Here is a 72,089-nt window from a genome sequence, read left to right on the forward strand (position 1 = left end):
CTTAGTTAAGCTTGATCAACCCCAACTTTAGACGATTTCTTTAAATGTGTTCATTGCTCAGCGCCTTGGTGAAGATGTCTGCTACCTGGTTCTCCGTCTTCTAGAACTTCATACAAATTAGAACATTTTCAACACTATCCCTTAAAAAGTGATGCCGCACATCAATGTGCTTTGTCCTCTTTTGTTGTACCGGGTTCAAGCTATAAATACACTGAAGTCTTCAAGATGTTGTTTGATCTGTAGTAGTTGATCACAACAAGAAGTAGCAACCATGTATTTAGCTTCAATAGTAGAAAGAGCCGCACAGTTTGTTTCTTTGTACCCCATGAGATCAAGCATAACCCCAGAAAATGTGCCGTTCCAGATGTGCTCTTTCTATCCACCAGATATTCAACATAATCAACATCAGCATATCCAACTAAGTCAAAAGTATCTCCTAAAAAGTAGATGAGGACCAGGTCCCGTGTTTCCTTAGGATACCTCAAAATTCCCTTGGCAGCCTTCAAGTGAGAGTCTTTTAGACCAGGTTCCAATCACTATTCTATCTGAAGGCTTAGGGACCAGGTGGCACACTTGGTTCCTCTCAACTGATGGAGTTCTTCTTGCATAGCAGCTATTCAAGAACACTGAGAGGGTAAACATGTTCCTTGCCTCAGAACTAGGTTGAATACCAGAGTCCAAGGGTGTGATTATATTTTGAAGGGATGTGAACTCTTTTGGAGATTAAATAGCCGAGATTAAGTCTCGCGGAAATTCAACAATTATGGGAGCTAATATCGTTGAGGAGACTGCTCTAAAAAGTAAGAAGAACATGAGTTCTTCTGGACAGACTAAAGAGCACAACAAAAAGAAATTCAAGGGCAATTGCTACAATTGTGGAAAAACTGGTCATAAAGCCCCTGATTGTCGTCTACCGAAAAAGGATAAGAAAAAGGGGCAAGCCAATATAGTAGAGAAGAATGATGACATTGATGATCTATTTGCAAAGCTTTTGGAATGCAACCTACTTGGAAATCCGAAGGAGTGGTGGATTGGCGCTGGAGCCAATCGACATGTTTGTGCTGTCATAGAAGCATTTTGCAACTTACTCTACCGCTGATTTCGAAAAAGTGCTTTCCATGGGAAATACTGCAACGACCAATATTGAAGGTTATGACAAGATATTCCTGAAGATGACTTGCGGCAAGGTGTTAACGCTCAACAACGTTCTTCATGTTCTTACTATTAGGAAGAATTTAGTTTCTATTTCTTTACTTGTTAAGAATGAATTCAAATGTGTATTTGTATCTGGCAAAATTGTTGTAAGCAAGAATGAAATGTATTTTGGAAAAAGCTACCTCACAGAGGGCCTTTTCAAACTCAATGTAATGGTTGTTGACAGTATGAATAAAATTTCAGCTTCTTCTTATTTATTGGTCCTTGATAGGAAGCTGTGGAGGTCGAGTATTAGGATTGTAGGTTAGGAGGTAGTTGAGTCTTTCTTTATTTCGTACCTTTGTGAGGCTAGTCTGGTAGAGTTTTTGCCGAAGTCAGTTAGTGGCAATGTTGCGTCTTACTACTCTTTCATTTTCCATAGTGCCGGGTCTATGTATTATCTATTGCTTTTTCTTTGCATCTACTTTCTCATTTTCATGATGTTATTTTCTTATGATATCTATTAGTGGTACTGATATTATCTCTTTTCGTCTTTTTGAGCCGAGGTTCTTTTGGAAACAACCTCTCTACTTCCTCAGGGTAGGGGTAAGGTTTGCGTACACACTACCCTCCCCAGACCCCACTAGTGAGATTTTACTGGGTCATTGTTGTTGTTGTTCTTATTATTTATTGGAGTCAAATTATTTATAGCATATTCGTTTAGGACATGTCAATTACAAAACCTTGCGGAAGTTAATTAATTTAGAAGTATTGCCTAAATTCGAGTATAATAAATTAAAATATCAAATATGTGTTGAATCTAAGTTTGTAAAACATCTTTATAAGTCTGTTGAAAGGAATTCAAATCCTTTAGACTTAATTCATATTGACATTTGTGATATGAAGTCGACACCATCTCGAGGTGGGAAAATTATTTTATAATTTTTATTGATGATTGCACTTGATATTGTTATGTTTATTTGCTTAATAATAAGGATGAAGCAATTGAAACATTTAAACAATACAAGAACGAAGTGGAGAATCAATTGAATAAAAAGATCAAAATGATTAGACGTGATAGGAGTGGAGAATATGAATCTCCGTTTGCAAAAATACATTCGAAATATGGAGTTATCCATTAAACTACTGCACCTTACACACCTCAATCCAATGGAATTGTAGAAAGGAAAAACTGGACGTTAAAGGGAATGATGAATTCCTTATTAACAAGTTCCGGATTACCGCAAAGTTTGTAGGGGGAAGCTATCCTTATAGCTAACCGAATACTCAACAGAGTACCCCATAGCAAAAGGCAATTTATTCCATATGAAAAACAGAAAGTAAGAAAATCTAACTTGAAATATTTCAAAGTGTGGGGTTTTTTAGCAAAGGTACAAGTACCTTTACTCAAAAGGGTAAAAAGCGGACCAAAAACTATGGATTGCGTTTTCATTGGATATGCTACAAACAGTAAAGCATGTCGATTTTTGGTTCATTAATCTGATAATCCCGTAATTCATGTTAATACGGTAATTGAATCAAATATTGAATTCTTTGAAAGCATCTATCCGTGTAAAACTGAATCTGAGTCGTTAAGTGAAAACCTAAACGACCACGGGAAGAACCAAAGGAAAATACTCCATGTGAAGAAGATCCAAGGCATATGAAACATAAAAAACCTCTACTTCCTTTGGACCAGATTTTGTGACATTCTTGCTTGTAAATGAGCCTAAAACTTTTAAAGTAGCTATGCCATCTTCAAATTCAGCATTTTGGAAAGATGCAGTCAATAGTGAGATTCAATCAATTTTGGATAACCATACATGGGAATTGGTTGATCTTTCTCCGGGAAATAAGCCTTTAGGTTTGAAATGGATCTTTAAATGGAAAATAAAAGTTGATGGCACTATTGACAAATATATGGCAAGACTTATCGTCAAAGGTTATAGACAAAAGAAAGGCCTTAATTACTTTGACACTTACTCGCCAGCAATGAGGATAATATCTATTAGGATGTTAGTGGCACTGGCGGCCGTGTATGGTCTTGAAATCCATCAAATGGATGTTAAAATAGTTTTCTTAAATGGAGAATTGGAGGAAGCGATTTACATGGAACAACCTGAGGGTTTTGTGGTTCTGAGTAAAGAAAAGAAAGTGTGCAAACTAGTTAAGTCGTTTTATGGACTTAAGCAAGCACCCAAACAATGACATGCCAAATTTGATCAAACAATATTTGCAAGTGGGTTTAAAATCAACGAGCGTGACAAATGTGTTTACATTAAAAAACACTCTAGATCATGAAGTCATTGTTTGTTTATATATTGATGACTTGTTCATAATAAGCAAAAATATGGCAGATATAAATGCTACTAAGCGTATGTTGGCTAACAAATTCAACATGAAATACTTAGAAGCTGTTGATGTGATCTTAGGAATCAGAATTCACAAGACTCCATAAGGTATAGCATTATCACAGTCTCACTACTTGAAAAGTACTTGATAAGTTCAAGTATTTGGATTTCAAGATTGCCAAGACTCTAATTGACGTGAGTTATGCACTTCAAAAGAATGAAGGTGAAAGTGACTCACAACTGGACTATGCAAGAGTATTGGGAAGTTTGATGTATATCATGAATTATATGCGACCAGATATAGCATATGCTATTAGCAAACTGAGTTGGTTTACAATTAATCCCCATCAAATACATTGGATGGCAATGAAATGAGTTTTGGGATATCTGACACATACCCAAAATTGTGCTTTGAATTATAACAAATATCTCTTCGTGATCGAGGGATATAGTGATACAAATTGGATCACTGGATCATCTGAAGTTAAATCCACGAGTGGATATGTTTCCACAATTGGGGGTGGAGTAGTGTCTTGGATATCATCCAAACAAACATGCATTGCTTGTTCTACAATGAAATCTGAATTTATAGCTTTAGATAAGGCCGGTGAAGAAGCTAAATGGCTCCGGAATTTCTTGGAAGATATTCCATTTTGGCCCTAACCTTTGGCACCTATTTGTATACATTGTTATAGTGAAGCGGAAATAGGCAGGGCATGGAGCATTATGTATAGCGGAAAATATCATCATATACGACGAAAACACAATATTGCTAGACAATTACTCTCTAGTGATGTTATCACGATTGACTATGTAAAGTAAGAGATAACGTGTCAGATCCACTTACAAAAGGCCTATCTAGACAGGCAATTGAAAGATCATCAAAGGGAATGGGGTTAAGGCCTAGGATAAGTCATCATGGTGGTAACTCTACCTAGCAGACTGATGATCCCAAGAGCTAGGTTCAAAGATCAAACAAAGTTATGAATGACGGTTCAACATTGTCAAATAACTCAACCCATTCTTGTGATGAAGACAATGTTCAGAAATTAAGGTAAAGCATTAAGGCGTTTTCATGAGTCAATAAAGCTTAAAGCTTTTTAATGATTTGCTAAGTCTGGCAGGATATGACCAGATACTATGTCTATAGTATTACACGTTTAGAAATCACCTATGTGAGTATGAAGAGTAAGCCGCTTCAAGGGGAATGAAAGTAAAGGTCTATTCTCTAAGCACTCATGAAACCAGGCGATGTTCATGGTTGAAACGAACACAAATGTGAGAACCATATATGGTTAAGTGTTGATTGTGTGACTTATGTTATCTAGGTATACAACTAAACTCGACGGTTTAAAAATATCAAATCTACCGATTGACCGATTATATTCGATATAAGTTCACTACAAAAAGTTCAGAGGGAAACCTACTTATACAGATGCGATTAATTCTTGCATATAAATCATACACGTGTCCATGCATTCCTTTGTTTTATAGTCTTTCCCCCTTTATGTGGGGGATTGTTGAGTTTTTTTTTAGCTTGGTTTAGCTTAAAAGAGGGTGATGAAAAATGGAAGGAAAATAAAATATTTGAGTTTCCCTCCTTGACAAAGGGACATTGTCCCATTTTGGAGGAAGAAAAGGATTTTGATGTGTGTGTGTGTGTGTATATATATTCTCTTCTTCTAGCTCTTAAAGATTTAAGAAGAAAGCAAGCCTTGCGCCGTCGTCGTCGCTTGCTCGCTCGGCTCGACTTCGGCTTCGGATTTGGATTTGGATTTGAATTTGGTCAAAGATCGATTGATTGATTAATCTTTTGGGACAAAATTTCTTTAATTATTTAATGATTTATTAATTAAATTAGCCATATATCCAACCCGAACCGGATCTGTGCGCGACCCGATTCATTTTCTTCCCGAAATTTTATTTAAATTTTTCTCCCATTTTTAAGTGACTGTTCCAAAGAATTGTAAGCTTTTAGAAACAGTACTTCCATTGGCTATAAAATTGTTTGATTCCTCAGAAATTTCCTTACGAATTTTCTGAACTTCAATATTTCTTCTTCTTCTGCACAAATCTATTCCAATGTGATTTACTGTCATTGAGTGGTTCGCTGACACTGTAGTTTTTGATATCAATACATCGATGAGTTAAATCATTCTATCTTGGGAGGATAACATTCTAGCACCTCAGGTACTTGAGGGTAATAATTTTCTTAAGGACATACTGTGCATTCAGTGGGTTTGATTTATTCCGAAATTATTTTCAGATATTATTTCGACATTCTGGTGCTACTAACTTTCTATTTCTGTTTCTATTTTAGAAATTTTACTATTTTATTATTAATTACAAGTAATAAATATTGACTAACAAACTTATCGTCTGATCTTACCGTTAGCCGTAGAAACTAGAAAGTATGATTCTGAAGGTGACTTCGGTTTGCCAGTTTAGGCTCAACTCTTCGCTTTAAGTTAGCAAACTAACAGATCGGGCCGAGACTCTACACTCTTATTTATTACTTTATTTTCCAAATTTACCTTTATTATTAGATTGGTGTAATATCAATTAGGTGAGACACTTAAAAAGATATAAAGAATAGTTTAGGCAAAGATTCTTACAATTAGGGCTACGAGAGTTCATTTATTTATCCTTAATGAATGTTAGAATATGAATTATTTAGATCATAGTCATTAAAATCTCAATTAATAAGTTTTTTTTTTCTTTTACATACATTTAATGGATCTAAATCATTAAAACCTATAACAAATTTTTTATGTTACTGAGATGATACTCATTCAAAACTTTATGCAAATAAGAGATTTCACAATCACTCTATCCAAAGAAGATAATTGCCTTAAGCATATAGTTCAAATTCCAAAAAAATATATTTGATCATATTACAAAGATTTATATGGTTTAAAATAATAAACGCGCATGTGGTATAATCATCCCACTAAATATTTAGTGAAGGAAAGTCATATAAACGATATCATTTGTCCATGTATTTTCTTATATAAAAAAATAGCTTTCAAAGTCTGTTATACTTCTTATTTATGTTAATGATATAAATCTCATAGGAACTCCATAAGATCTCCAAAATGCGATTGATTATCTAAAGAGAGAATTTAAAATGAATGATATTGGAAAGATAAAATTTGGTCTTGATTTGCAGATTGAACATTTAGTAGATGAAATCTTTATCCATCAATCCGCCTATACAAAAATGGTCTTGCAACGCTTTTACATGTATAAATATGCACACATTGAATACTCCAATGGTTTTTTGATCACTTAAAATGAATAGGGATATGTTTTGACCTTCAGAAGAGAATGAGGAACTCGTTGGTCCTAAAGTACCATATCTTAGGGCAATTGGTGTATTTATATATTTTGCTAATGCTACAAGACCTGACATAACAATTTGTATTAATTTGCTAGAAAGATATAACTCTTCTCCCCCAAAGAGACATCTGAATAGAATTAAGCATATACTGCAATATTTAAAGAAAACTATTGATATGAGTTTATCTTATGCTAACAAAGACAATGCATATCTTGTTGGTCACAGATGTAGGTTATTTATCTGACATGCATATAGCTCGATCTCAAACAGGCTATCTATTTACATGTGAAGGTGCTGCTATATCATGGCGATCTAAAAAACAATCTACTATTGTTACTTCTTCAAATCATGCCTAGATAATAGCTATTTATAAATTAAGTGGAGAATGTATATGAATGACATCAATGATCCATTTCATCAAACAAAGATGTGGACCAAAATGTGATACCATAATACCTACAGTCTCATATGAAGACAATGTTGCGTCACGCATGGCACAACTAAATGGAGGATTCATAAAAGGAGATAGAACAAAACACATTTCATAAAAGTTATTCTTCACACATGATCTCCAGAAGAATAGTGATGTTGATGTGCAGCGAATTCGTTCAAGTGACACCTGTAGATTGGTTCACTAAGTCTTTACCAACTTTATCTTTTGAGAAGATGATATACAAGATTGGAATACAAAAACTAAGATATCTGAAATAAGATTTTCATCAAGAGGAGTAAAATACACATTATACTCTATTTTCTTTACCAAGAGGTTTTGCACTGAATTTTCTTGAGAAGGTTTTTAATAAGGCATCTAGAAATGCATAATAATAATAGTGTGTACTCTTTTTCATTCCTTAGGATTTTGTTTTCCCACTGAGATTTTTTCTAGTTAGATTTTAACAAGGCATATTATTCATTAATAAACATCTAAGGGAGATTATTATGAATATTCTATGTTGTAAATATTTATTTTTAGCCCTACTTATTTCTGAAGAAGCTTACAAGTATTTTACAAATGGTTTTATCACGACCCAATTCCCACTATAGGTCGTGATGGCGCCCAATCCCAGTTAGGCAAGCCAAACAGTGAAATACCAATTTAATTATTCATTTTATTATTTTTAAATCATGAATCTTTGTTAGATAAAGAAACTAATGCATTAAAATCATGGAAAACTTACAATTTAAGTAGGATAAATAATAAAAGTGTGTCAATGCTAAGCAAACCACAATCAAATTCTAGAACATCCCTAAAACTCGGTGTCACAAGTGCATGAGCATATAGTAGGAAGTAAAATAGCTATACAACATCAGTCTAAAATGAAAAATAGATAGGATAACATAAAAAAACATGAAGAAGACTCCATGTGCACAAATCATAACATGGGATGCATCTCACCGTAAAGTCCTCGCAATAGCTGCACCTTTGCGCCCAAAAGACCACCAGAAATATATACCTGCACAATAAGTGCAGAAGTGTACCATGATTACGTAAATCAACGCGTACCCAGTAAGTATCTAGCTTAACTCCGAAGAAGTAGTAACGAGGGATCGACATCGACATCGACACTTACTAGTGGTCCAATAAATTAAGTACAGTAGAAAGTAAACAAGTATGAAGCACAGTAATTAAATGGTGAAAATAAATATAGTACATGATATGATCCTCATCTAAACAGTAAACACACAGTCCTCAAATATCGGTTACTTCCTCAAATGGAGTATTGTAACGATCCGACCGGTCGTTTTGAATGTTACAGACTTGTTCTCCCATTTACTACTTATTCTATGCTCAATTGTTATTATGTGACTTTCCGGGGTGGTTTTCTTGGTCCAGAGAATGTTTCGGAATGAATTGGGACACTTAGTCCCAAGGTTAAAACCTAATTTGAAAGAGTTGACCGGATATTGTCTTATGTGTAAACGGTCCCATAATAGAGTTTTGATGGTTCCGATAGCTCCATAAGTTAATTTCGGAATTAGGAATATGTCCGGATATTGATTTAGAGGTCCGTAGTCGATTTTGGCTTGAATTGGTGAAAGTTGAAAAAATAGAAGTTTGGAGAGTTGAGATATTTGATCGAGAGTTGACTTTTTGGTTACTGGACTCGAATTTTAGTTTTGGAAGTTGGAATAGGTCCGTTGTATAAATTATGACTTGTGTGCAAAATTTGAGATAAATAGGAGTTGATTTGATAGGTTTCGGCATCGATTGTAAAAGTTGGAATTCATTAATTTTTATTAAGCTTGAATTGGGGTTGCGATTCATATTTTTGATGTTGTTTGATGTTATTTGAGGCCTCGATTAAGTTTGTATCGTATTTTAGGACTTGTTGGTATATTTGGTTGAGATCGCGGGGGCCTCGGGCGGATTTTGGATAGTTATCAGATTGAAATATAAACTTAGACAATGAAGCTGGGGATTTTCTGGTGTGACAGCACCTGATAGGGATTTGTTGCAGGTGTGAGCTCGCAGAAGTGAGCCAGGGATCGCAGGTGCGGGCCTGAATGGGCTAGACAGTGGTAGTAGGTGCGAGGGATCTTCCGCATCTGCGAGCCCGCAAATACGACAAGGCTCCGCAGATGCGAAGATGGGTAGGTGAGGTTGGCTTCGCAGAAGCGGACGTTTGGGTGTAGTAGAACTTCCACAGATGCGAATCTTGGAGCGTAGCTGTGGATTTATGAGGACTTAAGTGAATTCTGCCGATTCAGAGTTTTCACCGCAAAAGTGGTTCCACATATGTGGTTTTTTTGGCCGCAAAAGCAAAATGCCTAGGCAATGTATATAATTGAAGGGTTCTGAGATTTTATTTGTTTTGGACTTTAGGAACTCAGATTAAGGCAATATTTGAAGGAGATTTCACTAGAATTCCAGAGGTAAGTCACTTTTGATCGATTTTATTCATTACTATTGAAAACATATTGAATTTTCCATTTAGTTTATGTGTTTTTAAGGTGGAATTTTGGGAGTTCTGGACTAGGGACTAGAGAGTAAGATTTGGGGATTTGAGTGATGATTTGGTGTCGGAATTTGATAATTTTTGTATGGTTGGACTCTTGGTTAAATGGTTGTTCGGATTTTGTAACTTTTGTTGGATTCCGAGACATGGGTTGGCGAACGGTCGATGCATCTTTTACCCGAGAAGGTCGGGATCGAATCCACAGGGAGCTACAACAATGTTTGGAGTTGGATTTCTATCTAATCTAGCAGTGCGTAGTGCTCTTGATTACACTTCCAATCATATTTGTTTGTTTGTTACTTCTAATTTTATGCTAATGATGTGTGAAAATTAAGCTAAGTATAAATGCTTATAAGGTTTTCTAAATGGTTAAAGAGGCACTAGGGAAGTGACTTTCCTCTAGGTGAATACTTGAAGGGTTCTAAAGCCTGAGGAAAAGTTGTTATGTTTGGGATCGTGATATAGCCAATGCACATAACTACTCATTCTATACCTCTCGGTATCTTGGGCGACTTTGCCCTATTTGACTTTCTCAAGACCAATTGGGTGTCAAAATTGTGCAAGAAATATAGGCTCAAGTCGGGTATTACTATCTCTAGGTTTAACCCTTTAATTGGGGCTATCAATCTCTTGAATACGCCCCAATTCCTTGTTGACATGATTTTCCTAGACTCAAGCTCTCTTTCTCAAGAAGATCCCAAGTCAAAAAGGCACAAATTAGTGTTTTCAACGAATAATTCAACATGGAAAACACAAATCATGCCAAATATTAACCACCCACAAACATCTAAGCCTTAAAATGAGAGACCCATCAAATACCCAAACTAGGGTTGAGCCACAACCCTAGATAATGGGTCTAGCTACTCATAATAATGGAAGAAATCAGATATTGAGATGAAGAATAACCCATAAAATATAATTACAAGCTAAAATTCGAAGATTCAATGTTAAACTAGCAACACAATTGCTCAAAATAGCTAAAAACGCCAATCACGTGCTCAGCTACAGATAAGATACCCTAAAAATATGAAAAGGAAGTATTTTTACAAGGCCCAATTTTCTAGACAAAAATACCCCTGCAGGAGGTACCGCGGACCGCGGAAAATGCACCGCGGACACAATGAGGATTTTTGACTTCACGTCTAAGTCTCTAAATTTGGCCACTGCGGACCGCACTAAATGGACCGCGACTGCGGTGGCTTCACCCGAACCGCAACAAAAGGACCTCAGAATGCGGTGTCTTGAATCTTCCAAACTTCACATTCTCTGAATCCCTTCTCCGCGAGCCGCAACAAATGGAATGCGGCCGCTAAGAATCAACCGTGGACCGCATTGCTTAAACTTCCAAAATAGCATCCTCTCTGATCTTTGCCACCGTGAACTACAACAAATGCACTGCAGTCGGGGTGGGTCTATTGCAGCCACGGTGGATTTACTGCTGTAGTGGTGCTTTGACTTGTTCTTGGCACTTGTGCAGGTTTCACTTCTTTTTAAGCTGGTTTTGACTTCCTTGTCACTTTTTGACCAAACACTGCAAACAAGCACATATGTAAACTTTCGAAATTACTTGTATATATTTTTAATCCAAAACTCAAGCAAAAAGGAGTATAAAATAGACTAGAATCCTTAGTTATCAACTCCCCCAAACTTAAGCTTTTGCTTGTCCTTAAGAAAATAAAGTAAATCTCACCTCTTTAAGAATAAAACCAAGAAAATTCAACTGACCTAAAATGACCTCATCTAGCATCAATTGGGACTAACAATTGCCCTCAATGCAATTGAATCGTTAACAACATTCAACCTTTTAAACACCATGGTTTTAGTGCAGCACAAAAGCATCAAGAATTGACTCAACTCATCAAGTAAACTTTTTCTACTACTTTGGTCATTGTGGAACCCAAACTCATACTCCTTACTTTTCTTTAAGCAAAACCTCACTTTTAGATTGTAGCACTCAGAATGAGGATTGCGGAAAATACACTCATCGCTCTCAAAGAAAGATCACAAGTCCGGCTCTAAGTACCATAAGGGTTTCCCTTATGTGAGTCACCACTAATGTAAGCTTCACTCAACTCAAGATCATATAGGGCTTTTGTGGGGATACAATGAAGGTTTTTGGCTCAGGGTAGGAAATATTATGTCTAAGCAGGTTTTATCTTCCCTTAAGCACTTCATTTGCTTTATTTTGGCACACATTCTCTTGACTCTTTGAGTCATTTACTTCTTTCTTAAGGGTTAGAGAGACACACCGTCACTCTTTCTTGTTCATTTTAAACCTTTTCTCCTTTATAATATTTCCACGCTTTTCATCTTTTGACTTTTATTGACTCCCTTCATTTCTTCTACATTGTTCATTCTTTTTAACTTTTTGATTTTCTTTATTTTTCTTTTTGCCTTTCCTTTTCTTCGTTTTGTACCATTTACCACTTTTTTGCATTCCTCGTCTCTCCCTCCAAACTTATGTTTTTGCCTTGTGCTAAGGAAATATCGGGTGTCAAGAGAGGGTCTTTTTAGAACGGGTAAAGGCTTGTATCATGGTTATTGAAAGAAAAAGGCTATGGCTCAAAGGGGTTGACTATGGATATTATCATTGGTAGGCTATGGATGTTTCAAGATACCATTCGAATCAAGGAGAGCCTATAATCACTTCTCAAGTTAGACTACACTTATGATTTTGCCTAGACAAACATTCAGGGCAAGTTCTAGACTTAATGGCATGGGACTTGGACTTGTAATTCAAATTCTCACCACACAAGCTATAGGATTGCTAAAGAGACAGAGTCAGGGGCCCACAACAACCTTAGCTAAGATTTGAGCAATGCAAAAGGTCCCGAAAAATCACTTGATGATTATCAGCTAACACAAGAGTCTCAAAGTCACAAATGTCACCATCCTATATATACCAATTTGTTTTTGACCATAAGATTAAAGGCAAATGTGTTAGGCCCAAGTGAAGCTTTGCTTGAAGCACTATTACTCACTAGCTACTATTTACACAAAAACGAAAAGAAAATAGACTCAAACCCTTAAGAAGGTTATCATGCCATCCATTATCGGGAAGAGCCACTCGGTTTACACAAATTTCACCTTTGGAAAGAACCGTGGCATTAAGAAAATCAAAGGCTTATTGAACGCAAAACCCAATAAGAAGCTACGAACTAAAAAAGAAGCTACTAAAATGAAGTAAGAAAAGCTACTAAAATGAAATAAGAAGCTATGAAAGAAAATGCGGAAGGTAAACTAAATATGTACAATAGGGGGTTTAAACAAATATACATAAGAGGGAATGAATATATACATCAAAAGTAACTTTATATACAAATCAAGATTGAAAAAATATGAAAAGTGAAATAAACTGGTGAAATTATGTACATACCAAAAGTGAAAAAGCATAACAAAAAAGAAAAGAAAATAGTATCATAATAATTACAGTCCAATATCATCAAAATAGGGCTACCCCCTCAAATGAAAGCTAGATTGTCCTCAATGTTAATTAGCCAAAAATAGCTCAAGAAAAAGATAGAGAGTAAAGAAAACTCCCTATTGGTCCTCCATCTGCATGGGGTCATGAGCCTGGGTCCCTGGGTCCTGTGACTGCTCGGGAACCTATGACTGGATTCCTGTAACCTATGCTTGCTCTGGGACCTGAGGCTGCTCTAAGACCTGAGGCTGGCTAGGGGAACCTCCCTGCGGGTCCTTCAACTCAATCAATGCATCATCCGTCTGTAGGATTACTCTCCTTCTTTTTGGTGCCCTCTTCAACTCCTGCTCCTGCTCCGGCTCAGTCTGAGCTGCTGGAGGCGGTTCATGCAACAGTAGCTCCAATGGTAGATGGTTAGCAGCCTTCATCTTCTCCACCTCTACCCTCAACTCCTTCACAAACTCCTTTGAGGCTCGAGTCTTTCTCAGCTTCTTTGTCTCCTTGGTCAGCTCCTTTAGTAACTTTCCATGGGCACCTATAGCATCCAGAATCAACTGCTGGTTCTCCAGGAGCTTCTTCTGGTTGTTCATAAGCTCCTTGAGAGTATCCTCCACTGAAGTTGGAACCTGTGGCTATGGGGGTACGAACTGGGCTGCCACTGAGCTAGAAAGAACAAACAACTTAGAAGTAGTTGTCTGCATCCAGTTGTTGATATTGGCAAGTGTTTGGCTCAAACAGTGGGCAGTCAATAGGTAGGATGAGGATGAGAGAATAACTAAAGTTATGGAAGTAGATGGTCTGGGGGCAATATCTGTTGTGGTTGTACCATGAAAAGGGCATCTTTGGTTTCACCTTCACATCAAACTTCCTTTTCTCCACATCCTGTTCCTCAAAATACATTGTAAGGAAATTTGGGAAGGGGTATGATCTATCACCTTCATTGACCACCTGTGTGATCACCCTAGACATAACATTCCCTTTGTTGATCGGGAACCCCGCCATAATAGAAGCCACCAATACCGCCCGGGAGACTGACAAAGAGTTCTCATGGGTAGTGGGGTCCATCTTGCTACATACAAAAGTCTCCCACCCTTTCGCCTTGAAATTTAAAGTCTTCCTTAAAATTTGAAATCCTGATGTCAGCCATGCTGGGGTGGTACCCGGGAGTGCCAGGTATTCTGCTAACCACGGACGGCTGCCTCATCCAATGCTACCTTTTCCAAGTATAATGATTCATCTTCCTCCGAAAAGCCCAAATAGTCATTAATTGTGTTCCCATCGAACTTCACTGTCAAATTCCGCACCTTAGTCACTTTAGTGCCCTTTTTGATGAGGGAAGCATTAGCGTAGAACTCCTTGACTAAGTGCTCGTTTGCATCCCAGACTTTGCTTGTAAAATATTCCCAGCCTGGTCTCTCTCTAAATTGTCTCTTCACATTAGGGTTATGAGGTAGAAGGTCCCTCTCAATGAATTTCCGCTCCAAAATCAATTTTCTCTTGGGCCACCACTCTCGGAACTTGTGGTAAGCAATCTCACTAACAAATCTCCTTTTCCAAGCCTCCGGTTTCTAGTTCTTTCCACACCCCCTGTTTGGGATTCTCCCCTTCTTCTTCATCAATGGGATCCTCCTTGGGTATTGAAGCTATGGGTAAAGTAGATGTTGTACTATCACTGCTCTCTGCTGAGCCCTGATATGACTTAAAAGAAACCTAAACTGAAGCTTGAGAAGTAGGAGAGACAGGAGGTGTGGGAACATCTCTTAACCTAAACCTTCCCGGGAAGTCAGGTACATACTCTGGCACTAAATCAAACTCAGATGCCTCCCGGGAGGGCAAATACTCATTTCCCTCTGAATGGGAAGTAGCTCTAGCTGCAGCCTTAATTTATTTTCTTGTTTCCCCAATTGCTTTCTGAACTTGTGGGGTCAATCTTATCATTCCTTGTCCCCTACCCCGGGAGGACTCTCCTTTTCCTTTCTGTTTTTCACCACCTCCTCTTGATTTAACCATTGTTTGCAAGGAGAATTCAGTTAATGTATGTTAGTATCACAGTACCGGAAGAAATAGTGAAGAACATGAATGGAAACAGTTGATCGCGACCACATAAAATGCATTGCGGCCACAAAGGCACCACTGCAAACCGTGAAAAATAGCACCACAGACCGCACTGGGGTGGGATTCAAACTACCCACCCTCTGAATAGGGGTCACCGCGGACCTCAAAAAATGGTGCGCGGCCGCGGTACAACACTGCAGACCGTAAAAAATCAACCACGATCGCGGTCCCTCAAATTGACCTCTCTGAAGTTTAGCATCGCGGACCGCGAAAAAACACATCGCGGTTGCGGTGAGGCACCGCGGACCGCAAAAAATCAACCGAGGTCGTGGTAGGCAAAACGAAGCAACAAGACCTAGGGTTTCAAATTTTTGTGCATTTTAGCCTTAAACAATACATTATCAACCCACTAGGTAGTTAATGACAATGTTTGACTAATTAAAACCTAATCTAAACAACATTATATAACCTTAAGTTAAAGATTGAAAGAAAAAGGAAGAAGAAGAAGTACGAACTAACAAATTAAAAGAGAATAAAAAACAAAATTAAAGACTAGGGATAGATTTGTAGTACCAGCGATAAGATGCAATATAGATGATTGAGAATCAGTGTTTGAATTTGTGCAACGTAGGGTTGTGATGAACAGTGCTTTATACTTTTTAGAGTGCAAATGAGCGAAATGTGTAAAAGAGGGCATGAGGTCCTATTTATAGAAAAAAGGCCTAGGACCCACACTACTTACCCACCGCAGACCGCGGTAATTAAACAAAGAAGGGCACTGGCAAGGTCTTCACCGCGGACTGATCGCGGCCAACCCTGTACTACTATTAAGTAGCAAAAGAGGTCGAGCAACGTTTACCCGAGAAGGTCGGGATCAATTTCCATAGGGAGCTAGATATTGGAGTTAAGTTTCTATCTAATGGGAGTTGTGTAATTGTCCCTAATTGCATTTCTAAACATTGTTTGTTTTGGTTTTACTTCTAATTTTATATTACTACGATGCAAAATTAAGCTAAGTAAAGCTAAGATTAAACTATTTAGAGTTGATCAAATAGATAAAAGGCACTAGGGTAGTGACTTTCTCCTAGGTGGTTAATTGGCGGATTCTTGAGTCTAAGGCTAGATTGTCACATTTGGGGAGTATGATATAACCATTGCACGATTTTACTCAATCTATACCTCTCGGTAGTTCGAGTGATTTTACCCGAATTGACTTTCTCAAGACCAATTGTGTATGTAAATTTGTGCAAGCAATTGAGGTTCAAGTCGGGTATTACTATCTCTAGGTTTAACCCTTTAATTGGGGCTATCAATTTCTTGAATACGCCCTAATTGCTTGTTGGACCAATTTCATGGACTTAGGCTCTCTTTCTCAAGAAGAACCAAAGTCTACTAGGCATAAACTAGTGTTTGTTACCACTAAGTCAACATTAAAACCCTAAATTAGTCCAAATATCAAACACCCATAGACAATCAAGCATCAAAATACAAGACCCATCAATTACCCACACTAAAATTGAGCCACAACCCTAGCTAATGGGTCTAGCTACTCATAATTATTGAAGAAAACAAAAAAATTGATGAAGAAAAGCCCATAATAATTAATTACTAAATAAAACTTGAAGATTCAATGTTGAATCTAAGCTAAAATTACTCAAAATGGTAAAAGAAATGAGTTCACAAGTGCAGCTCTACGTCCAAAACTATCTGATGACCTAAAAATGGGAGAAGAAACTATTTATAGTAGGCTGAAAAATTTGGACAAAAATACCCCTATGGGGCTAGTGCAGACCGCACAAAATCGCGTGCGGCCGCACTAAGGCTCTTGGCTTGACTAATCTACTCTCTGAAGTTGGTCACTGCGGACCACACAAAATGCACCGCGGCCGCGGTGGCTTCTATTGTGGTCCGCACAAAATGGACCATAGACCGCATTGACCAGGTTCCCCAAAATGCCACCTCTCTGAACTTTAGCTTTGTGGACCGTAATAAATCGAGTGCGACCGCAGTGGAATCAATGCGGACCGCACAAAGTCCTTTGCGGCCGCATTACCTGGCTGACTAAGAAGCATACTCTCTGATCTTCATCTTTGCGAACCGCACAAAATGGTGTGTGGCCGCATTGGTTCTGTTTGACTGAGCTTGGTCTTGGTCTTGGTAATTGTGCAAGTTTCACTCCTTTTTGAGCTGGTTTGTTTTGACACCTTGTCACCTTGTTGATCAAACCTGCAATCAAGTACAACTTGTGAGCCTTTGGGACTAATATGTATACATGTCTAATCAAAACTTAAGCAAGAAGGAGTGTAAAATGCATCATAATCCCTAGTTATCAACTCCCCCAAACTTTAGCTTTTGTTTGTCCTCAAGCAAACAAAATAAGACCCACCTTTTAAGAGTCAATCCAAGAAAATTCAGCCAACCTAAAGTGACCTCATCTAGCATCAGTTGGGACTAACAATTACCCTCAATTCAAATGAATCATTAACAATATTCACTCTTTTACACACCTTGGATTTAGTGCGACACAAGAGCATCAAGAGTTGACTCAACACATCAAAGAAACTCTTTCTATTACTTTGGTCGTTGTGGAACCCAAACTCACACATCCTCAACTCTCCCTAAGCAAATCTCACCTTTAGTATAGTGGCACTCAGAACAAGGTTAATGGAAATACACTCATTTCTCTCAAGTAAAAGTCACAAGTTCGGCGCTAAGTACCATATGCTTGCCCGTTATGTAAGTCACCACTAATGAAAGTTTCATCCAACTCAAGATCATATAGGGGTTTTGTGGAGACCTAGTGAAGGCTTTTTGTTCAGGGTAGGAAATATTTGGTCCATCTTCCCTTTAGCACTTCTTTTGCTTCATTAGGCACGCATTCACTTGACTTTTTAAGTCATTTCACTTCTTTGCAAGGGGTTAGAGAGACACACTGTCACTCTTTTTTGTTCATTTCAAATAGTTTCTCCTTTCTCAACTTTCAACACCTTTCATTCTTTGCTTTTATTGAATTCCTTTAGTCATTTCTATAATGATCATTCTTTTTATCTTTTTGCTTTTCTTTCTTTTTCATTGCCTTTCCTTTTCTTCCTTTTGTACCTTTTTACCACTTTGTTGCAATCCTCGTCTCTCCCCCCAAACTTATACTTTTGCCATGTGCTAAGGAAAGATCGGGTGCCAAGAGAGGGTATCTTTAGAACAGGTAAAAGCTTGTATCATGGTTCTTGAAGGAAAAAGGTCTAAGGCTCAAAAGGGTTGACTAGGGATTTTATCATTGGTAGGCTATGGAAGTGTTCAAGATATCATTTGGATAAAGGAGCTCCTATAATCATGTCTCAAGTCAAATTACACTTCGGATTTCGCCTAGACAAACATTCAGGGCAAGTTCTAGACCAATGGCTCGGGACTTGGGTTTGCAGGGCAATTTCTCACCACACAAGCTATGGTATTGCTAAATACACAAAGTCGGGGGCCCACAACAACCTTAGATAAGATTTGAGCACACAATGGTCCCGAAAAACCACTTGATGATTATCGGCCAACACAAGAGTCTCAAGGTCACAACTTTCACCATACTATACACAACGATTTGTTTTTGACCATGGGATTAAAGGCAAATGTGTTAGGCCCAAGTGAAGCTTTGTTTGAGGCACCCTTACCACTAACCACTAAAAAGCAAAAATAAAAGAAAAACAGACTCAAACCCTTAAGAAGGTTGTCATGCCATCCATCATCGGGAAGAGCCACCCGGTTCACACAAATTTCACCTTTGGAAAGAACCGTGGTATTAAGAAAACCAAAGGCTTATTGCAAAAACTCAAAACAAGAAGCTACGAGTATAGAATAAGAAGCTAAGAAAAGGAAAAATGTGAACGTAGAACGAATATGTACAAGAAGGGATTTAATCGAATATACAATAGGGGGATATATATATACAATGAAACGTAACTTTTATATACAAACCCAAGGTAAAAAATACGAAAAATGTAATGAAATGATGAAATTATATACATACCAAAGATAAAAAGGAAAGAAAGAAATCATAAAATCTGTCATACATATACAGTCATCCAAATCTAAATAGTGCCTACCCCTTCAAATAAAAGCTGGCATTGTCCTCAATGCCAACTAAGCAAAATAAGCACAAAAATAGAGGAAAGAGGAAAAAGGAACTCCTTATGGGTCGTCCGTCTGCATGGGGTCCTCTATATGCTAGCGAATATGAGACTGGCTCCTTGTGATCTGTGGCTCTACTGCTGGGACCTGGGCTACATCCTGAGAATGACTGGAGAAAGTCTCCGGTGGGTCTGCCAACTGTATGACTGCATCATCGGACTGAGGGATCTCCCTCTTCCTCTTAGGAGGCCTCTCGGACTGCTCTGGCTAGGGATGGGCTGCTGGTGCTAGGTTATGGAGTAGCAAATCCAACGGTAGGTGATACATCTTCAATCTCTCAACATCGACCCGTAACTCCTTCACTGACTCTTTGGAAGCCAGAGTCTTCCTCAACTTTTTTGCCTTCTTAAAAAGCTCCTTGAGAGCCTTTCTGTGTGAATCAACAGCGTCTTTGAGCAATTTCTGGTTCTCAAGGATCTTTTTTTGGTTGTCCAGAAGATCCTTGAGAGTGTCCTCGATGGACTGTGGGACCTGTGGATGAGGAGGTGCTGACTGAGCTGCCACAATAGTAGATAATATAGATAGCTTAGAAGTAGATGTCTACATCGAGTTGTTGGTGCTGGTGAGGGCCTGGCTCAATCGGTGGGCAGTCAATGGATAGGTAGTGGTGGAGGGTATCTCTGGATCTGCTGAAGTGGATAGGACTGGGGCCATGTCTGCTGAAGTGGAGGGGGGTTGTAGAGTAGTCACTACCACTACTGGCTCTTCAGACTGGCCAGTTGAAGTAGTGGATTTTCCCTTGAAGTGCTTGCCCTTAGGGTTGTCATCACCCTCCAGGCTATACCACGAGAAAGGTGCCTTTCCTTCACTTTCACGTCAAATCTGTGCTTCTCCACATTTTGGTCCTTCAGGTACATGGTTAGGAAGTTGGGGAATGGGTAGGACCTGTCACTCTCATTCACTACCCGTGTAATGACCCGGGACATCACATTCCCGACATTGATCGGGTACCCTGCCATGATGGATGCCACTAAGATTGCCCGATGAATTGGAAGTGAGTTGTCATGGGTGGTAGGATCTAGCCTGTTGCACACAATTGTCTCCCACCGCTTCGCCTCAAAATTCAATGTCCTCCTCAGTGGTACCTGGGATTGCCAAGTACTCTGCCAACCACGGGCGAGATTCTTCACCTAACTTCATTTTGTCTAAGTATAGGGACTCATCCTCCTCCGTGAAGCCCAAATAGTCACTGATGGTCTTGCCATCAAACTTCAGTTTCAGATTCCACACTTGGGTGACCGTGGTACCTTTTTGATGTGGGCCACGTTGGTGTAGAATTCTTTCACCAAGTACTCATTGGCGTTATCCGCCTGCCCTATGAAGTAGTCCCATCCAGCTCTTTTTCTAAATTGCCTCAGCACATTGGGATTGTGAAGCAAAAGATCCCGGGTGATAATTTTTCTCTCAAGTATTAACCTCTTTTCTGGCCACCACTCTCTGAATTTGTTGTAGGCAATCTCAGTGACGAACCGTTCCTCCCATGCCTCCGAGTTCCTAGTCCTCTCTACCCCACCAACTTGAGGCTCACCCCTTCTTCTTCCCCTTCTTCTGCTACTGCACCTCTTTGGATAACGAAGCCATAGGAGAGGTGGAGTACTCATCCCTACTGCCTTCAGCTGAGCCCCTAGACGACTCGGAAGATATATGAACTGAGTCTTGGGCAGTGGGGGTTGCTGGAGGTGTATCTCTCAATTGGTTCCTCTCCGGCCATTCAGGAACATACTCTGGCGCAGAGTCTGAAGATGCCTCCCGGTAGGGCTCATACTCACTCCCCAACTGATCAGTTGCTCTGTCTGCAGCTTTAATGATTTTTCTTGTGTTTTTAATGTTTTGTCGGGCTTGTTGGGTTAATTTTATCATTGTTTTATTCCCACCCCGGGAGGACTCTCCTCTTCCTGCTTGTTTACCACATTTTCCTCTTGATCTCACCATTTTCTGTAAACAACATTCATTCAGATTTTGTTAGTATCCAGCAAAATAATGAAGTTCACAGTTGTAGAAAAAATGTTGTAGACAGTATGAAAATTGCAGAGTGCGGCCACAAAGAGGCCATTGTGGACCGCACAAAATCCATTGCAGTCTGCCCATATGTGTGGGGTTTAGACTACCCACTCTCTGAATCTATGCACCGCGGACCGCACAAAATGCCATTGCGGTCCGCATTGAGGCATCGCGAACCGCACAAAATCCAATGCGGTCGCGGTCCGCACTGAACGCCCAGCTACAATACCAACCTAGGGTTCATGTTTTGATCAATTTTAGTCCAAATTTACACCTATTGATGAGTCCCTAAGTGTTGGTTTAGTGTTTTAACTACCTAATCCTAATTTAAAACAAAACATTAACTAACATAAGCTACAAACTTGAAAGAAATACGGACAGGAAAAGAAGAAGAACTAAGGAAAATAAAAATTCAAAGAAAATAAATAAATTAAACGACTAAGAAGAAGTTAATGTTACCAGAGATGAGATAAAATGCTGAGTAATGAACTTGAGCAGTTAATTTCGTTCAGATTAACAAGAGGAACATTAACTTTTATGTTTTAAGAGTAAAGGGGTCGAAAAGCTCGAATGTAGGGCCTCAAGTCCTATTTATAGAAAAAGGTCTTGGGGACCAGCTTACCTATCCACCAAGGACCGCACAAAATGGCACCGCGGTCCGCGGTGCTCGAAACCAAAGGGAACTGACAAATTAGCCACTGCGGACCGCGTAAAATGTAATTCGGTCGCAATGGACTACCGCGGTCCACACAAAATGCTATGCATCTGCACTGGTAAACTTCAGAGAACTCTTACTTTTGTCAAATCATCAGTGCGGTCTGCATTGATTTCTTGCCCTCGCACAAAGGTCTTTGTGGCCGCACAAAATGAGTGCGGTCCGCATTGACAACTTCAGAGAGTGGTCAGTTTCTAACGTTTTCCTGCACTGCATCAACACAATCCTACAAAATCTCACAACCAGTCAATCCAATAATAAATCCTACACTACAATGAAAATCAAAGAAAAACAAAAAGAAAAACACATGGGTTGCCTCCCAAGAAGTGCCTGATTTAACGTCGCGGCACATCGCAGGTTACCATCAAATTATTTGAGGTGAAGAAGTGCCACTATGTGGCTGTTATCAATCTTTCCCAAGTAATGCTTGACCCTATGCCCATTCACTCTGAAACCTTCCCCTTTTTTATTCTTCAAGTCAAGTGCACCAAACGGGGTCACAAATTCCACTTCAAAAGGTCCACTCCATTTTGAGTTAAGATTTCCCGAAAACAAACGTAACCGAGAGTTGAACAAGAGAACCAAATCACCCACTTTGAACTCCTTGCTATGAGCATATTTATCATGAAGGTACTTCATCTTGTCCTTGTACAAGGACGAACTGAAGTAGGCTTGGAATCAGAATTTATCATGTTCATTATGCTGCTCTACATGAAGATTTGCTGCTACATCCCATTCAAGATTCAAATTGCTCAAAGCCCACATGACCTTATGTTTTAACTCAACTACTAGATGGAAAGCTTTCCTAAATACCAACCTATATGGAGACATACTAATCGGAGTCTTATAAGTAGTCATATAAGCCCATAGAGCATCATCCAACTTCTTTGACCAATCGGTCCTATTTGCATTGACCGTCTTTGACAATATACTCTTGATTTCCCTGTTTGAGACTTCAACTTGGCCACTCACTTGAGGATGATAAGGAGTAGAAACGTTGTGGTTGACACCATACTTTGCAAGCAAAGTGTCAAAAGCTCTATTACAAAGATGAGACCCCCCATCACTTATGATTGCATGCGGAGTGCCAAACCTAGTAAAACTGCTCTTCTTGAGAAATGCAACAACACTCCGGGCCTCATTATTGGGTAAAGCCACGGCCTCAACCCACTTTGAAACATAGTCAACCTCCACAAGAATGTATGAGCTCCAACACATGAGCTAACAAACGGGCCCATAAAATAAATGCCCCACACATCAAAAATATCAACCTCAAGAATGGTATTGAGAGGCATCTCATTTTTCTTCGAAATTCCACCCGCTTTTTGACATTCGTCACACCTCTTCACAAGTTCACTTGCATCTTTGTACAAAGTTGGCCAATAAATCCCACAACAAAGAACTTTGGAAGCCATCCTCGCCCCGCCATGATGGCCACCATAGGGAGAGGAATGACAAGACTCCAAGATGCTCAATTGCTCTTCTTACGGGACACTCCTTCGGATCACACCATCCGTGCAAATCTTGAACAAGTATGGATCATTAGGGCTATTCATTCGGATTGGATATCCGAAATCCGAACCGATCCATTCAATTTTGAATTTTGGATTTCGGATTGGATCGGATTTCGGATTATGTTTATTAAAATTTCGGATTTCGGATCGGATTTCGGATTGGTATATTTTAATCCAATCCAATCCGAAATCCAAAATTATTAGGACATGTATAAATACTACACTTTAATTTACATCAACCTCCAAGTTATTACCTTTACAATTGCTAGATTTAGCTATATTGGCACCATAGTACTCTCATAATTGCATAAACATGAATTTTTCTTAATGTATTGCCTCTTTTACAAAGAAAATATACATATTAGTTTAAATTTGAGGCATAATAATACGATCCGATATCCGATCTGATCCAAACTTTAAAATCTAATCCGATCCGATATAATTCGGATCAAATTCGGATTGCATTTTCTAGAATCCGAAATTCGAAATTCGAATCTGAAATATGCTAAATCCGATCCAATCCGTGCACAGCCCTATGGCTCATCCCAATAGAAATCCAAACTATCCTGTTTGAGCTTCTTCCTTTGGTTAGAAAAGAGCTCACATGGGATTATACCAGTCACAAGGAAATTAGTAATGTTCGCAAACCATGGCACACCATTCACCGACACCGAAAGGAGTTGTTCGCCGAGAAATGAATCATTGATCTCTAGGCCATCACGAGGCCTCTCTTCCTCCTCCAAGCCGGACAAATGGTCTGCCACTTGGTTTTCACTACCCTTCCGGTCCGCAATCTCCAAATCAAACTCTTGAAGTAACAATACCCATCGCATCAGTCTAGATTTGGAATCCTTCTTCGTCATCAAGTACCAGAGTGTGGCATGATCGGTATGGACTATGACCTTGGCACCTACAAGATACGACCGAAATTTATCCATTGCGAACACAATAGCCAAAAGTTCTTTTTCGGTCACCGTGTAGTTCACTTGAGCATCATTCAATGTCTTGCTCACATAGTACACCAGATGAAACATTTTGTTCACTCTTTGACCCAAAATCGCCCCAACCGCAACATCGCTCGCATCACACATGAGCTCAAAGGGCAAGCTCCAATAATGATAGGAGTGGTGGTCAACTTATGCTTGAGAATTTCAAAGACTTGCATACATCTCTCATCGAACACAAACTTGGCATCCTTTTCCAATAACTTGCATAAGGGGTTCATTACCTTCAAAAAGTCTTTAATAAATCTCCGGTAGAACCCCGCATGCCCTAGAAAAATTCTAACTCCCTTGACATAGGTAGGGGAGGGAGACTTGAAATCACATCAAGTTTTGCTTTTTCTACCTCAATACCGTTCTTTGAAATTTTATTCCCAAGAACTATGCCCTCTTCCACCATAAAGTGGCATTTCTCCCAATTAAGAACAAGATTGGTTTCTTTACAATGGGCCAAAACCCTATCAAGATTTTTCAAACACTCATCAAATGAATCACCCACAACACTGAAGTCTTCCATGAACACCTCCAAAATATCTTCCACCATATCGGTAAAAATGGCCATCATACACTGGGTGACCCCATGGTCACTCATTTGCACAAGGTTTTACATGATCATGGGCAGGCTATAGCTAAGTTGACAACTACAATGAACCAACTAGGAAAGGCACAGTTGCAACAAGTTCAAAATCCTGGCCAAGTGAATGCCATGAAGGGTGTCAAAATGCTAGTCAACAAAAGAAGACAAAGAGGTCAACAAAACCAAGGGAATTCTGAGCAATTTGACATTGATTGTGGTGGATTCCAAGATGATAGTTATGATGGGTAGAATGAAGAGGTGCAATACATGAACAATTATCAAGGCCAAAGGGGCAATTCTTCCAACCAACAACAATGGAGACCCCAAGGCAATTGGGGAAATCAACAACAACAAGGCAATGGCAAGTGGAGGAACAACAACCAAAACTCCCACTGGGGCAATCAGAACAATAATCAGAACAATCAAGCTAATTGGAATGGGAACAACAACAACTAGGGTGGTAACAACAATCAAGGTGGGTGGAACAATGGCAATCAAGGAAACCAGGGGCAAGGATTTCAAAGGCCTCCAATGTATCAACAACTAAACAATCCGCCCCCATTTCTATCCCAAGGTCCTAGTTCTTATAACCCTGATATGGGGAGAATTGAAATGATGTTTGAACAGATGATGAAGAAGAGTGCGGATTTCGATGCTTAGTTGTCTTCCCACAATAATTCAACTAGAAATTTGGAGGTTCAGTTAGGCCGAATCTCACAGTCCTTGAATACTCGCCCTAAGGGTGCTCTACCAAGTGATACAGTGGTAAACCCGAAGGGTGGGAACAATCATGTTATGGCGGTAACTACAAGGAGTGGACGAGGCGGTGATGTGAATACCTCCAAACAAAAGCAAATTTTGAGTGATGAAGTTGAGTTGAAAGAAGATGAAGTTCCTTTGGTGGTTGAAAATGTGATTGATGATAATGTGATCGAAATGACATGAACCTGTCTAGGGAACACGTAATAGACATGTCAGAGCCAGTTGTGCCTAGAGCCAAGGCTCCTTTGCCAAGGCCACCTCCACCTTATCCTCAAAGGCTTGCGATGCAAAAAAATGAGAATTAGTTTAAAAAGTTCATTGATATGATAAAGAGCTTATCCATTAATTTGCCCTTGGTGGAGGCTCTTGAACAAATGTCGGGCTATGCTAAATTCATGAAGAACTTGGTGACAAAGAAATGATCCATGGATTGTGAAACTATAAAGATGACCTACCAAGTTAGTGCAATAGTGCATTCAATGACCCCGAAGCTTGAAGATCCTGGTGCTTTCACCATTCCTTGAACCATTGGGAGTGCGAACTTTGCTAAGGCTCTATGTGATTTGGGGGCAAGTATCAACTTGATGCCCTACACAGTTTTCAAGACTTAGGGTATTGGACAACCGAGGCCGACTTCCATGAGATTGCAACTGGCGGATAGAATGATGAAGAGACCATTGGGTATTATTGATGATATAATTGTCCGGGTGGACAAATTTATCTTGCAAGTTGACTTTGTGATCTTGGATTGTGGGGTGGATTATGAAGTTCCAATAATATTGGGGAGACCTTTCCTTGCTAATGGGAAGGCCTTAGTTGATGTTGAAGTAGGGAAACTCACCTTTCGGGTGGGTGATGAAAAAGTGGTCTTTCATGTGTACAAGTCAATGAAGCAGCCCCAACAGTTCTGAGGTGTGCTCTTTTATGGACCTTGTCACGATAGTCATAGTTGATGATACCAGTGTAATGATCAATGTGGAGGACCTTCTGGATGCCGTATTGTTGAATCTTGATCTCAATGATGATGAGGGCCGAGTGGAGTGTGTGAATGCTTTACATATGATGGTCTCCTACTCTTATGAACCTAGAAAACTATCTTTGGAACTTGAGAATTGGAAGACTCCACCAACAAAACCTTCAATTGAGGAGTCTCCGGTGTTGGAGTTGAAGTCGTTGCCTCCACACCTCAGGTATAAGTTCTTAGGGCCTAGTTCTACTTTGCCAGTTATTCTTTCCTCTTGTCTTTCTAACATGCAGGTTGATGCCACATTGGCGGTGCTTTAAAAGCGAAAAAAGGCAATTGGATGGACTCTAGCTGATATTCAGGGTATAAGCCCCACATTCTGTATGCACAAGATTATTCTGGAAGATGATGCAAAGCCCTCCTTGGAACATCAAAGGAGGTTGAACGAAGCAATGCAAGAAGTTGTGAAAAAGGAGGTGATCAAGTGGTTAGATGTCGGGGTTGTGTACCCCATCTCTGATAGCTCTTTGACTTCGCCGGTGCAATGTATACCAAAGAATGGTGTCATTACCGTGGTTGCAAATTGACAAAATGAGTTGATTCCTACCAGAACCGTCACCAGTTGGAGGGTATACATGGACTACCGCAAGTTGAATAAAGTGACCCATAAGGATCACTTTCCATTGCCTTTTCTTGACCAAATATTAGACCGACTTGCTGAGCGTGCCTTCTACTATTTCTTGGATGGGTATTCTGGGTACAACCAAATCTTGATTGCTCTGGTAGATCAGGAGAAGACTACATTCACTTGTCCATATGGAACCTTTGCTTTTTCTCGGATGCCCTGGGGCACATTGGCTCTACTTTGCCAAGCAGAAGAAGTGTCAGCCATCTAATAAACAATGTCACAAGCCTAATCATAAGACAACTTCATGAAGTTGCTGCCAACAAGTTGGTTCACTATGCATTAGTTTGTTGTGTTAATGCCCCAGTAGAAAGTCTATTGGATCATCGTCTCAGTCATATCATTGTTGGGGCATTCCTTTACCATTGTTCTATAACGCTCCCAAATCTCATGCAAAGGTTCAGTGGGCTCTTGCTTGAAATCCAAGATCTCATCTCTCAATGCTGCCATATGCCCAGGTGAGAAAAGTTTTACAATGAACTTGTCCGCCAACTCATCCCAAGTAGTGACGGAATGGTTAGGAAGTCGCTCAATGCAATCCAATGTATTCCCTCTAAGTGAAAATGGGAAGAGTCTCAACCGAAGTGCATCCTCGGACACATTTGTTTGCTTGCTCCCCCAACAGGCATCCACGAACCCCTTGAGATGTTTGTAAGCATTTTGATTGGCATCGCCCATGAAATACCCACGTTGCTCCAGCAATGTCAGCATCACATTGGTAATTTGAAAATTGCTCGCCCGAATCTGGGGTGGGACAATTGCACTTGAATAACCTTGGTTTGGAAGCACTCGAGGAGCCCTCTTGGAGGTGGTGGGGGAGGGTCTGGAATATTATCATTTGCCTGGCAGCTTCTCCTTTGTCCTTGAGGCACAATAGGGACCTCATATTCAATATTGTCATCTACTTCCTCCCCCGGCGGAAGATCTACAAGAGGTGCGTTGTTTAAGTTTGATGTCATTCTGTACCTGAAGTTGTGACACAGACAAATTAGTAACACAGAAGGAAAGAAGAGCAATACAGAAAACTATTTAGATAGATAGCCAAAACCGTTATCTCCCGGCAGAGGCGCCAAAAAGTGATCGAGGCCAACCCTTACTACTATTAAGTAGCAAGAGAGGTCGAAGCAGCTTTTACCCGAGAAGGTCGGGATCGATTTCCACAGGGATCTAGATAATGGAGTTGAGTTTCTATCTAAATGAGAGTTGTGTAATTGTTCCTAATTGCATTTCTAAACATTGTTCGTTTTGGTTTTACTTCTAATTTTATATTACTATGATGCTAAATTAAGCTAAGTAAAGCTAAGATTAAACTATTGAGAGTTGATCAAATAGATAAAAGGCACTAGGGTAGTGACTTTCACCTATGTGGTTAATTGACGGATTCTTGAGTCTAAAGCTAGATTGTCACATTTGGGGAGTATGATATAACCATTGCACTATTTTACTCACTCTATACCTCTTGGTAGTTCGAGTGATTTTGCCCGAATTGACTTTCTCAAGACCAATTGGGTATGCAAATTTGTGCAAGCAATTGAGGTTCAAGTCGGGTACTACTATCTCTAGGTTTAACCCTTTAATTGGGGATATCAATTTCTTGAATACGCCTCAATTCCTTTTTGGACCAATTTCATGGACTTAGGCTCTCTCTCTAAAGAAGAACCAAAGTCTGCTAGGCATAAACTAGTTTTTGCAACCACTAAGTCAACATTAAAACCCTGAATTAACCCATAAACAATCAAGCATCAAAACACAAGACCCATCAATTACCCACACTAAAATTGAGCTACAACCCTAGCTAATGGGTCTAGCTACTCATAATTATGGAAGAAAACAAAGAAATAGATGAAGAAAAGCTCATAATAATTAATTACTAAATAAAACTTGAAGATTCAATGTTAAAACTAAGCTAAAATTACTCAAAATGGTAAAAGAAATGAGTTCACGAGAGCAGCTCTACGTCCAAAACTATCTAATGACCTAAAAGTGGGAAAAGAAACTATTTATACTAGACTGAAAATTCTGGACAAAAATACTCCTGCGGGGGTAGTGCGAACCGCACAAAATTGAGTGCGGCCGCACTAAAGCTCTTGGCTTGACTAATCTGCTCTCTGAAGTTGGCCACCGCGGACCGCACAAAATGCATCGCGTCCGCGGTGGCTTCTATTGCGGTCCACACAAAATGGACCGCGGACTGCATTGACCAGGTTCCCCAAAATACCACCTCTCTGAACTTTAGCTTTGCGGACCGCACGAAATCGAGTGCGGGCGCATTGGTTCTGCTTGACTGAGCTTGGTATTGGTCTGGGTACTTGTGCAAGTTTCACTCCTTTTTGAGCTAGTTTTTTTTATACCTTGTCACCTTGTTGATCAAACCTTCAATGAAGTACACCTTGTGAGCCTTTGGGACTAATTTGTACACATTTCTAATCCAAACTTAATCAAGAAGAAGTGTAAATGCATCATAATCCCTAGTTATCACGGACCGCAGAAAATGCACCGCGACCATGATATGGCACCGCAAACCGCAAAAAATGCATTACGAAGGCGGTGAAAACTTCAGAGAACCTTCACTTTTGACCATTTAGCATTGCGGACCGCAATCAAATTTTACCCCCGCGAAAAATGGAATGCGACAGCGGTCCAAACTTCAGAAAGTTCAACATTTTACCAATTTGGTCCTGCACTGCATCAAAACAGCCGTACACACATGTCACAACCAGTTACTCCAAAAGCAAATCCTACACTAAGAAAAAAATCAAAGAAAAATAAAAAGAAGGATACATGGGTTGCCTCCACCTTAAGTAATTTCCACCAAAATGATGCACAACGGATTTCCAACTACCTTCTTAGACATAGACATATGAAAACACTGAATACATGGAGAGCAATGACGGTGAAACATCATACTCATAGAACGGCCTAATGTGAACTACACTTATTCCACTTTCATTATCAATTCACATAACATCTTTAGAGGGAAAATATTGAGAATAACCCATTCACATTCCTAAAATCTAAATCTCCACGCGAGCACCCACGCTAGACCGTTGATGACCTTCAACAATTAGTTTAAGATGTGCTATCATAAATTGACCATAAAATTACCTATCGGATATATGTGATCACACTATGAAGCTTCCTCTTTGACTTTTTTTTGAACCTTCAATACCCAATGGATTTAATACAATGAGGAACAACAGAGTTTGAGATCAAGCTGGAATTATTCAGGAATCCATTTATGCGCTGAGCAGAGTATTTCATAAGGTTATATGCTAAGAGACACAAAGATTACTACTAACTATACTGACATGGTTAATCATTGTGATGACATCAATTATTAGACAAATAAGGCATATGAGTAACTCGTACATTGGCAATAGGAACCATTAAGGAGGAATATTCAAGTACGTGAACCAGTCGTCTTCTGGAGTGTAGGGAAAATCCATTTATCAAGAATAAGAATACCATGGCACCTTGAATGCAATATGGGTTTCAAAATACATGATGTTGAATTATACTCTTAACACTAACTGACATACAGAATCTATGCCACAAGCCCATGAAGATGAAAAGAAGTTGAACACTTATGAGATTATCATATTTCAAACAGCTTAACCCTTCCTAATAGTTGATCCTATACGAGAGAACTGAAGATATGACAACTTATCTTCCAAATCAATATGCTCATGATATGTGCAAAAAAAATCTGAAGGCATCTAATCTCAATCTTTCATGAGTGAAACCATATAGCTAGGACATCTTAATATTGGGACAAAATCATGTATTGGTTAGATGGGTTCTAATGGTTAACATGATGCTCCGGGGAGAAAGACAAATAACACTCCTACCCACCCGGGGAGATGGAATACCAAGGGTAGCAAAACTTCCCGCACATGACATTGACATAGTGAATGATTCTAAAAGTCGAGGGTGTAAAGACAACCAAACTCAATGAGACAGTACAAAATAATCATGGAAGGTTTGAAGATGTTCATGATAATTCTCCATGGATTTTGACTTGAGAGAGGAAGTGTCATAGTGACACACAGAAGGGCATGTTCTCTCGTGGTTATCGAACAAGTGTTGGGAAACTAGCATAATGAATTCACTAACTAAGGAATACAATTAACACATTGTGGAGGTATAAAGAGAAAATAATCATTTGTTATGACATGGACATGCTTCTGCTATATTAACTCCCAATCTGCAATACAAGACCACATCATGGGCGACCACAATACTAGGAACTAAGTGAGCTACTTGCTACGGGATGTCCCAAGTGGACACGAAAGTTATACCACGATGGCGACACATGATCTTCCTATGTTGGAGATGTGAGGATCTCAATTTTTAGAGAGACTTTATGCACACGGTGACCATTTCGATTGAGATGCACTCATATGATAGGTGATGATGCATGCTCTCACGTTACTTGATAGTGAGAAGGTTTTGTGATGATACTCGAAAGAGAGTAGAGTGATTGTTCAGACCATAGAAGCCATATACACCAATAAGAAAAAGAGTGACTCGAGAAGAATCGCAACACTAGGATGCTTTACATGGAACTTGACACCACATAGGTAAACTTTATGACAGTGCATGCATAGGCACAAGTGAGCAGATGTTGTCCATTTAGATAAAATATTTTGTAAGAAATTCATCAGGTATAGTCCCTTGTTAAGAATTTAGGAAAAGCAAGCGGGAAGTATTAATTCTAGAATCATAACTCCATTCAAGAACACAATTATAGAACTTAATTCCACAAGAATGTAAATAAGAAGATTTGTAATAGAGTGGATTCACGAATAATGCATCTCATTCAAAAAGTCGATACATGCAATGTTTTGTTATTCAACACCTTGTTAAGACCATGTTTATGAGAATTCTTCAATATGGATGCACATATACAATGAGTAGAAATTTTAATTTGACTCACTTAATGACTTTAGGTTGGTAGGGCAATAGATTAATCGATACCCCTCGACACCACATCCCTAACGTACGTAGGTAACATACTGATATACTATATGATCTGGTGGTGCAGAGACATTAATAGGAACAAGGGTACTCCCCTTAGCAACAAGTTCTACCAATCCCTCCGTGGCTCGATACATTCTCTTAACTAACGCTTGGGCAATCTCCCTCAGATTCAATGGTGGGGTAATTCCCTCCTTAATGCTTCAAACTCGTGGATTAAGGTATCAAGATTACTCATCTAAAGAATACATAGCGAGGAAATTAGCTCCCTATCTTGGGTTCTACCGCATGATCTGGAGTATCAAAGAAGGGTGAAATTCCCAAATGTCCGAATAGCCTCCAACTTATAGATGTGGTCGACAATACACTGATAAGAAGGACTCTACTAGACACGGCACTGAGACATCCTAGGACACTTTAAAACCTTAGGCTCTGATACCAAGTTTGTCATGCCCCAAAATCCAAGGAGCGCGACCGGCACTCAACCGAGTAAACACGACTGAGCAAGCCTGTTAGGTTTCATTCTACCCAAACTAATTCATGAATAAATAGGAGATGGACTGCATTAAGCATACTTAGTAAGTATTTCATTGACAACTTCCATTTCATTTCCATTAGCATCTTAAATCATAATTGTCAAAATATTACAATTTTTATAAATCTTTGTCAAACATCAATATTTCTACTTTAATTCCAATACCCGACACTACCCACAACCTGTCTATGGAGGCTCTAAACACAACTGAAGAGTAATGTAATATGAAAATGCTGGAAACAAGGCTCCGGCTATACCTCAAATACAAAGTATATGATGAACGGATGAAACAGGATCCCGAAATGAAGTGGGCTCACCAAGTCAGCTGAAAGGATGATGCGACACTACCTGCGACCAACACTGCCTGCTATAGAAACACTTACATCCATTTAAAGACGTAGCGCTCCCTGCAAAAGGGACGTTAGTGCCATCGAATAGCACTAAAGTGTATAACTAAACACCATCTAGTTAGAAAGAACTTTCATACAAGAATAAAGAGGAAATCATAAAGACAACAAAGTTTCAAATAAGCACCATGTCAACAATATAAGGAGATTCACATGATTTTCACATAGTTTCCGAAATTTTATATTAGAGCATCCCACACTGTTGCATCATTATCCACTTTGCCACCGCTTCTTTGAACGGAGTCCGATCACGGCCCGATCGGCTAAGCCGTCTCCCAGAGACGTTACCATTATTTCATTCACACTTACCAGTTTCAATCATCAATCCATTACTACCATGTATATATATCATGGCGTCCGATCACAGCCCGATCGGCTAAGCTACCTCATTTGAGACATATACCTCATTCATTATTTCATTGTCACTTTTCGGGTTCAATATCAACACATTACCACCATGTTTGTAGCATGGCGTCTTACCAAGACGTTGCCTCAATCACAATTTCATTCTCACTTTCCGATTTCAATATCAGTACAATACCACCACAGTAGTCCAAATCTTCAGAACAACTCCCTTTCCCCCGGTCTCAAACACATTACCACCATGTTACCATTTAATCACTTTAGATGTATCATCGCCACCACGTGGCTATCATCAATCTTGCCAAGATAGAGCTTGACTCTATGCCCATTAACTCTAAAGATCTCTCCATTTTTGTTTTTCAAGTCAAGTGCACCAAACGGAGTCATAAGCACCACTTCAAAAGGTCCACTCCATTTTGACTTAAGTTTTCCCGGAAACAGACATAACCGAGAATTGAACAAGAGAACCAAATCACCCACTTTGAACTCCTTGCCACGGGCATACTTATCATGAAGGTACTTCATCTTGTCCTTATACAAGGACGAACTGGTGTAGGCATGAAATCGAAATTCATCAAGTTCATTAAGCTGCTCCACATGAAGATTTGCTGCTATATCCTATTCAAGATTCAGTTTCCTCAAAGCCCACATGGCCTTGTGCTCTAACTCGACCGGTAGATGGAAAGCTTTCCCAAACACCAACTGGTATGTCTCCATACCAATCAGAGTCTTGTAAGTAGTCCTATAAGCCTATAGAGCATCATCCAACTTCTTTGACCAATCGGTCCTATTTTCATTGACCGTCTTTGACAATATACTCTTTATTTCCCTGTTTGAGACTTCAACGTGGCCACTTGTCTGAGGATGATAAGGAGTAGAAACTTTGTGATTGACACCGTACAATCAAAGTGTAAAAGCTGTATTGCAAAAATGAGACCCCCCATCACTTATGATTGCTCGAGGAGTGCCAAAACGAGTAAAAATACTTTTCTTGAGAAACACAACCACACTCCGGGCCTCATTATTGGGTAAAGCCACGACCTCAACCCACTTTGAAACATAGTCAACTGCCACTAGAATGTATGTGTTGCCATATGAACTAACAAATGGGCCCATGAAATCAATTCCCCACACATCAAAGATATCAACTTCGAGAATAGTGGTGAGAGGCATCTCATCCTTCTTTGAAATTCCACCTACTCTTTCACATTTACCGCATCTCTTCACAAGTTCACATGCATCCTTATACAATTTTGGCCAGTAAAAACCACAACTAAGAACCTTTAAAGCTGTCCTCACCCCACCATGATGACCACCATAGGGAGATGAATGACAAACCTCTAGCATACTTAATTGCTCCTCCTCTAGGACACATCTTCGGATCACACTATCAGTGCATATCTTGAACAAGTAAGGCTCATCCCAATAGTAGTCCAAACTATCTCGTTTAAGCTTCTTCTTTTGGTTAGAAGAGAGCTCACAGGGACAATACTAGTCATAAGGAAGTTGGCAACTTCGGCAAACCATGGCATGCTATTCACTGATACGAAGAGGAGCTGCTCATCAGGAAAAGAATCATTAATTTCAAGGCCATCACGGGGCCTTCCCTCCTCCTCCAAGAGGGACAAGTGGTCCGCCACTTGGTTTTCACACCCTTTCCTGTCCACAATCTCAAAATCAAACTCTTGAAGTAACAAGACCCATCTCATCAAACGAGCTTTGGAATCCTTCTTTGTCATTAAGTATCGGAGTGCAGCATGGTCGGTATGAACTATCACTTTAGCCCCCATGAGATAAGGCCTAAATTTCTCCATTGCCAACACAATCGCCAACAACTCTTTTTCTGTCACCGTGTAATTCACTTGAGCATCATTCATTGTCTTGTTTGCATAATACACCGGGTCAAACATTTTATTCACTCTTTGACCCAAGACCGCCCCAACCACAACATCACTCGCATCACACATGAGCTCAAAAGGCAAGCTCCAATTGGGTGCGGTAATAATAGGAGTGGTGATCAACTAGTACTAGAGGAGTTCAAAAGCTATCATGCATTCCTCATTGAACACGAACTTGACATCTTTTTCCAATAACTTGCACAAGGGATTCACTACCTTAGAAAAGTCTTTAATAAATCTCCGGTAGAACCCCGCATGCCCAAGAAAACTTCTAACCCCTTGATTGAAGTAGGAGGAGGAAGCTTTGAGATCACTTCAATTTTAGCCTTGTCCACCTCTATGCCGTGCTTTGAAATCTTGTGGCCGAGGACAATGCCCTCCTCGACCATAAAGTGGTATTTCTCCCAATTAAGCACAAGATTGGTTTCTTCATACCGGGCTAACACCCTGTCAAGATTCTTCAAACATTCATCAAACGGGTCACCCACAACAATGAAGTCGTCTATGAATACCTTCAAAATGTCCTCCACCATGTCGGTAAATATGGTCATCATACACCGCTGGAATGTAGCCGGTGCATTACACAACCCAAATGGCATCCTAGAAAAGACAAAGGTACCATACGGACACGTGAAGATGGTTTTCTCCTAATCTTTTGGAGCAATCAAAATTTGGTTGTACCTAGAATACCCATCCAAGAAATATTAGAAGGCACGCCCAGCAAGTCTATCTAGCATCTGGTCAAGAAAAGGCAATGGAAGTGATCCTTGTGGGTCACTTTATTCAACTTGAGGTAGTCCATGCACACCCTCCATCCGGTAATTGTCCTGGTGGGAATCCACTCATTTTGCACATTGGTAGCCACGGTCATACCACCTTTCTTCGGCACACATTAAACTGACGATGTCCAAGAACTATCAGAGATGGGATATACAACCCCGACATCCAACCACTTGATCACCTCTTTTTTTCACAACCTCTTGCATCGCCTCGTTCAACCTCCTTTGATGTTCCACGGATATCTTTGCATCATCTTCGAGAATAATCTTGTGCATGCAAAGGCGGGGCTTATTCCCCGAATATCAGCTAAAGTCCATCCAATTGCCTTCTTTCATTTTTGGAGTACCGCCAATGTGGCATCTACCTGCATGTTAGTAAGACAAGAGGAAATAATAACTAGCAAAGTTGAACTAGGGCCTATGAATTCATACCTAAGGTGTGGAGGCAACGACTTCAACTCCAACACGGGAGGTTCCTCGATTGAGGGCTTTGTTGGTGGAGTTTTCCTATTCTCAAGATCCCAAGAGAGCTTCCGAGGCTCATAAGAGTAAAAGCCCATTCCATGTAAAGCATTGACACACTCCACCAGCCTTCATCCTCATTTAAATCAAGATTCAACAATACTGCCTCTAGAGGGTCCTCCATATTGATCATTGCACTAGTATCATCAACTATCAATGCCGTGACAAGATCCATGAAAGAGCATACTTCAGAACCGCTGGGCTGCTTCATTGACTTGCACACATGAAAGGCCACTTTTTCATCACCCACCCAGAAGGTGAGTTCCCCTGCTTCCACATCAACTAAGGCCTTCCCATTTGCAATGAAAGGTCTTCCCAATATGATCAGAACCTCATAATCTACCTAACAATCCAAGATCACAAAATCAGCGGGCAAAATGAACTTGTCCACCCGAACAAGAACATCATCTACAATACTAAGCAGGCTCTTCATAGTTCTATCCGCCATTTGTAACCTCATTGAAGTAGCTCCAATTGTCCAATACCCAAAGTATTGAAAATGGAGTAAGGCATCAAGTTGATACTTGCACCCAAATCACATAGAGTTTTTGTAAAGTTTGCACTCCCAATGGTGTAAGGAATGGTGAAAGTGTCGGGATCTTCTAGCTTCGGAGCCATTGAGTGCACTATTGCACTAACTTGGTGGGTCATCTTGATGGTCTCACAATCCATGGATCTTTTCTTTGTGACCAAGTCTTTAATGAACATGGCGTACCCCGGCATTTGTTCTAGAGCCTCCACCAAAGGGACATTAATTGATAAGCTCTTCATCATGTCAATAAACTTCTTAAACTGGTTCTCATTTTTCTGCTTAGCAAGCCTTTGAGGATAAGATGGAGGTGGCTTTGGCAAAAGAGCCTTGGCTTTAGGCACAACCATTTCCGACATGTCTATTACGTGTTCCCTAGACAGGTTCACATCATTTTGAGTTTCCACCTCGTTATCTTGGATATCAATCCTCACTTCCTCATTCAATTTCTCATCGCTCACACTCTCAACCACCAAAGGGATATCATCCTCTTGCAACTCAACTTCATCACTCAAAATTTCTTTTTGTTTGGAGGCATTCACATCACCTCCTTGTCCACTTCTTGTAATAACAGCCATTACATGCCCAACATTGTTCCCACCCTTCGGGTTGACTACCGTATCACTAGGTAGAGCCCCCTTAGGGTGAGTATTTAAAGATTGTGAGATTTGGCCTAATTGAACCTCCAAGTTTCTGATTGAAGTATCGTGGGATGCCAACTGGGCATCAGAGTCAGCATTCTTTTTCATTATCTATTCAAACATCATTTCGATTCTCCCCATTTCATTTTTGGATGAACTAGGACCTTGGGATGGAAATGGGGGTGGATTTTTTGGTTGTTGATACATTGGGGGCCTTTGAAAGCCTTGCCCCCGATTTCCTTGATTGCTATTGTTCTAACCACCATGATTGTTGTTTCCACCCCAGTTGTTGTTGTTGCCATTTCAATTACCCTGATTGTTCTGATTATTATTATGGTTTCCCCAATTTGAATTTTGGTTGTTGTTCCACCAATTACTATTCCGTTGTTGTTGTTGATTTTCCCAATTTCCTTGGGGTCTCCATTGTTGTTGGTTAGAAGAATTGCCCCTTTGGCCCTGGTAGTTGTTCACGTATTACACTTCTTCATTCTGCTCATCATACCCAACATCTTGGAACCCACCACTATCTTGGTCATACTGATCCGAACTCCCTTGGTTCTGTTGACTTCTTTGTCTTCTTTTGTTCACTAACATGTTGAGACCCTCCATAGCATTTACTTGTCGTGGAGATTGAACCTGTTGTAATTGTGTCTTTGCTAGCTGGTTCATTGTTGTTGTCAGTTCTGCTATTGCCTACCCATGATCATGGAGCTCTTTGTGCAAGTGAATGACCGTGGGGTCTCCCTGTGGCACATTGGCTCTACTTTGCCAAGCGGAGGACGTGCCAGCCATCTCATCTAATATTGCATTAGCCTCATTATACAGTGTGTTCATGAAATTACCTCTAGCGAGTTGGTTCACTATGCACTGATTTGTTGTTTTAATGCCTCGGTAGAATGTCTATTGTATCATTGCCTTAGTCATATAATTATTTGGACATTCCTTTACCATGGTCCAGTAACTCTCCCATATCTCATGCAGTGGTTCGTTGAGATCCTATTTGAAAGCTAAGATTTCATCCCTCAAGGTCGCCATGTGGCCCGATGAGAACAATTTTGCAATGAATTTATATGCCAACTCATCCCAAGTAGTGATGGAATGGGTGGAAAGCCTTTCAAGCCAGTCCAAAGCCTTCCCTCTAAGTGAAAAAGGGAATAATCTCAACCGAAGTGCATCCACTGACACATTTGTTTGCTTGCTCCCCCAATAGGTATCCACGAAGCCCTTAAGATGTTTGTAAGCATTCTGACGAAGAGCACCTGTGAAATACCCTCGCTGCTCCAACAAAGTCAGCATCACATTTGTAATTTGAAAATTGCCCGCTCGGATCTGGGGTGGGACAATTGCACTAGCATATCCTTGGTTTGGAAGCACCCGAGGAGCCACTCTTGGAGGTGGCGGGGGAGGGTCTGGAACATTATCATTGGCCTGGCGGCCTTTCCTTTGTCCTTGAGGTAAAAGAGGCACCTCATCTTCACCATTATAATCAACCTCCTCCCCCAGGATCACGCTTCCAAAAGGGTCATTGTTGTTGTTTGCCGCCATTTTGTACCTAAATTGGCGACACACACAAATTAGTATCACAGAAGAAAAGAAAATACACAAAACTTTTCAGATAGATAGCCAAAACCTCTTAGCTCCCCGACAACGATGTCAAAAAGTGATCGGGTCCCCTACACCACTACAGAGTGGCGAGAGCGGTCGATGCAACTTTTACCCAAGATGGTCGGAATCGAATCCACAGAAGGCTACAACAATGTTTGGAGTTGGATTTTTATCTAATCTAGCAGTGCGTAGTGCTCTTGATTACACTTCCAATCATATTTGTTTGTTTGTTACTTCTAATTTTATGCTAATGATGTGTGAAAATTAAGCTAAGTATAAATGCTTGTAAGATTTTCTAAATGGTTAAAGAGGCACTAGGGAAGTGACTTTCCCCTAGGTGAATACTTGACGGGTTCTAAAGACTAATGCAAAGTTGTTATGTTTGGGATCGCGATACAGCCAATGCACGGAACTACTCACTCTATACCTCTCAGTAGCTTGAGTGACTTTGCCCTAATTGACTTTCTCAAGACCAATTAGGTATCAAAATTGTGCAAGCAATATAGGCTCAAGTCGGGTATTACTATCTCTAGGTTTAACCCTTTAATTGGGGCTATCAATCTCTTGAATATGCTCAAATTCCTTGTTGGCCTGATTTTCCTAGACTCAAGCTCTCTTTGTCGAGAAGAGCCCAAGTCAAAAAGGCACAAATTAGTGTTTGCAACCACTTCAACATAGAAAATACAAATTAGGCCACATATCAACCATCCATAAATATCTAAGTGTTAAATTAGGAGACCCATCAAATACTCATACTAGGGTTGAGCCACAACCCTAGCTAATGGGTCTAGCTACTCATAATAATGGAAGAAATCAGATATTGAGATGAAGAATAACCCATAAAATATAATTACAAGCTAAGATTCAAAGATTCAATGTTAAACTAGCTACACAATTGCTCAAAATAGCTAAAAACGCCATTCACGTGCTCAACTACAGATAAGATACCCTAAAAATATGAAAAAGAAGCATTTATACAAGGCAAAATATTTTGGACAAATATACCCCTAACGGAGGTACCGCGGACCGCAAAAAATGCATCGCGGCCACGGTGAGGCTTTTTGGCTTCACGTCTAAGTCTCTAAATCTGGCCACCGCAGATCGCAGTAAATGGATAGCGGCTGCGGTGGCTTTACCGCGGACCGCAACAAAAGGACTGTTGACCGTGATGTCTTGAATCTTCCAAACTTCACATTCTCTGAATCCCATCTCCGCAGACCGCAACAAATGGAATACGACAGCGATGAGGCTACCGCGGCCGCGAAGAATCAACCGCGGACCACATTGCTTAAACTTCCAAAATAGCATCCTCTCCGATCTTTGCCACCACGGACCAAAACAAATGCACTGCGGTCACGGTGGGTCTATTGCAGCCGCGGTGGATTTATTGTTGTAGCAGTGCTTTGACTTGTTCTTGGCACTTGTGCAGGATTCACTCCTTTTTGAGTTGGTTTTGACTTCCTTATCACTTTTTGACCAAACACTGCAAACCAGCTCAACATGTAAGATTTCGGGATTACTTATATATATTTTTAATTCAAAACTCAAGCAAAAAAGAGTATAAAATAGACTAGAATCCCTAGTTATCAAGGCCCAAGGTTGACTTTTTGACTTTTGTTAACAAACTTTGTTTTGTCATATGGAGTTGATTCCTATAGCTTCTATTAATTGTATCGAGTTATTTGCAGCCAGATTCGAGGCGTTCGGAGGCCGATTTATGAGGCAAGGGCTTATTGGAGTAGAGATTTGCACGATTTGAGGTAAGTAATACTTCTAAGGATATGAATCCATATATTACGTGTTATGTGGTTGGTGTTGAGGTGACGCGCATACTAGGTGACGGGCGTGTGGGCGTGCACCGTGGTAATTGTGACCCGGTCGATTCCGTGGTATTGTGTAGCCATCAAACGTGGCTGCTAATCACTTGATCCCTATGTGTTAGCGTAATTGACCTATAATCTATTTTAGAAATCATGTTTAGGATATATGCTTATCCTATTGAGAACCACTAGGGTCATTTCTACGGTTGAATTATTTGCTTAAATGGAAATTTTGTACTTGGTCACATCCATTATTTGCATATCATATCTCAGTCCCTGTTGTTATTTATCATTGTATCATATATCATTTTTGGGTTGATCGGCATGAGATTTGTGAACCTGAGAGACTGGAGAGATTGTTGATAAGTTGGGGCCTGAGAGCCATGACGTGAGTGAGATTTGTGGATCGGGCTGCACACCGCAGTAGGCCTATATATATGTATATATTTTGATGGGGATGCAACTTGCACCAGGCCTTTTAGGCTTTATTATTATGGGATCGGGATGCACGCTGCAACAAGCTAGATTGGCTTTATATTAGCCTTCAGTGAGCGCAAGTACATTACAGTGCTTAGTGACTGGGTGTGATGAGCGAGAATTGAGACAGTTAGATTGAGTACCATGAGAGTTTGAGTACGAGCGGTTTTCATTGTGTTGCATCATATGTGACATGCACATTGACATGTAGATATAGAGATGTAATGTTCCTCATATCAGTCATACTTGGCATATTTTATCTGTATTGAGCGTAATTGTTAAACTTGAAAGCATGTCTACATTTCTGTACTGTGTACCAACAGATTATGAGTTACTCTGAGATATTATTCTCATATTTCCTATCATTTTCATATTGTTAAATTATGTATTTGGACGATATTGGTTGAGCTTGTTACTGCTTTCAACCCAAGGTTAGTCTTGTTACTTATTGAGTACATTGGGTCAGTTGTACTCATACTACACTCTACACTTTGTATGCAGATCTAGGTACTTCCGGGCATAGAGGTTGTTAGCTTGGGAGGTTTATCAATCCGAAGACTATCGAGGTAGCTACCTTGGCGTCCGCAAACCTTGACTCTCCTCCTATTTCTTTTAGTTTTATTATACTATTCTCCTTCCTACATAGTGTTTTCAGCAGTCACACCATGTTATTGTATAGATGCTCATGTATTCAACGACACCCAAATTTTGGAAAATTTTGTAATGAGTTGTGGTGTTCCCTTCTGCTTATTATAAAAAATTTTCTACTTAAACCTATTTCAGAATGTTTTAAATTAAAGATTCATGTTATTTGTAAGTTATCTCTTGCCTAGCATCGCGATAGGCACCATAACTACACATGTGATTTTGGGTCGTGATAAGTTGGTATTAGAGCCTAGGTTACATAGGTCTCACGAGTCATGAGCAGGTTTAATAGAGTGTTGCGGCTCGGTATAGAGACGACTGTACTTATATTCGAGAGGCTGCTGAACTCTTAGGAAAACTTCACATTCTTTTAATCTTGTCGTGTGAATTTGTTGATTCCGGAAACTAAACTTCTTTTTATTATATTCTCTCATAGATGGTGAGGACACGTGCTACTAGATTAGGCGGATGGCCACCAGTACCACCAACTTGGGGCCACGAGGAGCCGCGGTAGAGTCCGAGGTGAACTCATATTGCAGCTAGAGCAACACTGGCAAACCTACCAGTTGTTGTAGCTCAGGAGTAGATTCCAAATGTGGTTGAGCCGGCGGGACCAACTCAGGCACCAGCTTCGTTCGAAAAGTCAACAAAGTCAACCCTCGACCCACATGCCCGAATTCCGAAACTTTTCAAAGTTAAAATTTACCCATAATGCCACGAAATCAAATGTATGGTTTATTTCAAACTCCATGTCCAATTTCATGGTCAAAAATCAAAAAATACTTTTTTTAGGTTTTTCTTCAAAAATCCTATAATTTCCAAATATTTCGATATTACGTCCTTATTGAATCCATGTGATTAACTTAAAATATAAGGGAATTACTTACCTTACAATAGATGATGAAAATCTCCAAAACCATGTGAGTAGTGGAAGAAATGAGCCAAAACCCGAAATAAGTGAATTCCGCCCAGGCCCTTCATCTTCGTGCTCGTGAAAGTACCCTCGTGATTGCGAAGGCCAAAAATCCACTGACCAAAGATCCTTCTTCACCTCTACATCCCCTATGTCGTGTTCGCGATGCCTCCAGGTCCTAATGCTTTGCGTTCGCGGTCACTCAACCGCATTCACGAAGGCTTAACACCTCCAGGCCCCCAGCTTACCATCATTCTACGCGTTCACGACACTATATCGCGTTCGCGAAGGGAACCTCACCTTCTTCTTTGCATTTGCAACCCCTGTGTCCCATTCGCTATGAATAAATTCCTAGCAGTCAAAAATCCTTCTTCACGGACGTATGAGACCCTTCGAGTTTGCGAAAAACAAAAACCAGACACCAATACCAACACACATAAAACATGGGGAAATGACCCAAAACCACCCCGAAACACACCCGAGGCCCCCATGATCTCGTCCAATCACACCAAAAAAGTCCCAATACGTTATCCAAAGGCTCGAAACGTGACGATTAACATCAAAATCATGAATCAATGATCAAATTCTTTCTTTTAATTTTTAAACTTCGCTAAACGCGTCTGGATCATATCTAAAAATTTCGGAATGATATACGAACCTATTTAAAGGCTTGAAATTCCAAACAAACATCAATACCATCAAAGTCCACTTCAAATAAAACTTAGTTAATTCTAAACCTTCAAAATGCCAACTCTTCAAATAAGTGCTGAAATGGTCCCGGACCTCCCGATACTCAACCCGAACATATGCCCAAGTTTGAAATCATCATTCAAACCTAACGGGATAGTGTAAACTCTGATATGAGGTTATTTACTCAAAAGCCAAACTATGATAAACTCTTCCAACTTAAAGCTTTCCAAATTGAGAATTTTCCATTCGAATCAACTCTGAACTTCCCGAAATTCAATTCCGACTACGCATACAAGTCATAAAGTAGGAAGTGAAGCTACTCAAAGCCTCAAACCATCGAACGCCGCACTATAGCTTGAAATGACTGGTCAGGTCGTTACATTCTCCCCCACTTAAACATACGTTCGCGCACCTACCCATGCCACCACAACCCATGTGAGCACAGTAGCTCGAGCCCGAATGAAGATCCTTCTATATACTTTATCCCACAAGCCTTAAAACCCAATTCCAACATCTGGAATTCTCTACGAGTCCTAATTCTAACTTACGAGCACCATATCAATCTCAACATGTTGTACCAAATATGATCATACACCTATGCTAAAATCACACAATGCACCTCATAATTCGCATGCCCATAATAACGTCCTCCAACTGTAGAAGTTAGAAATTCACCAACCTGATGCCTGTAGTATACTTCATAACATGCATAAGCCATGATCCAACCCTCGAAATATTGCAACAATGAAAGTGACACGTAGAAGTTTATAACCTCTTGCCAAATCAATAAATCATGGAGTTTCTCCACTTGATAATGTCACTCCCCAAACCTGAAGAGGCATGGCCAGCACTAGGGGCCATACTCGGCCTAAGCGTACCACTCTATAACTGTGAACTTTGGAGGGGTAACCCTCAACTTAGGCCGATGAAGCCTTATTCTGAAACGTCTGAAAATAACGCCTCTCTCATCTGTGGGGTAAACATACCCAAAATCTAATATATATATATATAACTGTGCAGGCTGACAAATCCGTGATGAACACCTATATATATTCAAAATATACAAGACTCGTCTACAAGTGTCTAGAGATAATTGAACTATACCATGGTCGAGACAGGGCCTCGACATACCCATCAAACCTGTATATATATAAAATAGACTCCAAGTTCTAGACCTAGTAACTCCGAGGAAGTTGAGCTTACCAACCAAGCTGATGTTTGACTCTGTCTGCCGGGAGGGTCTGTCTAACTGTCAATCAGGACCTACATGCATGAAATGCAGTGTCCCCAGCAAAAGGGACGTCAGTACGAAATAATGTACCAAGTATGTAAGGCAACAAAATAACTGAAAGCTGAAACTGACTGATAATATAATAACTGAAAGTAACTGGAAGTCAAAGATAATTAGAAGATATGCTTACCTATTGATATTGACTCAACTCTCTCAATACAGTAAGTAAAATAGTTGTCCGGCCTTATAAGACCTAGTATGTGTAACTGCTCTGCCGTAGTAGGCTTGCTCATCGGCGCTTAGCCATACTAGGCTCTGTATCTCGGTTATTCTAGGCTCGTTCATAGGCGCTTGGCCCCAGTAGGCTCGGTATATAACTTACCATCCTATCGGAGATTGCCCAATAGGCGTCTGCCATCAATTATAGCTCGATGGCAGTCAAAATACTGTAATACTGTATATATAGACTCTCTAATCTCTTGGCTGAAAGAAGACACCACTAAATTAAATATGAAGTCCTGATAAGGGAGAATGCTGTAACTTAGGAGGCTAGGATAATGTATATAAATTCAGGAAAACAAACTTCTCTTTATGTCTCGCAATAAAACACATGTAGTTACTAGATCATGCCAAAATGAAAGAAATATTTAGCCTTAACATATCTTAACTTCGTTGAGGCCTTAATACTTTCCAAGTGTCTCACCTCGTTTTTATACCCCGAAAAGGGATAAGGGAGTTTTTTCCAATTTAAGTGACAATAGAAATGAGATTATTTATATTAAAATCAAAGTCGCCACTTGGGATAGTTTATTGGTGTCCCAAGTCACCAATTTAAAATCCCGAATAGAGGAAGTTGACTCTGTTATACAGTCCGTGAAATACAGAAATTCGGGTAAGGAATTCTGTTAACCTAGGAGAAGGTGTTAGGTATTCCCGGGTTCCGTGGTTTTAGCACGATAGCTTTGATCATACCTGGCTTATTAAATTGTCTAATTACTTATTTTAGAACATATGTGCATTTGCCTCTTTTAATTAAGAAATTATCTTTAAATAGGTCACGTGCACGTGTACCCATTTGTTTGGCGCGTCAAAAATCATGTCACGCGAACGTGTCCACAATTGACAACGCTCTATTATTATTAAGAAATTTTAGTCAAATTTGCGCGAACACATACTCCGATTTTGTTTTTTTAAGATCATGATTATGTCACGCAAACGTGTACACAACTACAATGGTATATTAAATGTTCCTAAAGCAAACTATGAATATTTAAAGTGTTTTCTATACTAGTTAAGATATTGATGTGATGGACATAGACTATGTGATTGGATGGCACACCTATACTTAAAAATACTGGTCCAACAATAGGCCCATTACACTACTCAAAGGCGATCATTTTGAAAAATGCACGCTGATGATGGCTGGCTCGAAATTGAGCCCAAATGAGGGAACGAAAGCAGCTGGGCCCAAACGAAACTGGCCATGATCCAGGCAGCCCCATTTGGGCTAGCTCCAAACCCAACACGTTTTAGCAAGGATGCTTCAAACACTAAGGTCCTAATGAGGCCCATCTAACTATAATTCACATACAACAACATAATATACAAGTTCTGAAAACCACAGCACCTAAACAACTACATTATAAACTTTTAATTCATTGTCCTACTATTAATGCTAGCAGCAGGAACCTAGATTTTAAAACTATTCATTAATTATACTAAATTTACATATGCAACTATTCAAACAATGTTGAGATCCTAAACAATTAAACTAAAGGTATACATCAGTCAGATAGTGCCTTTTCAAACGTGCATGATATGTGAGTATATTCTCTAACACAAATGAGCTATTAGAGTTTCTTAACCAACTTGAAACTCTGAACAATTCATAAAAAGGTGAACTAATTTAAATTTTCATATATGAAATTCCCCCGCTAAAATATTGCCCATCAACAGATCCCAGAACAATTAGAATCAAACTGAAGGAAACTAAACTAACAAGAAGCTAGGTAACTCAAGAGAAACATATGTAAAAGAACTGAAATTCAATGTTTCAACCACTAAAATGTATGTTACAAATACATATATCAAAGGGAAAGGCATGCTTGCACTTCAGTGGTCAACATAGTCCAAGAAATACCTGGATATCAAAAACAAAGAAAAATGGAGTAAGGATTTCAGCAAAACAAGCTAATGAGGATGGCAGCAAATATCAGCAACACACAGCCTCGTTTTAGTCCATATTCAACCTAGAAAAACCATAAATCCAACAGAGGTTTTTTAAAATTTTGCAAAAGAAAAAAATCAGAAGCAATCGAGCCAATTCCCAATGAAACAATGCAGAAACTTTTAGTCTTTTTTTTAGGGTTCAGAAAAATCTCCTCCTTTTGTGAGTGAGGGAAAGGCTCTTATATAAGTCCTCAATACCATGTGATGAAAGGAATCAAAAGAACTATTCCCCTCAGCCCCACCCCCTAGATTTTAGGGAAAAAACATCTTTCCATAACTGAAATTGGGCAGCTGTTAGACAGTTGTCCATATCCTGATATTTCCACACATTTTTTTATCAATTATAGCTAGCAGTTATAATTCTAGAACCTTCCTCCTTAATCTGAGCCAATTGTCCTGGCCAACAGGCCCAAGACAAACCCAAGTTCAATCACAATTCAGCTTGTACTAATCAGGCCTTAATTGGCCAAAATAGAACCAAATATCAAAGTTAAAAAAAATTGTCACTAATTACCCTAACAAAATCATTTGAACCTTCTGAACTTAATAAACTAACAATTAAATCCAAATAAAGCTACCCTAAAACCGATTGTAATTAACAGTAAAATAATTAATGCCTAATTAATCTTATTATTTTTTTAAAAAAAAACTATCCTAAAAAGGCTACAATTAACCACCAACCCAAACATGCCAACAAGTGATTTAAATAATTAAACTACTTAAAATTAAACTGGGGTTTGTTTGTTAATTATCCTAACCTACCATGCAAACAAAACTAATTGAAGAAAACATAAACAAACAAAGGGGAAAAAGTCGAGGAATATCGATTTGACAGCAATGGTGACCAAGAAAACAAATGGTCAACAGATTGGCCAGGCTCAGGGTGCTTCGAGATGGATTGAAGCTGACCCAAATGACTACTCTGGTCGAAAGTAATCCACTTGGTCAAGCTTTCAGCCAAACTAGCAAAAACATTCTACTAATAGTCCCCAATGTGCAAGAACTAGGTTAGGCTTTCTTAGATCTGGGATTTGGTGAATTCAAGGGATTGTTTGGGGGAAGTTACTGAGATATTTGAGTTTATGAGTGTGTGAGGATTAAAGGGTGCGATTTTGGGTGGGTTTGGAGATCGGTCGCTGCCGTGAAACGATTTCCGACAGGCAGCGGCTAGGGTTTGGGCTGTTTTGGATTGGGAGTGAATTGGGGCGGCTAGGGTTGGGCTTGAGGTCAGGGATGGGGAAATGGGGGGTGGGGTTCTCTAGGGTATGGGGTCGGTTAGGACATATATAAGGTGGGGGGTCGGTCAATTCCTATCCGTTCGATCAAAAGAGATCAACGGATGGGATTTGATGGCATGAATCAGTGTCATTTTGGGTTTAAAAGGTTTGGACCGGTTCTAGGGGTTGGGCTTGGGCAGAACTGGGTGAGGGTTTTAGGCCAATTTCAAACGTTGGCCCAATTTTAAAACCAAATTAAACTTTTTCAAATTCTTTTCTCTTTGTTTTTTTTCTTTTTTCTTTTCTTTTCTTTAATTAACTAAAATCCTAAATTACATCTTAAATTATCTAATTTGCAAAATTAAGCTAATTATCTAATTATAAAATTTACAAAATTAGTTGATCCTAAATTAAAGAAAAAGAAAATTACTAAATGAGCATTAAAATCTAAAAATGTAAAATGAAAGATATTTTTTGTGATTTTCAATTTAATAATGCAATTAATTAACTAATTAATCCTAAAATATAAACACAAAATCTAAATGCAATGCATGATATTTTTGACATTTGTATATGATTTTGATAAAATTAGACATGCACAAAAATGCAAACAATTAACAAAATTCTACAAAAATTCTATAAAATTGCAAACAATTGGGTAAAATCTATTTCTTTAATTTGTAGGAGTATTTCACACAGGGCAAAAATAACGTTCTCACAGCTGCCCCTCTTTGCTCGGAAACACAAAAAGTTTTTGGGTAAAGATAAAGTTAGCGGATACGAGCAATTTTTGCCCGTTTGGATACTCCGTGAGAAACATTTTGAAAAGTTTGACCGAACCCTGCTTTCGAGGTTGCCTATATATCCTTGGCTATAAAGGAATCAGGTCAGTGTAGTTCTGGAAGTTTTGGTAGCTGGGACTACCGGAAAACTATGATTTCACTGCCGCTGTAGCTGCTACTGCTTGGTGAACTCCTTATTATATCGAGACAAAATGAAAAGGAACTAGACTAGTATATGATCTATGAGTTACAAGAATCATATCTATATCCTCAAACTTAATCTTGAGACCTCTGCAGTTCTGTCGCGCCTCTTGAACATGTTGACTTGCACTTTTGTGGCAAGTTGCTGTTATTCCTAACTTGCATTGACCCCATTCTTCAAGTGGGTTCCTGTTGTTGTCTTGGTCTTAACTCTAAAATATGTTCCCTTGTTTCCCTCGGTAGGTACTTTAAAATTTGAGATCAATTCCCTTGTACTCCAGGTGGGCGCATGCTGCCAAAACTTGAAATAAATTCCCTTGCTCCAGGTGGGCGCCTGCTGCCGATATTTCAAATGAATTCCCTTGTTCTCCAGGTGGGCGCCTATTGCCGATATTTGAAATGAATTCCTTTATTTTCTAGGTGGACGCCTGCTGCCGATACTTTAAGTAAATTCCCTTATTCTCCAGGTGGATGCCTGCTGCCGATACTTGAAATGAATTCCCTTGTTCTCCAGGTGGGCGCCTGCTGCCAAAACATGAAATGAATTCCCTTGTTCTCCAGGTGGGTGCTTGCTGCCGAAACTTGAAATAAATTCCCTTGTTCTCCAGGTGGGTGCCTGCTGCCAAAACTTGAAATGAATTCCCTTGTTCTCCAGGTGGGTGCCTGCTGTCGAAACTTGAAATGAATTCCCTTGTTCTCTAGGTGGGCGTCGGCTGCCGAAACTTGAAATGAACTCCCTTGTTCTCCAAGTGGGCGTCTGCTGTCGATATTTGAAATGAATTCCCTTGTTCTCCAGGTAGGCACCTGCTGCCGATACTTAAAATGAATTTCCTTGTTCTCCAGGTGGGCGCTTGCTGTCGATTTAAATCTTTGGCATGACTACCCTTGTTCTCCAGGTGGGCGCCTACCATTACAATAAAATAGACAAAATAAAAGAAACTTTTCTGCTCCAGTTTGGTACCGGGAATATCTGTGAGTGTTAATCGAATCTTGTTATCAAGAAAAACTATAAGAAGTCAAAAGATAAATCCCATTATCCAGGAGGGCCCTAAAAACTAAAATTAAATCTCATTTTAAGAGTGAAAATTTGAAAGCTAAATTATATTTCCTAAGGTAAAACTTATGCTAAATCTCATTATTTATGAGAGTCCTAAAAACTTAAAATTAAATCCCATTATCCAAGAGGGTCTTGACAACATAAAACTACATCCCATTATCTAGGAGGTTCCTGAAAACTTGAAATTAATCCTATTATCCAGGAGGGTCCTAAAAACTTACGGTTAAACCTATCTGGAGCACACTTTCTTGACGGAGGGTTCCTCCTGAACTAAAATTTCCTGCCCCTATTTCAATCAAAGAAAATTTTATCAGTTTGAAAATGTGGTGGTTAATTAGTGGCATTATTGTTGAAGGTGACATTTCACTGTCATGCTTTGTTTCGATTAGCTGCCTTGGGTTGGCAAAGAATTGTTTGACCTTCTGATCGAACCTCAACCACAGAACCCTAAATGATCCGAGCACCTCACACTCATCCTGTTGTTTTGCTTTTCTGTCCTCCCCATTTGAACCTCTGTATTTCGTCAAAGAAACCACCTGACCACTTGAACTCCCACTAGCACCTTATTTCTTGCATAATGTTATTCCTGGTATGCTTTGGCCGCACTTTGCTTTGTGCAATTAAAAGTTGGTAATAAGATTTGAAATCCTTTTTTGCTTGCTTAACAAGGCTAACACTGGAAAAGTCTTAGAGAAGTAGACCCCAAAAAAATGAAATGAAGTTACTTCGAGAATTAGGAAACAGGAACATTTGAAACAGGATGACTGTTTGAGGAAGAAAGGGAAAAGACACTTATCTGAGCGAAGCAGTTGGTATCAATGATCATGACATGCATTTCGGATTATTTAGCCCAGTCCATTCACCTAATCATATTTCATTTTGTGCTCGGTCTTCATAATTTGAAACCGGGATTTTCCATAATCCCATCTCTCTGCAAAGTCACGAGCCTCATTCGGCTTGTAGTGCCATGATGGGTTTTCACCAACAACCCTCTCTCATTTGTTAATCTCTCAATTCACCGTCACCTTACGGTGCCCGTGAGAGTTTTTACCAATAAGACTCTCTCATTTTAATTTCTCTCAGCTTTCCATCGCCCTACGGTGCCCGTGAGGGTTTTCACCATAAAGACTCTCTCATTTATTTACTTTCCTTATGTAGAACGGAGTGTTGCCCCTAATGTGAATCATACCTCTATCTCGCCTGACTTGGCATTCCTCAATGATTGATCAGAAGGTCTTTCTTTGGACCGTAATGTGGGTTTTGTGATAGGGTTAGAAAGAAAGGATATCATAAAGGCTCAAAACAACTTAAAAAGGCTCAAAATTACAACTTTTGGAATCAGATCTTTTACAAAACCACAACTTCTGCCCCAGTTTCTTTGACTGGGGAATTTTGAATTTTTATTTAGATGAGACCAAACTGTGAGGCTGCCTACGTATCCTTAAAAGGAATCAGGTCGAACGTAGTTCAAGACATAGGAATTGCTTTGTTTTTGTTACTTTTTTTCTTCTTCTTCTTCTTCTTCTTCTTCTTCTTCTTCTTCTTCTTCTTCTTCTTCTTTTTTCTTTTCTTTTCTTTTTTTTTGCTTTAATTTTTTTCATTTTTCTATTTCTATTTTCTTTTTTTTTATTTATATCTTCTATATTTGTATTTCTAAACTTTGCTTCTGATTCCAAAAGAGGGGTATGAAAGAAAATAAATAAGGCTCAAAAGGGGTAACAAAGGATAAAGTGTTTAGATAGGAGAATAAAACGCCTTCGTTCAATCTTCAAAACATGCCAATACAAACAACACAATTACACAAACCAAAGAAATCATACATAATATAGACTGCATCAGAATTGATAGACATATATACACATTTGTCTTCTATATCTGTTAAATACAAAGCACCATTGGACGACACTCTTGTTACAACGAATGGCCCCTGCCAGGGCAAACTTGCCTTTAGCTTCAGCTTGATGTGGAAGGATGCGTTTCAATACTTGCTGACCCACTTCAAATTTCCGGGGATGCACCTTCTTGTGGTATGCTCTTGCCATTCTCTTTTGATACAACTGACCATGACATACTACCGCTAGTCTTTTCTCATCAATCATACTTAATTGCTCCAATCGGGTCTTGATCCACTCATCATTATCAATTTTAGCTTCAACAACAATTCGGAGGGATGAAATTTCGACTTTCGCAAGTATAACTGCTTCAGTCCCATATACCAACAAATAAGGCGTTGCACCTACTGAAGTGCGAACAGTAGTGCGGTAACCCAGAAAAGCAAAAGACAACTTTTCATGCCATTGCCTAGAACCTTGCACCATCTATCGAAGTATCTTCTTTATGTTTTTGTTAGCTGCTTCAACAGCTCTGTTTGCCTTGGGGCGATACGGAATGGAATTTTGATGCGTAATCTTGAACTGCTGGCATACTACTTTCATCAAATGTCTATTAAGATTAGCGCCATTATCCGTGATGATTACCTTGGGGATTCCGAACCGACAAAGAATGTTTGAATGAACAAAATCGACCACTGCCTTCTGGGTCACAGATTTGAAAGTCATAGCTTCAACCCACTTAGTAAAATAGTCGATGTCCACTAGAATAAACCTGTGCCCATTTGATGTTGCTGGTTTAATTGGTCCAATGACATCCATGCCCAAAACAACAAAAGGCCAGGGTACGGACATTGTATGCAACTCAGACGGCGGAGAATGTATCAAATCATTGTGTACCTGGCATTGATGACACTTGCACACAAAGCTGATGCAATCTCGTTCCATGGTGAGCGAATAATACCCTGCTCGAAGAATTTTCTTTGCCAGAACATACCCACTCATATGCGGCCTGCAAACTTCGGAATGCACTTCGGTCATGATAGTCATGGCTTGTTTAGCATCTATGCACCTCAGCAGTCCAAGATCTGGAGTTCTTTTATATAAAACTCCCCTGCTCAAGAAAAATCCACTAGCCAAACATCGAATTGTTTTCTTTTGTTCACCTGTGGCCTGTACCGGATACACCCCCATCTTGATGTATTCCCGAATATCATGGAACGACGGTTCACCATCAAGTTCCTCCTCAATCACATTACAGTAGGCAAGCTGATCACAAACTTGAATTTGCAGAGGGTCAACATAAGCCTTATCCGGATGGTGTAACATTGACTCCAGGGTAGCCAAAGAATCGACAACCTCATTATGAATCCTAGGTATATGCCTGAACTCTACTGATATGAACAGTTGACAAAGATCATGCAAACATTGTCGATACGGTATGAGCTTTAAATCTTGAGTCTCTCATTCTCCATAAATCTGGTGCACCAACAGATCTGAATCTCCCAAGACCAAGACTTCCTGGACTCCTATATCTATAGCTAACCTTAAACCCAGAATGCATGCCTCGTACTCATCCATGTTATTAGTACAATAGAAATGAAGCTGGGCCATAACAAGGTAGTGATGCCCTACTTCAGAAATGAGCACAACCCATATTCTGACACTTTTCATGTTAGCGGCTCCATCAAAGATAAGTTTCCAACCTGGGTTTTCATCCTGCTCCACCTCGTTAATATGCATCACCTCTTCATTAGCAAAATAAGTCCTCAATGGCTCATACTCTTCATCCACCGGGTTCTCGGCCAAATGGTCGGCCAATGATTGGGCTTTCATCGTGGTTCGAGTTACGTAGATGATGTTAAACTCTGTGAGCAAAATCTACCACTTTGCAAGTCTTTCTATGAGCATAGGCTTCTAAAAGATATACTTTAGAGGATCCAGGCGAGAAATGAGGTAAGTAGTGTAGGATGACAGATCATGCTTCAACTTTTGTGCCACCCAAGTCAAGGCGTAACATGTCATTTCAAGGGGAGTATACTTAACCTCACAGGATGTGAACTTCTTGCTGAGATAATAGATGACTTGCTCCTTCCTGCTAGTGATGTCATGTTGACCCAACACACAACTGAATGAATTATCCAGGACTGTCAAATAGAGAATTAAAGGCCTCCCAGGTTCCGGCGGGACCAACAAGGGGTGGGTTTGACAAGTACCCCTTGATCTTATCAAATGCCTCCTAGAACTCATTAGTCTATTTGACCGTAGTATCCTTTTTCAGCAACTTAAAGATTGGCTCACAGGTAGTCATGAGTTGAGCAATAAACCTGCTAATGTAGTTTAAAAGACCGAGCAGACTCATAACCTCAGTCTTATTCCTTGGCAGTGGTAATTCTTGGATAGATTTGATCTTTGATGGATATAGCTCAGTGCCTCGCCGACTGACTATGAACCCCAACAGTTTTCCAGAAGGAACACCAAATGCACACCTGGCAGGGTTGAGCTTAAGATTGTACCTGCGGAGCCTCTAGAAAAACTTCCTCAAATCTCTAACATGGTCGGATTGTTGCTTTGACTTTATGATCACATCATCTACATAAACCTCAATCTCCTTGTATATCATGTCATGAAACACAATAGTCATTTCCCTCATGTAAGTTGCCCCAACATTTTTCAAACCAAATGGCATTACCCGGTAGCAATAAGTTCCCCATGGTGTGATGAACGCTGTCTTTTCTGCATCTTCCTCATCCATTAAGATCTGGTGGTACCCCACATAGCAATCCATAAAAGACCTGATCTCATGCTTGGCACAGTTGTCAATCAAAATGTGGATATTTGTCAATGGAAAATTATCCTTTGGACATGCTTTGTTGAGATCGCGGTAATCAAAGCACACCTTAATCTTACCATCCTTCTTTGGCACTGGCACAACATTAGCTAACCAAGTGGGGTATCACGTGACTCGAATGACCTTTGCATCCAAATATTTTGTGATTTATTCCTTGATCTTCACACTTATGTTAATCTTCAACTTCCTTAACTTCTGCTTGATGGGAGGGAATGCCGGGTTAGTTGGCAATTTGTGAACTACCAAGTCAGTACTCAAACCCGGCATATCATCATATGACCATGCAAAAATATCTTTATATTCAAACAATGCTTTGATTATTTCTTCCTTGATTTGTGGTTCCAAGTGTACACTTATCTTGGTTTCCCTAATATTATATGGATCCCCTAAATTGATTGCTTCAGTTTCATTCAAATTAGGCTTGAGTTTCTCTTCAAAATGATTTCGTTCTTTACTAATTTCCTCAAATGCCATCTCTTCATCATATTTTGTTTCATCGTCACACTCTATTTCTTGGATTATTATTTCAGAGTTAGATTGGCTTTTAAGACTTGGCTGAAGATTCCTCATGCATGTCATGTCATTGAAACTAGCATAAAAAGAACTGAACAAAGAAAAACAAAAATGACACTATCAGGAGTAATGGAAAAAGGTAAATTGCATTTCATTGAAAATAAAGGATAGGAGGGTTTGTACATCAAAACAAACGGAAAATAAAAATCTGGATTGCAACCCTGGAATAATTCAGATAATAGAATGGAAAACAAAGCAAACTACCAAGACTCCTTCTGAGTAAGGAGAGGAGTAGCATTCCAATTGTTAAGCTTCACTTTCGGCCCAATAAACTGCATGTCTGCTTTGCTGGAACCCTCCCCAAGTTCTACCATGTTCATATTATCAAATAGACTATGGAACCTTTCAATCAATGCTTTATCAAAGTCAACCACAGGCTTTGGAACTACTGACACCGGACGCTTCACTACCCCTGTCTTGACGAAAGACCTAGAGAGGCATGGGATAGGCTTAGGGAGCGACCATGCCTTCTTTTTCAACTTTTTATCCTTCTTCACATCATCCCCTATAGGCTTGAACCCCAGACCAAATGTACCCAGATTTTAATATAGAGATACTTGCTGCACGATACCTTGCAAAGATGCGCCCAAACCCTTGCCCGGCACAAAACCATTCTTCAACATTTCATTTGCTACCATGGCGGTCGTAGAAGCTAGCTTTGGAGCTGGAATGTATTCCCCTTCCGGAACCTTCTCAACTGACAATGTTTCAGAAACTTGGTAAACCCAAGGCCCCTTATCATCTTCAACCTCAATAAATGGGACAAATGTATCATTGCAGGCACATAAGTTCTCATCACCATGCATAATGATTTCCTGTCTGTCCCACTCAAACTTTACCATCTGGTGCAAAGAAGACGAGACTGCTTTGGCAATATGTATCCAGGGCCTACCCAATAGCAAATTGTAAGAGACGTCCACATCCAGTACCTAAAACTCCATGGTAAATTCAACTGGTCCTATTGTTAGTTCGAGCATGATATCACCAACATAATCTATTCCCCCTCCGTCAAAACCTCAGACACATACATTGTTCTTGTGGATCCGCTCAGTATCAATTTTCAACTTGTGCATAGTGGAGAGAGGGAATGTTTGCACTGGACCCATTGTCGACTAACACCCTTGTGACCACAGAATCTTCACATTTCACTATGAGATAAAGAGCCTGATTGTGTTCCGTACCCTCCAAAGGCAACTCATCATCCGAAAAGGTGATCCTGTTTGACTAAAATATCTTATTGGCAATTTTCTCCAAATAGTTCACTGTGATCTTGTCAGAGACATGAGCTTCATTCAGAATATTTATGAGGGCCCGATGGTGCTCGTCTAAATGTATCAACAATGATAGAAGAGAAATTTGAGCGGTGGTCTTTCTCAATTATTCTACTATGGAGTAATTCTGCACCTTCATTTTTCTCAAAAATTCTTCCGCCTCCTGTTCGGTGACTGGTTTCTTCACTAGAATTGGACTATCTTTGAGTGGATTAGCTTTCCTTAATTCCTCTGGGGAAAAGCATCTCCCTGAATGAGTCAAACCCTAGGTTTCATTAATTTCCTCTTCCACCTCTTTCCCTTTGTAAGTTACTATCACTCGCTTGTAGTTCCATGGAACAGCCTTGGTTTTATCTATCGACAACTGATTCATATGTTTAATAATAACAGGGGCAATGTGAGCCCCTTCCACAACAATGATAGGCTTACTTGCTAACCCCGGCATGACCACTTTCGGCTTTCCTTGCTTTGTTTCATCATCACCTGGGAACCCCTTCGCGACTATCATAGGCGGCTTATCATTGGCCTTGCTCATCTTGTCTGTCAGCCCTTCAGCTATCGAATATGTTGTCTTTGTAACATTTGGAATTTTGACTTGCTTAATTTCACTGGCACAGATCATCTTAATAGACTTTGAAGGTTTCTTGGGCTCCCCATCCTTATGCACTATCTCAATCATGTGCATTTGGGCATGGGCTGGCAATGGATTTTGAATGATGTTCGGAGTTTCCGGACTCTGGACCACAATTTGGTTTGTATCGATGAGCTCCTGGATGGCATTAATCAAATGCCAACATTTTTCTATGTCGTTCCCCAGAGCATTAGAACAATATGCACATCTGAGGGAATGATCCAGGTTATTTTGAGGGAGTTTGGTAATTTTTATTCAATTGGCCTCAAAACATCTAACTGCCTCAAGCTTTGAAATAAGCTGGTATAAGACTCCCAAAGTGGGGTGAAAGTTTTATTCCACTGTAGCCTTTTAATTTTATACTCTGGCATGGGTTGAAAGTTTGGACCAGTAGGGTTTCGGTATGTTCTTGAAGGGGGTAACGATTTTGTGGAACTGGTGCATGCCATTGCGGGTAAGGAGGGGGTTGAGCATATGATTGTGCTTGGTGGACTTGGTATTAGGGTGGCCTGACTAAATACTATGACTCTAGTGGTGGGAAGTAGGGTTGGGGTGGATTATATGGAGTTTGGGTGTAGGTTTGAGGCTGGGGTCGAATCTGGGTGTAGTGGTTAGGGGAGTCCCTTGGGTCGTTCCATGATCCTGAGACGACCATAGCAACATCTTCTTTCTTCTTTTTCCCTAACACGCCTCCGGTGCCATTCTGGATTGCTTGCATAGTTGCTTTGATGGCAGAATAACTCATGATCTTGCTCGATTTGATTCCTTTCTCTACCATTCCTCCCATCTTAACCACTTCATTGAAAGACTTGCCTATGGCCGAGATCAGATAACCAAAGTAAGCAGGCTCCAAAGGCCTGAAGAAAATACTCCACCATTTCATCTTCCTCTATTGGAGGGTTGACTCGTGCTGCCTGTTCTCTCCAACAAAAACCATACTTCCTGAAACTCTCACTGGGCTTTTTCTCTATCTTAGTTAAAGACAAGTGGTCTGGGACAATCCTTACATTGTACTGGAAATGTTGAGCAAAATCCTAGGCCAGATCATCCCAAGTGTACCACCTGCTGTTGTCCTGGCGGGCATACCACTCCAATGCTACATCACTCAGACTTTGGCTAAAATATGTCATCAACAGTTCATCTTTCCCACCGGCTCCCCTCATTTTGCTGCAAAATCCTCTTAAGTGGGCTACGGGATCTCTGTGCCTATTATACAAGTCAAACTTGGGCATTTTGAATCCAACAGGTAGCTGGACATCAGGAAACAAGCATAGATCCTTATAAGCCACGCTTACTTGGCCCCCTAACCCTTGCATATTTCTCAGTGACTGCTCCAAGCTCTTTACCTTCCTAAATATCTCCTCGTGTTCCGTGTTTTTGGGTGGCTTCTCAGTTTCGACAAGAAGCTCAAAGTGGGGAGTGTAGGACTAATGATCTGGGACTTTAAATGTGGGATCTGGCGCAAAGTACTGGTTATCTTTGTCTTGGAATACCGGCTCACTAGAAGATCGATGGAGTGCAGCTGGTGGAGGTGCTACGAAGACACGGGTAGCTGGCGGAGGGGGGGTATGTGGTTGCTTTGGCTGGTGGAGCTTGGGTGATTTGGGAAGTGGTGCTATGATAGTGGTGGTAAGGGGTGAAGCTTGGAGCGTGTTGTGGGGATAAATCAACATTGGGGGGCTCTTAAGATTGAGCCAGTTGTGGGATAAAAGCAGGGTTGGCGGGGTATGATGGTGGAGGATACCCTTTCATCCATGCCTGGTACATTTCGGCCATTTGGTGCTTTAGCTTATGTAACTCCTATTTCAAACCAGGCTCAGATTCCTCCTCCTCTCTCAGTGGGTCAATAACACTCACGTCCAATTCTTTGCCAACCATGATTGCCTTGTATTTAGACCTGGTATTGTATAAGTGGGTTTCCAGAATGCCAAACAAACTAACCACCTTCTTGTTCTTAATGACAACAAAAAACTTGTTAGTGTTTAAGATTTAACAGATAGGCAACAGCACGTTTGGGATGCAATGCACCTGAACAATTAAAAGTTTCTACTATGTATTTGAACGGTTGCATGTTTCATCCCGACTTTTAACTAACTTTCCCCATTGCACTTTCTCTTCTCTCATTTCTTTTCTTTTCACTCCATCCCTCCTTTAGCCACTATTTACCTTTCCCACTTGGTTCTTGTCGCTCCCCTTTTATTTTGCACTTGTTTTTGCTCTCTCATTTTTCCATTCCTTCTTTTTACTCAAATTTTCCCTCTTTTTTATTTTCTCTCTCTTTTTTTCATTTTATGGTTATGATCGAATCCTATGGGGATTGCCTATGTATCATGATGCCACATGAATAAAATCATTACGTAGTTCAGGGGATAAATGCAAAATAAAAAAAAGACATATTTTTTTGGGTTTTCAAATTTTCATAAAACATTCTTGTTTTTCCTCTATTACAACGACTCTGCCCTACAGACATAAGCATTACAAAAACTAACACAAGACTAAAAATGGACTAAAAGACTCTAAAAGAAACTGCAATACAGACTCGAAAAATAAAATCAAGAATACATAAGTGCCTCTACTGCTGCTCTAGGGGCCCGCGGGCCATTAGTTGGTCCCGCTGCGGGCCTACGTGCCATATCTTCTTGGAGGACATATATCTCGTCCATTATCTGACGGAAAAAAATCATAACTGCAGCGAAGAACATGGACCTGGTCATGTCCTCACATTCGTTGCATTTCGTCACAATATAGTCATCAATCCTTCTAACCCTCTCCCTGATGATACCCTTCTCTTGTAGCAGCCATCCAATTTGTTGATATCTGGCCTCCAAAACCTGTGTGGCCGTATGATTTTGCTCTTGCAATTGTTGCATGTCTTCTTCTAGTTGCGACATTAGGGAATAGAAGTGTTCTCGTTCTGCTTTGAAGTCTCTTGCCTGCTTGGTCATTTCGCTCTCAAGGGTATTGATCTTTTTCTTCAGACCCATGATTCCTTTGTCGTACTTTTCCTTCAACTGTCGAACGAAGCTTGCCCGTACCTCTGCATTCTTAGCCAACTTTGTTCGGGCCTTTGCTAGTTCGCCCTCGGCCTTTTCCAAATCAAACCCATAGTCACATATTTTCCGCCTAAGGCTGTCTATAAGTTTCTCATCCTTTTCACTTCTGGCAGGGTTCTCTGCTGCTATTTTCATCTTCCGGATTTCGGCGCGGAGGGCTTCATTTTCTTGGGCCAACCTTCTTCTTTCACCTTCAGCTTCTTGCACCTAGAGATCATTATTGAATTCAACGTTTCTCAATTTTTCCTCCAGGGTGTGAATGGCGGCTTGGTATTTTTTCTCTTTTTCCCCCCAAGCCAATCTTTCCCGGACTTTCTCATTAAAAGCCTGGACATGCAGTCTCTTTGTGGGTCTCTCAGGCTCTGGGTTCTTACTTGCACAGGACTTTCTCTCAAACCATACTGCATAATCTGGATCTACTTCCCCCTTTGCAACGGCTGGTACCTAGGTGCCATTTTTCAGATATCGGCAACCATTCCAATCTTGCTGGACTAACGCCTCGAGCAATGTAGTTTCTGCATGTAGCTCAATGACCTAGGTGGTTAGATCTTCATCTTCGGGCACCACATGATATCTTCCTAACTGCCTCAAAAACCCTCTGCGATGCGTATGGCTGGACACTCCTCAAACCCATCAACATTAGATAACCCTTTGTAGCCGTCATATGTATGATCTCCGTCACCGGGAGCCATCCTATAGTCCACTTGACTAGACTTGCTTTTAGATTTTTCAAGTGGGAGACCCAGGCTTCAAATCCTTCTGGAGCATTGTAGCCTTTCACCCTTTCCTCGTAACTCTTGATGAAGTTATCTTTGCTTGAACCATAGCTCATGAATTTGGGGTGATGGCGGAGATGCTCGATCAACCACATTTATAAAAGAACATTACAGCCTTCAAAGAACTGAGCCCCGGACTTACATAATGTCAATGCTTGATAAATGTCTGCTAGCACTAATGGAGCAAGTGTGTGATCTTTTTTAGTAATGAGGTTTTTTGCAATTCAAGAAATGTGGATATCTATAGTCCCTTCTGCATTCGGAAAGACTATAATTCCCAAAAACGCCACAATGAAAGCGAATCGACGATGAATTTTCCAGATGCTCTTCTCTTGTTTGTCGTTTAATCCTTTTTCATGCATTTCGAACCCAGCTGAGTGCCCAAACCTGAAATACAAGAAGTAGAAGAAACAACGTCCTCTATTTACATGGGCCTTCTTCATTTGCTTACTGATACTCAGGAGATCAAAGAATTTGTGCACAGAGGGAGCCCTTGGGAATATAAGTTGTTGTTTCCTCAAGTCCCAGCCAAAGTCAATATATCTGGCTATTTCATCCAGAGTAGGAGTGAGGTTAAAATTCGAGAAACGGAAAACGTTGTGGACAGGATCCCAAAAAGTTACCAAAACCTTGATTAGATCCTCCCGCCTTTTGATTTCCACAATGTCTATAAGGGCACCCAACTACTCTTTTATCCAATCCCGACCATCTTCATCTAGATCATTTCACCACATACGAAGTTGCAGCTGAGCCTGTTCTATGACCAATTGTGACAGGTTCTGGACAGTGTTCATTTATACCTGTGGATGGTTAGGGTTAGGGTTGACTTCGGTGGACTCTTTTGTGAAACAAGTTTTCAATTTCTAAAAGAGAAAATCTACGGAAAATGGCCCCCTATGCTATTTTAACAAACGTGGTCGTTTTTGTAAACATGGCCCCTTCACAATTCCAAATAAATTTTGAGGCCGGGGTAAGGTACTTTATGGAAAAAGGACACCTTATCGACAGACTTATCTGTTCTTTAAGAAAATAGCCCTTCGACAATTGAAAGATATTCTAAGGCTATTCCGGCAAGAACGGCTTAAGACATAACCGAAGTTGGGTCGGCTTGTTCTCTTGACAAAAACCCTAAACTACATTTTATTGGATTATTAAATTTTTTTTGAAAAAATAAGGCCAAACCTTATGTAGGTTTCCTACGTATCTCAAATTCGGTGAGAATCAGACCTACGTAGTTCGGTCAATTTTGACAAAATTGGAAGAGACACGTTATTGACTCATTTTGAAATGACTATTTTTCCTTTTTATAACTATTTTTTCGGAAAAAAAATCGATAAAGTTTCGGGACATTTTCAAATACTGGGGTTTTCAGAATCGGTCTTTATTTCCTTCCTACATCACTCTTGATTTTTCTCTTGATTTTCTTGTCCTAGCTGGTCAACATGAAAGCCAAAATAAATAAATGTTCACATAGCACGTAGGATGCATCAGGATAGTCTGTTATTTTAGGTACACCTGTCCTAGACGGACCCGACCCCTGTGTTGAGTCCCCAAAGTGAAGTGCACGTGATGCAAACAAACGTTCCCACTAGGGATCTGACATGAGGTTATGTTATTCTAGGTTTAAACCTGGGTTTATGTTCTAGACCTGGCTTACCCAAGCGTACAGCTCGAGCCGAGATAGGGGCAACGTACCGGGAGCACTAAAGTCTGCCCGACCTTGTTTTGTTGCCCAGCCTTGCTCTATTTGATATAACTTCTAACATAAAAGTGGGCCACATGAACGTGTGCACCATTTTTAGAAGACTCGAAGGGGTGGCGTAAGAAGGCATTTTAATACAATTCAAACCATATCGAAATGGTAAATAAACAGCAATTAGCACATTAAGTTCACAAAATACAGTAATATTAACAATAAATAAATCCAAATAAAATCATATTGAAAAGCTCGAATTCTTGAACCCTGAACTAGAGATTCTGGGTTCGATCCCTATCAAAGTCACCAGAGCTGTCGCATCTCCTTTTTCTACCCCCAAAAGGTTATAATGGAGTTTTTTCAATTTAAGTGACAATCGAAACGAGATTATTTATATTAAAATCAGAGTCCCCACTTGGGATAGTTTATTGGTGTCCCAATTCATCGGTTTAAAATCCTGAATCGAGGAAGTTGACTCTGTTATACAATCCGCGAAAAAAAATATCCGTGTAAGAAATTTTGTTAACCCGGGAGAAGGTGTTAGGCATTCTCGGGTTCCGTGGTTTTAGCACGGTCGCTTTGATCATACCTGGCTTATTAAATTGTCTAATTACTTATTTTAGAACCTATGTGCATTTGCCTCTTTTAATTAAGAAATTATCTTTAAACAGGTCACGTGCACGTGTACCCATTTGTTTGGCTTGTCAAAAATCAAGTCATGCGAACGAGTCCACAATCGATAATGCTCTGTTATTTTTAAGAAAGTTTAGTCGAAGTAGCGCGAACGCATACTTAGATTTTGTTTTTTTAAGATCATGATTATGTCATGCGAATGTGTAAACAACCACGATGGTATATTAAACGTTCCTAAAGCAAACTACAAATGTTTAATGTGTTTTCTACACTAGTTAAGATATTGATGTGAGGGCCATAGACTATGTGATTGGATGACACACCTCAACTTATTTAAAGAATTTGTACTCAAATAAAGCGAACTAAGGATGATCATATTTAAAACTAATTTCGAGTTTTGATGTAAGAATACCGATTATTAGTACATTGAATGAATAGGTTTAGGTCTCGAGCTATACAAAAATCCTGGGCCAACAATAGGCCAATTACACTACTCAAAGCCAATCGTTTTGAGAAATGCACGCTGATGATGACTGACTCGAAATTGAGCCCAAATGAGGGAACGGAGGCAGCTGGGGCAAACGAACTTGGCCATGATCTAGGAAGCCCCATTCGGGCCAGCTCCAAACCCAACACGTTTTAGCAAGGATGCTTCAAACACTAAGGCTCTAATGAGGCCCATCTTACTATAATTTACATACAGCAACACAATATACAAGTTCTGAAAATCACAGCACCTAAAAAACCACATTATAAACTTTTAATTCATTATCTTACTATTAATGCTAGCAGCAGGAACCTGGATTTTAAAACTATTCATTAATCATACTAAATTTATGTATGCAACTATTCTAATAATGTTGTGATTATAAACAATTAAACTGAAGGTATACAGCAGTCAGATATTGCCTTTTCAAACGTGCATGATATGTGAGTTTATATTCTCTAACACAAATGAGCTACTAGAGCTTCTTAGCCAACTTGAAATTCTGAACAATTCATAAAAGGGTGAACTAATTTAAACCTTCATATATGAAATTCCCCCACTAAACTATTGCCCATCAACAGAGAACAATTAGAATCGAACTGAAGGAAACTAAACTAACAAGAAGCTAGGTAACTCAAGAGAAACACATGTAAAAGAACTGAAATTCATTGTTTCAACCACTTAAATGCATATTACAATACATTTATCAAAGGGAAGGGATGCCTGCACTTCAGTGGTCAACATAGTCCAAGAAGTACCTGGATATCAAAAACAAAGCAAAATGGAGTAAGGATTTCAGCAAAACAAGCTAATGAGTATGGCAGCAAATATCAGCAACACACAGCCTCGATTTAATCCATATTCAACCCAGAAAAACCAGAAATCTAGCAGAGGTTTTCTAAACTCTTGCTAAAGAAAAAAATAAGAAGTAATCGAGCCAATTCCCAATGAAAAAATGCAGAAACTTTTAGTCTTTTTTTAGGGTTCAGAAAAATCTCCTCCTTTTGTGAGTGAGGGAGAGGCTCTTATTTAAGTCCTCAATGCCATGTGATGAAAGGAATCAAAAGAATTATTCCCCTCAGCCCCGCCCCCTAGATTTTAGGGAGAAAGCATCTTTCCATAACCGAAATTGGGCAGCTGTTAGACAGTTGTCCATATCCTAATATTTCCACACGTTTTTTTTATCAATTATAGCTAGCTAGTATAATTCTAGAACTTTCCTCCTTAGTCTGGCCAATTGCCCTGGCCAACATGCCCAAGACAAACCCAAGTTTAATAACAATTCAAGCCTTAACTGATCAGGCCTTAATTGGTCAAAACAGAACCAAATATCAAAGTTAAAAAAAAACAATCACTAATTACCCTAGCAAAATCATTTGAACCTTCTGAACTTAATTAACTAACAATTAAATCCAAATAAAGATACACTAAAATCGATTGTAATTAACAGTAAAATAATTAACACCTAATTAATCTTATTTTTAAAAAAAAAAAAGTTATCCTATAAAGGTTGCAATTAACCACCAACCCAATCATGCCAACAAGTGATTTAAATAATTAAACTGATTAAAATTAAACTGGCTTTGTTTGTTAATTATCCTAACCTACCATGCAAACAAAACTAATTGAAGAAAACATAAACAAACAAAGGGGAAAAAGCCGAGGAATACCGATTTGACAGCAACGACGACGAAGAAAACAAATGGTCAACAGATTGGTCAGGCTCAGGGTGCTTCGAGATGGATTGAAGCTGACCCAAACAACTACTCTGGTCAAGAGTAATCCACTTGGGCAAGCTTCTAGTCAAACGAGCAAAAAAATTCCACTAACAGTCCCAAAGTGCAAGAATTAGGTTAGGCTTTTTTAGATCTAGGATTTGGTGAATTCAAGGGATTGTTTGGGGAAGTTACTGAGGGAGTTGGGTTTATGAGTATGTGAGGATTATAGGGTGTGATTTTGGGTGGGTTTGGAGATCGGTCGCCGCCGTGAAACGATTTCCGGCAGGCGGCGGCTAGGGTTTGGGCCATTTTGGATAGGGAGTGAATTGGGGCGGCTAGGGATGGGATTGAGGTCAGAGAGGGGGAAAGGGGGGGGGTTCTCTAGGGTATGGGGGTTGGTTAGGACATATATAAGGTGGGGGTCGGTTCTGGGGGTTGGACTTGGGCGGAACTGGGGGAGGGTTTTGGGCCAATTTCAAATGTTGGCCCAATTTTAAAACCAAATTAAACCTTTTCAAATTCTTTTATCTTTATTTTTTTTCTTTTTTCTTTTTTTTTCTTCAATTAACTAAAATCTTAAATTACATCTCAAATTAATCTAATTTTCAAAATTACTAAATTAGCATTAAAAGCTAAAAATATAAAATGAAAGATATTTTTTGTGAATTTTATTTTAATAATGAAATTAATTAACTAATTAATCCTAAAATTTAAATGCAATGCATGATATTTTTGACATTTTTTCATGATTTTGACAGAACTAGACATGCGCAAAAATGCAAACAATTAACAAAATTCTACAAAAATCATATGAAATTGCAAATAATTGGGGAAAATCTATTTCTTTAATTTGTAGGAGTATTTCACATAGGGAAAAAATCATGTGCTCACACCAAGAAATTCTTCAAATAACTCAACTCAATCTACCACTGCATAAGGAGATTCAAAGTCAGTGCTGAGTAAAGGCTAAGTCCTCAACTTAAACTAGTAGCTCGTTTACGTAAATTTGAGCAGTGTTTCCCCTGTATCAAGGCCCTCCTCCAATACTATATACCAACAACAACAAGATCACAACAATAACAACATGTATACATTATTTTCCACTTTTATCTCCAGCACAATATACCACAAAACAGCCCACACACCCTAATCACTTCATATATAAGAAGACAACCAAAGTAGTGCCAAACAACCTAAAAATATAACGACGAATGACCAGACCACCATTACACATAATGTGGTATTTATCCACACCTTTTATCCTCCAAAACTTTATAAAATATCAGCACAAGGGTCCAACACGAGTGGACTACAAAACAGTCCACTAAAAGTGAAATAAATCAAACTTACGGCTTCCGATCACCGTCCCGTGAGTTCTAACTATTAGGAAATAAATTTATCAACCTTCATTGATATTTAAAAGCTTAAATACAGAAAGTAGGGGGTTTCTTAACTATTAAGTACCTTCCAAAACCCAAACATCAAAGAAAAAGAAAGGCGATATAGCGATACTTACGTCGTAGGGATCATTCTAATGTTATCGCTTCTTGATTTCGTACCCGGGATATTAATATTATTTGAAACCCTTGTAGAGAGATCAAGGAAAAGTTTATGGAGGTTCTATGGTCGTTTTGTATTGAAAAATGAAGAGAAAGACAGCATAATTCCTATATATATCAACTTTTGAAAAGTCAAAGAGGTGCTAGCTTGGCACCCTAACATTGGCCCTTCTTCCGGCACCTATATCTTTTTGTCCGGATGTCATATTAATGAACGGTTAAGAGTGTTAGAAACTATATTCCAATAAATTAAATTTGGTATATAATATGTCCTAAAAAGACCTCATATACCACACAAAATGTACCTATTTGTCACCTATGCAGTCTGTGCAGTCTTGCGAATTTGCAAATATCTGTCTACTCCAATGCCGTATCAACAAACGGTTTAATGCGTTAGAAACTAGACTTGTATATATTTAATTTTGTATGTAGAATATCCCCTAATTCCAAGTATATTTCTATAAAAGCTCAGCTATATTTGACATATTTTTAACACATTTATGTATGTAACTTGTGATGACCTTTTCCAACTTTTGTTCTACAACTCGTTTGACTTCAAAACATAACAAACGTCTATCATATGACTAAAATAACTCAAAAAATAATCTTCTTATAATTTTAAGCACCCTATTCTTATATAAAAGTACATGTTATAATATTCCCAACTTGTCGACTTTCGACGAAACCTATTTTCTTTAATTTGGTTAGCTTCTAAGCCTTCCAACCCTCTTGGTACCTGGTATTCATGATCTTAAATATTTGTAACCTCCATGATAATATGATTAACTTACTTTATGTACTTTCAAATATGATCTCATTTATGTGCTTGCAACAATTGACTTAAGACGTACTCTTACGTATGAAAATATAGCATGTAACATCATCCTCCCCCCCTTTGGAACATTCGTCCTCGAGTGTTGGTTGATGCGCTTATTAGTATACCAGGGCAGCATTCCATCTCTTCTAAATGCTCATAGTCTTTAACTCTTCTAAGTTCATTCAAGCTATACACAGGATTTTATAACTTACAGAAACCATTAGATCTTTTATTCTGATGGGCTTAATCTTGAGGCTTTACCTATTCTCGTCACCTTCTCAATCACCTCTTCTTATCGTTACTCTTGTCCACTTAAAACCTTGTTGCTTTGTCATACTTTAGCTTGCGACATACACATATCTATTTATAGTACTCACATCCTTCCTTTAACTTTCTAGCACCACACATTTCCTTATGTGATTCTGTAACCTCAAGTGAAACATCACGCCACTGCTATCTCTTATGTACTCTCTTAACTAGACCTCTTAGTACCTGAAAACCATAGGATGGAAGATATGCTAGTAACGACACCACTATCATTTATAGATACTAAATCACGAAACTTCTAGCCCTCTATCTGAAGTCTGGACTATTACCAAGCTTTTGCAATTGAGTATCTCATACCCTTGTTACCTTTACTTTACTTACCTTTAAATCTCGCATAATATCTTCTGTCTTTTTCATAACATCTTTTCCACATAGGTGGAATTCACATCCGCAACTTGAACCTCTACTATAATACTTGCACCTCTAGTGCATACACAATTCGGTGGAAGCTTTATACTGACTTCTTATGAGGCTGGTACTCTTCTAACTAGCTTTATCGTAAAGTCGTTATAGAATATTACTACTGTACTATCTCTCTTGTAGCTCTGATATTGAGAGTGATTCTGCAATGTTCTGAATCTCAATTTCTATACTCATCGGGGTCTAATAATTAGTCTCCTAATTCACTTTGTTGATGTAAGGCTTTAGTTTCCTCTTCTATCTCAGCCTTTAAGTAGGCTTAAGCTATCTTCTGATCTATGGCTTAGGGTATTAGTTTTTACTTTCGCCTTTGGTGGACGTTGTGGAACATCCATAATATAATCTTCTAATAATTCAAGCCTTTATATGTGATGTAGACTCAATTCTTTCTTTTAACTTATACCGGAGTCTCCTATAGTGGTAGGAATGTCAACATATATGTTTCATGGATAATACTCCAAAATCTTACGTGCGTTCACAATATAACTAACTCTGGGTCATTGATCAAATAATTCTTTTCGCGCCTTCTCAGCTTTCTTTAAAAAGTAAGCAATTACTTTTCCTGGTCGTTCTGCCACTTGTTGCATGAATACTTGACTTATCATAGTGCCCACGCTTATTGGAATTTCATGCAATCATATGATCTTTAATATTACTTTGGATTTTATTTCCTGTTCCTTAGTCGTGATAGGTGTTACTTTCTTATGGAGTGAATACAATATTATAGTGAGACTATTGTTACAAAACCATTTCTTCTTTAGGTCACTATGCTTATGTTGAAGCCTTCTTCCTTATTTCCTTAGCTAGTCTTTCATTGTAGCATTTAGGGAAGACTCTTTGACTCTTGTAAAGCTGTGAGCTTATCCCATCATATACCTAACAGAATTTTTGATATTCTTACTCACCTATAAATATCCCTAGTTACATACCATCGTGCCCTTGTTCTCATAGGGTTACTTCTAAACTCAATTTTTTTGTCTCCCCCGTGGCACTCTCTTTTATTTCCGTAACACTTTTATAGCAACTATATCTACCTCAACTCCTATATGAATATTTCTCAAGGATTATAATGTCGTATCTGCGAGACTGAATTCCCTATGTTGGGGTTCACTAGGTTTATCTTGCACGATCTGTTGATTTATCTGTATCCTCTTGTCTAGACATAACTAGGCTCTTCTTGAATCAACTACTAACAACTTGTTGGTCCATTATCATATCTATATTCCGCGTAATCTCTCTTGGATTGTTTCTAATAAGTTGGTATTTTACCAACTTATCTTATCTTTAAGCCGATATTTTTGCTATGTTTGAGTGATAAAATCACGTGTTTAATGTCATTTACTTCTATATTACAGGTTCTATATGATTTAGAAGTGATATTAAGGAAACCAAGTGAAACGAGTCAAAAAGAAGCTAAAAAGAGGAAAATTTGAAAAAGGGCCTCAATTGTCGCAAATGCGACATATTCCTGGGAATTGCAAAGATCTCAGTTGGGAATTGCGAGAAGTATCTCGCAATTGCGAAGAAAGACCATTCAGGCAGTCTTCGCAAATGCGAAAGTCAACCAGGCAGTCAACCTTCGCAAATGAGAAGTACTGATCGCAAATGCGAAGAAAAACAGTGCAGTCATAGTTTGCATTTGCGAACTTTTATTCACAAATGCGAAAATCGTGCTTCAGTTCTGGGCACTTTTGTAATTTCACATTTTTTGGCCCAAAACCCTTTAATACCCAAACCATCTCATTTGTAAAATATCTTTTGGCTTATTTTCAGTCTTAGGGCTAGAGAGAACAAGGGTGAAAGTTAGGGTTTATGCACTTACACTTGGGTTTTGAAGATTTGAAGATTGTGGTTAAGAATTTCTTACTCCCTTGTACTCATTTCTTCATTTCCTTGCTTTGTATTGTATATCTAAGTGTGTAGTATTTTGTCCAACACTTGAATCTTGTTTATGGAAATATTCATAGTTAAAGTGTGGATTAAATATCTTGTTGTGCTTATGTATTGAATGATTTTTTTATCTTTTATGAAGTGAGTTATTATTTCTTTAATTATTCTTGTTCTTTAATATTTCCAAAGGGATTAGCTAACCCTAGGACTCGCCCATTAACTCTGAATTAATTTTGAGAAAGATTATTTGGGGTTGGAAAAGATTAATTAAAAAGAACTTGAGGCTTTAACCCTCATTTTACAGATTCTACCTAGGGATAGGATTGAACTACTTGTAGCGATATCCGGGTGTGCTCAATCTCTTAATTGTTTTAGGGATAATTTAAT

The 72,089-nt window shown here is 39.4% G+C and overlaps 1 protein-coding gene across 1 annotated transcript; it reads right to left on the reverse strand.

The window, feature by feature from the left end:
* Positions 1-37,590: 37,590 nt before the first annotated feature.
* Positions 37,591-38,241, reverse strand: LOC138876063 (uncharacterized). The gene has a single exon (XM_070154954.1). It carries the CDS (start codon positions 38,239-38,241, stop codon positions 37,591-37,593), a length of 651 nt encoding a protein of 216 aa, XP_070011055.1.
* Between the last annotated feature and the right edge of the window lie 33,848 nt (positions 38,242-72,089).

Source organism: Nicotiana sylvestris, chromosome 8, assembly GCF_000393655.2.
Source record: "Nicotiana sylvestris chromosome 8, ASM39365v2, whole genome shotgun sequence".
Taxonomy (NCBI): domain Eukaryota; kingdom Viridiplantae; phylum Streptophyta; class Magnoliopsida; order Solanales; family Solanaceae; genus Nicotiana; species Nicotiana sylvestris.

Bases quoted from the DNA above. Each gene is read 5' to 3' on its own strand.
- LOC138876063 (XM_070154954.1), bottom strand. From the start codon at position 38,241: ATGGCTGTTATTACAAGAAGTGGACAAGGAGGTGATGTGAATGCCTCC.